We start from the raw sequence: 60,451 nt of genomic DNA, 5'->3' as shown, positions 1-60,451 counted from the left end.
GTCTAAGAGAAATATTGTTCTTGTTTGTATGTTTTATAAATGTATGTATTATAGTGTTTACTGGTTTATTATCTGGACAAATGTCAAGATAGAATTCTGCACACCAGCAGGGTCTAATATCTCATAGGGTTAACCCTAACCCACACCAGCAGGGTCTAATATCTCATAGGGTTAACCCTAACCCACACCAGCAGGGTCTAATATCTCATAGGGTTAACCCTAACCCACACCAGCAGGGTCTAATATCTCATAGGGTTAACCCTAACCCACACCAGCAGGGTCTAATATCTCATGCTCAGCTGTCATACTTATTATACTGTATCAAAGGTGATTTGGCTTCACAGTATATCGGGCATGTACTGTTGCAATTATTTTGTACTACTATTGAACAAACGTACTTATTCAATGGAATACAGTTGGTTGAAGGATTAGCGTTAGAAGGTTACAATCCGTGTCTAGTGTAGAGGTTCCCTGTAGGATCTTGTGGATTGGGGCTCAAGGTCAGAAGGACAGAAAGGTCATATCACGCCCCTCACTTCCAACTGATGCACAATTAAAATATTAAAGATATACCTCTCTGTGTTGTTTTTGTTTATCGGGAGAGGGGTGTCCATGTTTTCCTATGGAGCAGGAAGGGGTAATGGTTTCCAAGGGAGGGGTTATGGATTTAGAGGGAGGGAGAGAAAAAGGGGAGCAATGTTTTCAGAGGGAGAGAGAGGGTATTGGTTTCAGAGGGAGAGTAGATGACTGGATGGATGGCTATAATCTTTATGGGTCATTATTAGAAGCAAGTGTGCATATCACATAATTTACATGAGTCTCAACATAATCTCTCCATTTGTGTCTGTGGAGAAGTAAGCACCATCTGAATTTCAAGAATCTGAATTCCTGCAATCTGAATTTTAGAAATGTGTATTTCTGGATCAAAAATTCAGTTTTGTTAAATTCGGCATACAAATAATTCAGATATTATATATTCAACAGTAAAATATTTCAGATTTATGAAATTCGACATACAAATAATTCAGATCTTTCACATTCAAATTCAGATACTTTTGTCAGCTTTCTAGCTCCATAAAGGTTAGACTGGGCTCTGAAAGTCAAGACAACGCAAGGACCTGGCATAACATAACATATAAGTACACAAAACAAATTTACATCTATGCTGAGCTTAAATAAGTGAAACTTCCTAAATATACAGATAGCAATAAATAGTACGCTATACTAACCCTAACACTAAAACTTCCTAAATTACAGATAACAATAAATAGTACGCTATACTAACCCTAATGCACAAAAAGCCTGTTTCAACCCTATAACCAATTCTAACCTAAGTGGAGTACAGTGCAGTAGTGCAAATTTGCAGATCAGTGACTATGTCAATGACCAAACAGGAGCCTGGTGGCGAGGTACAGTGAGGTACATTAGTGCAATGTTACTGAAAGAGCAACCAGTAGCTGAAAGTGACAGTGTATAAGTGACTAGTGTGCAGTAAAACAATGTCCATATCAGTGTCCATTGAGAAGCCTGATGACCCTTGGGTAGAAACTGTTGTCCAGTCTGCGTGTGCGCGACCGGATGCTGCGGTAACGCCTGCCAGAAGGCAACGGGGTAAAGAGACTGAAGGATGGGTGGGAACAGTCTCTTAGAATCCTGCTGGCTTTCCTTAGGCAACGTGTGTGGTAGGTGTCTAGTAGGGCTGGGAGCTTCCTGCCGATGATGAACTCAGCAGAACGGACCACACTTCGTAGGGCCTTGCGGTCCTGGTCTGTGCAGCTCCCATACCACACTGTGATACAACCAGTCAGAATGCTCTCTATAGTGCATCTGTAAAAGTTATACTAAGGGTACATAATTTTAGCCTGGCTGCCAGCCCAACTTCTCCCCGCCCCAAAAAAAATTTGTTCGGGAAGTTGGGTCTGGAGGGTCTCGTATTGGGGACCAACTACAGAAAACCAGAATCTGGGCGAACCAATTAAATTGCCGGGCGGGCTTTATAGGATGATGGACAGATGATCAACCAGTAACGTAATCACCCACGTCACAAAAGAGCGTTTAAGTTGAATTCGTTTTGAACAAACATGGCTACCGCTGGGGATCTGGGATGTTATGATTCTGCCATCGAGTCTGTTTTAGAAGACATCGGGAGCGCATTAATTTTGAAAGAGGAACAGAGAGACGCAATCAAGGCATTTGTCAATGGAAAATATGTTTTTGCCGTCCTTCCTACGGGATTCGGTAAAAGTTTAATTTATCAGCTGGCCCCGATGGAGTTGTAATCCTGAACGGAGAACTTGTTTGTATATGCATTGCCCTTTATTGTTTCGCTCAAAAAGGTTGACCGTGTGAACAAGTAGGCTACTCTCCCTACCCTTAAATTAATTTTACAACACCGGCAAAAATCGTTTGTATTCATTCTTCAAGCATACTTCAAGTCTGCTTGTAGTTTAATTCTGTTGACAACAACTATGCGGTGCTTAACATACGTCACATACTTTGTTGCTCTGATTGGTTGTAGATCTATCCAATTGAGCGAAGAGGCATTTGTTTTCCAGGCTCGTTTGAAACACGCCCTGTAGTCAAAGCCCAACGGAGAGTTCTCAGACTCATATTCTGAATAGAATTATGAGTATGACAACGTCAGGCTAACATAATTTAGCAATACCAAGTGGAATTAGAATTAAATAAAATATACAATAAAATAAAATATAAGTTGCCGAAATTTACAATACACTCAAAAAAATAACTTTTTGAACCAACATGAAAAAATCATGGAAAGGATTTCCACATGATTAAATTGCTTTATTCACGCATTACGCAATTATGTATTCCAACGCAATATACTTATGTTGGGTCAATTTAATTTATTTAAGTTGATTTAACGTATTTACAACAGTTGGGTACAGTGGCGGCCGGGACTTTGCAGAGGCCCCCCCGCAAAGTCGGAGCTCGAGGCCCCTCCCCTAAATCCACTCAAAATGTATCTCCATCGTATCTTATACATTGCTGTCTACCTTTAACTATAGCCTATATTCACCAATGTGAGAGAGATATATTTTTTTTTTTTAAATAACCAAAGCACAACAGCAGCCTATTTGTGTGGCGTCCTGCGGACACCCGTCGGATGTCGCGGCCGCTCATTGTTGGCTATAAGCCATAAAATATTGAAAATCGTTTTCTGTCAAAATTGAGATTTTTGATGTTTTCTATAGTTAACGTAGTTAAAGTTAATGTAGCCTATACTTAAACTGACATTTACATTCACAATGTGATTACGCACAAAAGGATTTCCTTTCCATATTCGCCACAGAATTAGAATGAAATGGAGTGGAATCTTTTAATGCAATTTTCTCCCTTATTTTTCTTTTCCTCCCTTAACTTTAAAATTATGTAACTTCAGTTGTGATAAAGATATCTGAGTGATTTAAACATATTTGTATTCAGGAGAGTTTGTAGTTTCCAAATGTGTAGAATACCCAAAAAGACCCAAATGTTCACGATGTGAAGGGTTTCCGCAGGCCGCCACACATTTGTCATTGTTCAAAACCAAAGACAGCGCTAGCCTTCTGATAGTTTAGCACCAAGGATAGCATCGCCGAAATAACACAGGCTAAGCAAGTATGTTTATTGTTGGTTGCTGGTGATGATGTGCTACTGCTAGCCACCTGCGGCTGCGGTAGTGTTTCAGTGGAGATGTTGGTAATATTTCTCTCTGGCTGGTCTAAATAAGTGTGTAATCTTCGGGTGTTTTGCTCGAGCTTGTTCAGACAACAGTTTATTGCTGTGCTTTTGAGCACCGCTTGCATATTTTCTTTTACTCATGTCTCTACCGTCATCTAGCAGAACGTAATGATTAGCATTTTTTAAATGTGCGTGTTCAATTGGCGTAATGGGCAAAAGGCACGTAAGATACGCAAAAGCCATTGTTGCCAGATTCAGGGATTTTGAGACTATTTAGCCCATGTAAATGGATGAAGATTGCTACGTTGCCTACATTACGGAATTCCTTTACCTGGCAGTAGAAACTTGGGGCCCTCAATGAGCGCCTCACTATTTTTTTAATATATATTTTTTTATATAGCCCTGTCTAGTTTTTGGATATGCAGAGCGGGGCCCTTCAGGGCGTGGGCTCCCACGCCTCGAGGGGGCTGCGGGGGCTTCCCAGCCGCCACTGGTTGGGTACTATTTAAGTTAATAAGGTTGTCCCACAAATTTACAATGTTTTATTCCAACTCAATTCATTAAGTTTAGTCCAACTAATTAACTTCATTTGCTTTGAACTTATTTAACCCTGTAGCGCCATTTGTATCATATTTGATACATGAGTTTCAGAGACCTCTACGTCATTATCATGAGCAATATTATCCTGAAAAACCTGTTGCGTACGATCCTTGTTAAGACAAACTAGTGAATGGTCTCGCAATACCAATAGCACCCAGCATACAAAAGGCACTGAGTTGATGAGTGTCAGGTGATTCGCTGATTAGCGAATGATCGCGCAACACCAGTAGCACCCATCATACAAAAGGAACTGAGTTAATGAGCGTCAGGTGTGCAGAAAGGAAAATCTGGACAGGGTGCTTCAGTGTGCAGGAGACAACAGAGACGCTGTTGGTGAGTGGGCAGTGCGTGTGAGGATAAAGATTGTCTGTACAGGGTTTGTTTGTTTGTTTGTTTGAATCGAAGTAAAAGTAAAGAAGCACGTCTGTGTCTGATCCGTGCACTTGAGTTTAACTGCTTTATATAGCGTGCAATGAGTATGTTGCTAATGGTCATTTGTTTGTATGTTTCTGGATTCTTTGCTTTACGGGGAGCTAATTGGGTATGTTCTCCCTCCTTTTTTCTTTATGACCCAAAGGTTTTCAACCTGCTTTCCTACTAAATAAAAGTGGAAAAAGAGTTGAGTTGGTACCGTGTCCTCTGTTGTCGCCCTAGGCCTTTGTCAAGTTAGAGGCAGTCACTGAAGTCACACCCAAGTAACTTGACAGTTGAAAACCATGCGGAGCTGCCCAGACGAAGGACAAGCTGTCAACGCAAGAGTGCGATACAAGATGGCAGAAGATGCTCTAGGAAAAACCGCAGCTGATGAGAAGTAGGACCACTGCAAAGAGCAGCTTCACAAGAATGGCCAAGTCCCTCATTAAAGGGGAGGACAGCATCCGTCCGTCCGTCATCTGCCGCTTGTCCGGGGATCGGGTCGCGGGGGCAGCGACCTAAGCAGGGAGGCCCAGACTTCCCTCCCCCCGGCCACTTCCACCAGCTCTTCCAGGGGGACCCTGAGGCATTCCCAGGCCAGCCGAGAGACATAGTCCCTCCAGCGTGTCCTGGGTCTTCCCCGGGGCCTCTTCCCAGTGGGACGTGCCCGGAACACCTCACCAGGGAGGCGTCCAGGAGGCATCCTAATCAGATGCCCGAGCCACCTCAGCTGGCTCCTCACGACGCGGAGGAGCAGCGGTTCTACTCTGAGCCCCTCCCGGATGACCGAGCTTCTCACCCTATCTCTAAGGGAGAGCCCGGACACCCTGCGGAGAAAGCTCATTTCGGCCGCTTGTATTCGCGATCTCGTTCTTTCGGTCACTACCCATAGTTCGTGACCATAGATGAGGGTAGGAACGTAGATCGACTGGTAAATAGAGAGCTTCGCCTTTCGACTCAGCTCCTTCTTCACCACGACGGACCGATGCAGAGCCCGCATCACTGCGGACGCCGCACCGATCCGCCTGTCGACCTTGCGCTCCATTCTTTACTCGCGCTCCATTCTTCCCTCACTCGTGAACAAGACCCCGAGATACTTGAACTCCTCCGCTTGGTTCAGGATATCCTCCCCGACCCGGAGATGGCACTCCACCCTTTTCCGGTCGATTACCATGGCCTCAGATTTGGAGGTGCTGATTCGCATCCCAGCCGCTTCACATTCGGTTGCGAACCGCTCCAGTGAGAGCTGCCAGATGAAAATCGGTGACACAGGGCAGTCCTGGCGGAGTCCAACCCTCACCGGAAACAAGTTCGACTTACTACCGGCAATGCGGACCAAACTCTGGCACCGGTCGTACAGAGACCGGACAGCCCCGATCAGGAAATCCGGTACCCCGTACTCTCGGAGCACCCCCCAGATGAGCCCCCGAGGGACACGGTCGAACACCTTTTCCAAATCCACAAAACATGTGTAGACTGGTTGGGCGAACTCCCATGTACCCTCCAGGACTCCGCGGAGGGTATAAAGCTGGTCCACTGTTCCACGGCCAGGACGAAAACCACATTGCTCCTCCTGAATCCGAGGTTCGACAATCCGACGGACCCTCCTCTCCAGGACCCCTGTATAGACTTTCCCAGGGAGGCTGAGGAGTGTGATCCCCCTAAAGTTGGAGCACACCCTCCGGTCCCCCTTTTTAAAGAGGGGAACCACCACCCCGGTCTGCCAGTCCAGAGGCACTGTCCCCGATGTCCACGCGATGTTGCAGAGTCGTGTCAACCAAGACAGCCCTACAACATCCAGAGCCTTAAGGAACTCCGGGCGGACCTCATCCACCCCAGGGGCCCTGCCACCGCGGAGCTTTTCAACCACCTCGGCGACCTCAGCCCCAGAGATAGAAGGAACCCCCCGATGTCCCCAGACTCTGCCTCCACGTCGGAAAGCGTGTTGGTGGAATTAAGGAGTTCTTCAAAGTATTCCTTCCACTGATCCAGGACGTCCCCCGTCGAGGTCAGCAGCGCACCATCCCCACCGTATACAGTGTTTACAGAGCACTGCTTCCCCCTCCTGAGCCGCCTGATGGTGGTCCAGAACCTTTTTGAAGCCGTTCGGAAGTCATTCTCCATGGCCTCGCCGAACTCCTCCCATGCCCGGGTTTTTGCCTCCGCGACCGCCAAAGCCGCGTTCCGCTTGGCCTGCCGGTACACATCAGCTGCCTCTGGAGTCCTACCAGCCAATAAAGTCCGATAGGCCTCCTTTTTCAGCTTGACGGCATCCCTCACCTCCGGAGTCCACCACCGGGTCCGAGGGTTACGGCCGCGACAGGCACCGACCAATCACGCCCCTCCAGGTCTCACTGTCATTGCCCACATGAGCATTGAAGTCCCCCCAGGAGGACGAGGGAATCCCCGGGGGAAGCGCTTTCCAGCACCCCCCCCAGAGACTCCAAAGAGGGTGGGTACTCTGAGCTGCCGTTTGGTGCATAAGCACAAACGACAGTGAGGACCCGTCCCCCCACCCGAAGGCGGAGGGAGGCTACCCTCTCGTCGACTGGGGTGAACCCCAATGTACAGGCGCCGAACCGAGGGGAAACCAGTATTCCCACCCCAGCTCGACGCCTCTCACCAAGGGCAACTCCAGAGTGGAAGAGAGTCCAGCCCCTCTCAAGGAGACTGGTTCCGGAGCCTATGCTGTGCGTCGAGGCGAGGCCGACTATATCTAGCCGGAAACTCTCTACCTCGCGCACCAGCTCAGGCTCCTTTCCCGCCAGCGAGGTGACGTTCCACGTCCCTAAAGCTAGCTTCTGCAGCCGAGGATCGGACCGCCAAGGCCCCCGCCTTCGGCCGCCGCCCGTCTTACACTGCCAGTTACACCAGCCAAACAGAAGGGGGCGATTATTGTTTGAAAAGCTTTCCAAGAATTAGGTGGCGGAAAATCAACCAGAGAAACATGGGACAAACCACTATCAGAGAGCCTCAGAGAGGAAGCCATCAGATTGTTTGAAAAGTACGTACAGCTTGGACAGATCAGATTCCACAGGAGTCTCACACCTGCTGACTGGGAAGGAGAGCCATGGGGAATAACATTCTCAGATGGTAGTGATAAGACCTATGGAGCTGTGATATACCTAAGATGGAAGACAAGTAGAGGAGTTGAGGTCCGGTTGGTGGAATCAAAGGCCAAGCTGACGCCACTGGATCAAAAAGGAGATGCGATAGAAGCTGAGATCTGTGGCGCTGTCTTTGCAGCAAGGCTCAGGAGATACATAGAAAAGCATGGTCGAATGAAGATTGATCGATGGTTCCATCTGGTAGACAGTCAAACAGTCCTGGGAGCTATCCAGAGGGACAGCTATGGCAACCAGACCTTCTTTGCAAACCGGGTGGGTGAGATCCACAGAGCTGGGTCCACTGAAGACTGGTGGTGGATCCCGGGCGAGCTGAACATCGCTGACATCATCACAAGAGGATGCACTCCTGGAGATCTAGATGTGGATTCCACATGGCAGAATGGACCGGAATTCCTAAAATGGCCGGTGGAGGATTGGCCTAAGAAGTAAAGAAATTGCAACACAAGCCAGAGAAAAAGTGAACAAATTGGAGAGGAAGACATTCACGGCAGCATTGACCAGGGCTCAGGCAAAAGTAATCCAAACCTTGAAGACTCCAAAAGACCGCGTAGGGTGTCCAGAAGGAGCAAGTCCAGCTCTCCATGTCAGAAGAGCACCTGCCGGCTGGGTAATAAAGGAAATCATGGATGTAAAGAGGATCAGTAGCTTGTCAAGACTGGTCGGTACCATTGGCTGGGTGTGGCGAGCTGCCAAAATGTGGCTGAGGTTAAAGGATCAGCCGAGGAAAGGACCAAAGTGGGAGGCAAAGGCACTGAAGGACAAGGTCAAGCAAGCTGGGCTGATGGTGGGAGAACGTCAAGACGCACTGAGGGATCTCTTTCTTGGAGCTCAAGAAGGTGTAACATTCCCCGACACCACTCTAAGCAGACTAACTGTTTACAAAGATGTGAATACTGGACTCTTTGTCTGTGAAGGTAGGATGCAAACGTTCAATGAACACAAGACTGCAGTGCCGCTTCTACCATGTGAGGGGTGGGTGACGTTGCTGGCACGAGAAGCCCATAAAGAGAACCATGACGGAATAGCAGGAACTATTCTCAAGATGAGGAGGAAGGCCTGGGGAATAAAAGGTCAAAGGCTTGCCAAGAAGATAGTGGACAGCTGTGTGGTCTGCAGGAAAGCCCGAGCAAAACATTGTCAGCAGATCATGAGTGACCTTCCACCTGAGCGGACAGGCCCAGCTGCACCATTTGAGTTTAGAACCGTGGACCTGTTCGGCCCTTACGAAGTGAGAGACGAGGTTAGGAAGAGTCAACCTCAAGGTCTGGGGGATTGTCTTCTGCTGCATGGCTTCAAGGACAATACACACTGATGTAGTTAGTGACCAGTCATCAGAGGGTTTCTTGCTGGCCTACCACAGATTCACTTCGATAAGAGGGCATCCCAGTAAACTGTGGTCTGATCCGGGCACTAACTTCGTGGGAGCCAAACCTGCTCTTGAGAAGCTTCACGCGTTCTTGGATCGGCTGAAGAGACCTGAGCTTGAAAAAGAAGCTGCCAAGCATGGGACAGAGTGGGTTTGGAACATCCATCCTGCGGACTAACCCTTCCTATTTAGGCACTGATCCTCAAGATTTAACATTTGATCCTGCACAATCAGTTACGATGGAGACAGAATCATCTCAGCTTGAGTAAGCAAAGTTACAACTCTCACAATGCAGCAGTGTTATTTACATACAATGTGACTGTTGTCAGATTGTGCAATTGATTTTTGACAGAGATGGACAATGTTGTTTTGTCTTTTAGTATCTCTTATAGTACATCAGCAGTGTCACCGTATGGTGATGCAAAGTACATTGTTTTTGAGCAATGCCTCCTCAGTCTGTTCGAGACCTGCCCTGTGTGCACAAGGCACTGTAAAGTCAAGCCACGCAGTAGCTGTTGACCAACTATGCCCTCACTGCCAGTTCTTCAGACAGTGGAAGAGTCAGCCAGTTATTGGGAGCACCCCTGTGGGCAACCTTTAGCTGTCTGCTGCCATCTACTTTTGTGGAGCTTCATTTGCGAAGATGAGAAAGGTACTGTGATCATTGTATTCATCATTTATCAAATGATTTTTTAGGTGTTTGGGGCAATGCAGCTGAGAACACATAGTTATGCTGCCTTCAGAAAACATGCTAAGGCATACCTGGAACCAGCTATAATCCACAGCTGGACTGAATGGCAAACACCTACGCTTCAAACGCTCAGTAAGGCAACCACTGTCATTCTCAGAGGCGATATGCGAGCAGACTCACCAGGTACACATTTTCCTTTCTGTTCAAATGTGTATGCATTATATCAACAATTTTAGGTGAGGTATTGCCTTACAGTGAATAATTCCACTCATGTTTATTGACTAAATTCAGGACATTCTGCAAAGTATGGGATCTACTCAATGATGAATATACAGACCAACCAAATCGTAGACATACAGCTGGTGCAGGTATTTGAAATCATTAGGACTAACGCAATTGATCACATGCATATGCACAAGTAGTATTGACAATAGTGTCATTACAAACCCCTATAAACCTTAGCTGTCTTTTGGCATACACATATGTGGTCAAAATGGTCAGAAACGTGTGTACATAATCCCCAGTTTTGGCACAGAATGGAAAAGGGTTAATGGATCGCTTTTCTAGCTCTCCCTTTTTCTACCCAGAGCAACGAGGTGGGGGGAAGCTCAAACATGGAGAAGGAGGGTCTCATAAGAGCTTTGGACCTCCTACATGGTAGTGGTGTGAAGTTGGACTGCATCATCACCGATCGTCACCCTCAGATCCAAAAGTTCCCGAGGGACCGTAAAATCACCCATTACTATGACGTATGGCATGTAGCAAAAGGTAAGGTGACACTTTATTTATATATTGTTCAATACATATAGACGTTTATTAGTAAACACATTTGTGAAGTGGCTATCAGCTTTTACATTAATTGAATTATCACTGAACAATTTTTATGTCTTTCTATTTAAATTTAATTAATTAGGCATGTCAAAGAAGCTGGAACTACTTGCAAAAGACAAGGACTGTGCTTTGGTGAAAAAGTGGCATAGGAGCATAGTCAACCACCTGTACTGGTGTGCCACAAGCTCCCTCTCCGGAACAGAGAAGGTAGCAAAATGGAAGTCTGTGTTGAACCACATTCAAGATGTCCACAGTCATTCTGACCCAGCTTTCCCCAAGTGTGAACATCAATCCAATGCCTCAAAGGACCCTAGCAAGTGGTTTCGACCAGGTGTGTATTACAGTGTATTATAAAGCTATGTTGTGAGCAAACATGTTCTGTATCTTCATCAATATACATGATTCTAAATTACAATTTACATTTCTCTTAGGTTCAACAGCTCTGAACAGGATTGAAATGGTGCTAACAAACAAGAGGTGCCTTACTGATGTTGAAAAGCTAAGCCATCATTTCCAGACATCAACTGTGGAGTCATTCCACAGTGTCATCCAGTGTTTTGCTCCCAAAAACGTTGTTTTCCCCTTCATTGGAATGCTATGCAGGTATGTACAATCAAATCTTTAGTAATGCAAATGTAAATGGGGGACCAGCTGTCTACAGAAACTGGTTTTGTTCAGTGAAGGTGTGACATGAGCAATGGTCTGGAGACATCAGGCCTAATTGCCGGCCATCAAAATGCAAATTATTTCAGTTTAGGCTACTCTAACTGAAAGGCACTGGCTAGAGTCCAGTTTACAGTTTTAGCAACAACTAAATACAAAATGATTCACAATTGTGGTACAACATTTCTGTTGTTCTGTTTAGGTTGTACCTTGCTGCCATGCACTTCAATGAGAATGCCGAGCGCCCACAACGGAAGACAGCCAAGGGGAAACTAATGTATCGACTTGTGTTCCCAAAGGCCAAAAGGGGAGGTTACACGGTCAAACAAATGAAGACAGAGCCAACAATGTGTAAGTTTAAAAAATATATTTTTTATTATAAACAACAAATCAAAATGTGCAACAGCAAAGGCGCTAAAATATAACTTGTATTCACATCTATTCACACACAACAGGCTATGTCTTCGACATGATGCAACTGGTGTTGGAAGAGATCATCCATGACCCCCTTCCTTATGTGGCTGCCGTCCAGCGTATTCCTGTGCCCCAGCCCCTGTGTGGTCAGCTCGACAGGCCTTCCATGAAGGATGCTGTTGCTCAACATTTGTCACGGTTCAGTCAAGGGGGGTTCTGAACCCAACGTACTGCCCGGAAGCATCAGGAAACTCCCTCCGTATGCGCAGCACCACACAAGAGGGGATGACAACACCAGCTCACAAAAGTCCTGTAGGACAAATGTCTGCATTGCCTGCAAACAGAACAGGGTGGAAGAGCACACTTTGTTTGACTATTTATTTAATCATTAGTATTTATTTTACATTTCAAGGTAATACACTGGATGATTGTGTTGACACAAAATAAAGTTTGTCATTCTGTCTTGATCAAACTGTTTTTTGTAATATGCTCAACTAATAATGAATGCTTATTGGTTATAAACACTTTATTTATATACTGTATCAGATTGGCCTCACTTTTCCATTCCTCTTATTCTCAAACGGCCATGGTCAACCCTGTAAATATTCATTGCATTTTGCAAGGAATACATTTTGAGGCACACCGGGTCGAGGCCAGGATGGTCAAACATACAGGTTATTGCTTCAGAAACCTGGTCCATTCTTCTCATGACCTATAAAAAAAAAAGATGGTGACCATGCAGTTATTTCACAATTTTGAATGAGCAGAAAGCAGCATGTAGCTTGTACATGTATCTCCAGTTTTAGTTACCTGAGGTATTTCCCGACAACACATATTTTTCTATCCAGTAGCATATGTGCACAGTTTCCACAATTACACCGGGTAAGGGCAGATGATTGTAAGATCACGTAACTACATGGAAAGAAAGTACTCTCATAATCAGGTGGCCTTATCAGCAGGAGAGTATGGTAACAATATTACTATATTGACGTATACTATCAGTGCTATGAACAGCCCAATGCAGACTGGCTGCGAACTTTTCAGCTAACAGGGTGTCTTGACAAAAAAAATACCAAGAGGGTACAAGTAATAAAACTGTGCAAATTAATAACATTTAGCTTACAATGCTAAAACAAACCTAATACAAAGTTGTGCTTAGGCTACGACATTGAAATGCGAGTATTAGCCTACACTAGGAGCTAAGCTATTACTGTACAGCTAACAGGTGATGTTGCAAATTCAAGACAATTCGAAATGACAGTTTACCAATCTGAAATAGTCATTCCAAATCTTCGGGCGAATAGTTGCTCCTCTACTTCAGATTCTTCCTCTGATTCAGGCTCAAACATATAAGTTTGAACACCTAATGCCTCCATGGTATTTTCGCCGTGGATGTTTTAGTGAGTGCATGTCGAGTCTTTGCTCGAAGCTTTGCTCGTTGTAAACCAACCAATCAGCGCACAGCTCATCTAAATATTAATGAGCATACCATAAAAGGAGAAAACCGAGCGTTTTTTCCCGGGAAAATTTCAGAGGATGTATAAGGGGGCATAGAACAGCACCAGGGGCATTTTCAGCTCAAACAATGTTAAATACCCTATTCGGAGACCTTAAGGAACAGTGTGAAATACCCCCAAAAAACAGTCATCTGCCCCTTTAAGACAAACTAGTGAATGGTCTCGCAATACCAATAGCACCCATCATACAAAAGGCACTGAGTTAATGAGCGTCAGGTGTGCAGAAAGGAAAATCTGGACAGGGTGCTTCAGTGTGCAGGAGACAACAGAGACGCTGTTGGTGAGTGGGCAGTGCGTGTGAGGATAAAGATTGTCTGTACAGGGTTTGTTTGTTTGTTTGAATATAAGTAAAAGTAAAGAAGCACGTCTGTTTCTGATCCGTGCACTTGAGTTTAACTGCTTTATATAGCGTGCAATGAGTATGTTGCTAATGGTCATTTGTTTGTATGTTTCTGGATTCTTTACTTTACGGGGAGCTAATTGGGAGCTTTGGATAAAAGCGTCTGCTAAATGCATAAATGTAATTGGGTATGTTCTCCCTCCTTTTTTCTTTATGACCCAAAGGTTTTCAACCTGCTTTCCTACTAAATAAAAGTGGAAAAAGAGTTGAGTTGGTACCGTGTCCTCTGTCGTCGCCCTAGGCCTTTGTCAAGTTAGAGGCTGTCCTGAAGTCACACCCAAGTAACTTGACAATCCTATACATGTCTTCTGCCATCTAGTGTATTTTTAAATGCATTGCAAGCAGTAGCAGGCATTTAAATACCCTTTCCAAAATGGCCGCCGTCACGAAGTGACTCGTTCGTTTTCGGCAGGGACATCGTTGCTAATTTTGAATAAGTTACGGTAAGAATAACATTTATAGTGTTTCAGATTTTTCAATATTAATATTTACTGTGTTGAAGCAACCTATAAATCCTTCATGTTTTTTAATCATAATTTTATAGTAAAATCGTGTTGAAAACATATGTATCAAATATGATACAGCAGGTATATAAAGTAATATTTTACCTCCATTTCCGGTCATAGCCATTCTACTGTATTTCATGACGCAATCTGGTTTATGTAATATCACAATGCCAGATACACTATTTTGTTCATTTTTAAACAAATTAAAAGTGAGAATGTCATGTTAAGGAACAGTGTGAAATACCCCAAAAACCCAGTCAATCGCCGCTTTAACGAACATGGGAAACCCGGCCAAGGACAGGCTGAATCTCAAGCCGGCCCCAATCCCCTCACCCTGTATACTCCTATCCAGGTAAATTAACATACTACGTATTCTTTCACCAACTTCTCCGGATCTTCGTTGAGGTAAACACACAGGCCTTTGATGACGCATTCTTCTTCTTCATACTTCTGACGTCAATGGTGTCAGTCTCAACATGCAGATCAGAGAAGAAAATTACATTTGGAACACCGTTTCAACAATTTAGCTAAATGGGAAATAGCTGTGGTGCTCAAAGTCAATTCTACAATGGACAGGTTCAGTCAATGTTTTGTCACTTTTTCATACCTGGGTTATGGGTGCCATGATGGTCTTGATTTTTCTCCCTTGAACTCCACCTTTCTTGGCATATGCCTTCATCAGGTTTTCAGAGTGGATATCCAGCTCGGAGAAGAACTTTGATGGTAAATTGATTGTTGTGATTCTCTTAAACTCTGAAGTCACCTACAAAAAAACTAAACAACGGTGACAAAACTCAGTTTGACTAGTGTGATGTCACTTTTAGGGACACATTTGATATAGCAGTTCAGTCTATTCAAAACCAAATGTATAATACAGTATCTATCTATAGTTTCCAGCATTTCTGAAAATTCCCCCCCACCACTTGTCAGAATGCCAACAAAGGCTGCTGTTGCTAGTCTTCAGTAAATCATGATCAGTTTGAGTAACTTCTCATATTCTTCCTGTATTTCATGACACATCCAGTGCGATGGGGATGTTCTTTCTCATTAATTCACTTACCTCACGCACATGGAAGAGAGCTGGCCACCTTGTTTTGAAATCAGCTACCGTGGGTGCCTCTCGAACTACCTCTTGCCTTCTATAGGCAAAGGTCTTGTCCATCATTGCCGCCCCCTTGTGCTCAAGTTTCTTTTATTTACTTCTGAAAGGAGGGTGTAGGGCCACTCTTATCTGTTCTAGTGTCTCTGCTGTTTCACCGGCTGGATAGGTAGGGCAGTAATTCACTTCAGCTTTTTTCGGCTTCTTCACACTGTATGCAGGACTGCATTTGTTCTCAGGTTTGTGTTTTAAGGAATTCACAGTAACTTCTGGGCATCCAAGCCGTCTGAGCTTTGTTCAGTAGTTAGCAAGTTTGTACTTCAGGCTTGTCTTCCATCCGCCATACCCAGTGACTGAACCTGGCTCTTTCACACATGGATGTCACACATGGATGTCACAAGAGCTTCTGCTAACTCATCAAACTCAATGTCAGTGAGGTACACTTTGTACTGGACGATCACTTCTGCTAAGCCATCAAGAATGGCAGATTTCAGTTTAGTATCAGGATTCAACAAAGCTCCAGTTTCTTTGAAAGCAGCGTTGGCTCTGTCCAGCTGTAGCTGAGTATCATAGGCAAACCGGGGCATGGGGAAGACAATCGGCCATGCAGTGGATCTCGAGGAGGTGGACTCAGGAGAAGACAGTATGTCTGTATCAAATGAGCGACCAGCAGATGAAAGGGAGGAAGAGTCGTCCAGAGGGCGGGATGTGGCAGCAGCTGAGTAGGGACGTGGCGGAGAGCCACCAAGTTGGGCAGGTGTAACAGAGTTATAGATTACCTTGATGGAGCTTTTGTCCTGGATGTCTGATGTTGAGTCCAAGTTTGTGAAAACATTCCCAAAATCAGCATCCATGAATTGAAGCCTTAAGTCCCCATTTATTCCACACCGTCTCTTTATTTGCTGCATGAGTTCGTTGACAGACTGGCATCCCATCTGGAAGGATCAATCTCTGGGAATTGTTTTCTCCCAGAATGATTCTGAGTTTCACTGGAGCAGCCATTTCACGACCGACTGAATGAGGAAAGAAAAGGTTAAGGTGATTTGATTTTAACAGAGCAATGAGAACAAAAGTATGGAATGCTATGTCCATTAATATGGCTGTGAATTAAATTGGTCTGAATCTGTTATAATTATGCCCAATTTGTTTGATAAGGAATCTAAAAAAGAGCTTGGATTTTTCTTTTGGGGAGGGGCATTATGAAATCTGTCCCCTGAAATAAAAAGTAAAAGTAGCCAAATCCTATAAATACTACTGAGTAATATGGCATTACATACAAAAAGACAAAATTACAGATAACATATATTAGCTTTGTTCATCAATGTTTGTGTCTTTTTACTGTCACCAGTCTTAGAGGTCCAATTCAGTAGTCTACCAAAGGGTAGTCATCGGCCAGTTCACCAACTTCAATCAGAACAGTTTCTCTGGCTGGACATACACTCAGCTCAAAAGCCCTGAAATGTTCCCTGTACCACCCAGAAAGCCTTCTCACTATGAAACACAGTCTCTCCTCAACAACACAAATCTGAAGAATCTCTCCAGAAGTCAGGCAGTTCACTTGTAGACCCATGGGCAACTATCATCCCGTTTCTGAAATGTACACCTTTGCTTGAGACACACTTGGAAAGGTGAACTTCAGTTGTACCAGGGAATTTGTGTTCCAATAGTCTGAGCTATTTCTTGTCTCAAAACATCTAGATAGACTGTTGAGGCGTTTGTAACCTCTAGGGAAGTTCTTTCAAACCTGGATGATCTCAAATGTTATGAAATCCTAAACTGATGCTTAGTAGCTAGCGAGAGGGGCACGTTTTTAAAGCAATTGGTGTGTCGCACAACCTGTGTTTGGCCTCAAAACGCATTGTCCAGAGTCCCACAAGAGGCCCAAAAATCCTTATCAGTTGAGGATAGTGCTCTACATAATGATGTTTTGGGAGCAGATTCACATCAGGGAAGAGTTCTTGGAACCTTTCTCTGTGCTCTGAAATTTTGCATTCAAGATAGGCAATGGACTCATCTGTGTGTGTTGGAGCACTACAATGTCTTTTAAGACCAACAGTATTTGCCATGCCATTTCACCCTCAGACACCAGGGGCCTCATGTATAAACGTTGGGTACGCACAAAAAGCTTGCGTACGCTGGTTTTCATGCACACTTTGTGATGTATAAAGATTTACTTGACATGAGAATGTGCGGACCGTACGCAAAGTCTTGTCCGGCTCTGTAACATGGTGAATTCTAACTGAAAAGTGCCGAAACTCACCAAACATTACAAAATAACGTTTCTACTACAGTTTCTGTCATACGTAGGGCCTATATAACGTTAGTTTTTCAAAAACATAATTAGGCTACATGTTAATACAAATTTGATCATTGATGTGGATGATTCACATCAAAATGACAAAACCCAAAGGGGAAATTTTATCAACTGTTTAATCCGCCACCACTTAATAACGTATGTTAAACTTGATGGTGTTAAACGAACGATCCATGATGCACGGATCCACCTCCCAAGGATAAAACGCAGTGCAGGTGGGCAAATCGCTAACTTGTAATGCTCAATTGATCCCGTGGATTATGTGTAAATAAGTGAACAAGGTGATGGAAATGAGGTGTGGACTATAAAAGGAGGTATAAAAGATGATGCTAGCCCACTTGATGTGAAATGGCTGCCTTGGCACTGCTAGAAGACATTGCAAATGGGAGAATCCGCAGAGAGCGTGTATTTAGGGACCAAACAGATTTGCTGGCCCACGATGATGACTGGCTTATGAGTCGATTCAGGTTGCCAAGGGCTATTCTGTTGGAACTCTGTGCTGAGCTTGGGCCGGCTTTAGAACGTGAGACAGCAAGGAACCACGCATTACCTGTCCCCTTGCAAGTGCTGACCACACTGGGCTTCCTCGCAACGGGGGCTTTCCAGCGAGAGCTGGCTGACCGGTCAGAAATTTCACAGCCAACCCTGAGCCGCGCCATGCCAGCTGTATGGAACGGTCTCATCCGTATGTCACCCAGGTATATAACATTTCCCTTCACTGTCGGTGAGCAGGCCAACATTAAACTGCAATTTGCAGCGATGAGCCGATTTCCAAATGTAATCGGAGCCATCGACTGCACTCACATTGCTATAAGGGCACCATCTGATCACGAATTTGCGTATGTGAACAGAAAACACTTCCACTCCATTAATGTGCAAGTGATGTGTGATGCACAAATGTGTTTGACAAATGTTGTGGCATGGTGGCCTGGCTCTACCCATGATTCATTTATCCTGCGAAATAGCAGTGTGGGGAACAGACTTCAAGCAGGGGCTGTGCAGGATGGCTGGCTCATTGGTAATAGCATAAATGTCATTTATGATCATTAAGCTACGGTAAAATGAGGCAATTATCTTATATTGGTTCATGTATACTACCCGTATAGGTGACCATGGTTTCGCTTTGCAAACCTGGCTCCTCACCCCACTCACAAACCCCCAGAATGAGCAAGAGCGGCGGTACAATGATGTACACACTCTGGCTCGGTCAGTGGTGGAGCGGACCATAGGGCGGCTGAAAGGCCGTTGGCGCTGCCTGGACAAGACCGGTGGCATGCTGCTTTACAGCCCACAGAAAGTGTGTCGCACAATGTGGCTAATACACGTGGTGTGCCTCCGCCACAGGCCGAGGCAGATATGGATGAACCCGACCATGGGCCCCCCAACATTAGGCCCAATGTAGCAGTGTTAATTTTGGCAGCTATTTTTGATTTAGTCTTAGTCTTTAGACGAAAATGCTTATTAGTTTTAGTCACATTTAGTCATTTTAATCCTTCTTAGTTTTAGTTTAGTTTTCGTCGACGAAAACTTATTACATTGTAGTCTAGTTTTAGTCACATTTAATAGCCATATTAAACACATTTTTTCCCCTTTCTAAGTAGGGATGTGCATCTCCATCACTGAGGACGATGCAATACACATCTCGCTGCACTGCCAACAATCCGATACATTAAAGATACATAAAAGCAACTACTAATGCGATACGATACGATTCACCCCTATTGCGATACAGTGCGATTTGACAAGATGTGATTCAATAAGATGTGATGCAAAAGAATATAATGCTATGCAATTTAATATAGTACATAATGATGTATTTCTTTGTCAGACAGCAAATCATCAATTAACTAAACAAATGAAAGTTTTACTTCACATATTAAACAAAGTCTCTGACAAAAGATAAAATAACATCAGGCCTGGACCTTGCCTTAAACCAGTCCTTCTTTCCTGTTGTATGTGTTCTCTGAATGTAAAAAAGGGTCAACTATTACTGGCAGTCAAGCTGCTGTAAACATTCATTTCACACCACACACTGAATTGAACTCATGTCCTACTTTAAGGTTTTTCTCAATGACTCAGCTATCTCTCGTATTACTTTGTAGTACACAACAGGGATTTGTTTCTTGGAGAATATAGAATTCCTATTCTTGCTAGGGGTACCTGTGGAGCTAGCCACTGACTGTAGCCATAGCTGAATCCGAGGGGGAGGCAGACGTCTCCACACAAATACCATGTAGCCTCTTCAGGTGACTACCTAAATTGCATGGGTTGGTAACATTCGCCCGAACACGCCTCTAACTCGCGCAAAACTTGGCCGAGAGAATCGGCCACTGACAGCAGTAGAGATGAGAGCGCGCTTAAGAAACGAGAGGAGAGAGGAGGAATCTATCTAACTATAAAATTATTGGAGAAAAAAGTATTGTGACTTCGTCAACCACCAACATTTTCGTCTCGTCTCGTTAACGAAAGTTATAATATATTTAGTCATAGTTTTTATTTTCAAAGATCCATTTTCGTCACGTCTTAGTCTCGTTTCATAGTTTTCGTCGACGAAATTAACACTGCAATGCAGCAGCCTTACAGCTTCGGCTAGAGGTCATACGAAGCATGTAAAAAGGTAAGACAAGAAGCATTTACTTTTTTAGTTATTTTATTGCGTCACACATGTTAGTCAGACCATCACTGACTCGTTTTAATTCTGTCACGATTTCCCTCATGTTGTTCACAATTTCATTTTGTGACTGCAGCACAGCATCCGTGAGAACACGACCAGTCTTGCATCCCTCAGAAGCATAGGCCCGTGGCGCAGCTAATCCAGTGTGCGCTCCATCCCCTGCGGTGGAGGGGCTGGCCACAAATGGATCCCCCTACCCCCCCCCCCATCCTCCTCCTGGGTCTCGCTCGTTCCAAGCTCAGTTTCAACATTGTCTGGAATAAACGAAATTAGCCTACATCAGTTGGTTCAGACTACTTCTTGTGCGTAATTTGGACAGAAATCGTTTTTGAAACTGGCCTTTAAATGTGTGAGTCATGGTGTATTTCATACTTACCAGGATGAATGTTTGAGTCCCCCTCACTTGCTGGCAGAACTCCAGCTATGAGTGTCTCGCCGATGATTACAGCCACCCGTTTCTCCTGTGGTGTGAGCGACGATGCGCCTCCACTCTTCTCTTAATTTCCAGTTTGATATCGGACCATTTAAAAAAAATGTCTGCTATGGTCCGGTTCTCCGAACACACAGCATTTACGGCCCTAGTGACAGTTTGCCACTCTACCGACTTTTTTTTGTTACTGATACCTGATGACAGGCCGCCAAAAAGAACACATTTTCTCGCCTCCACCTCTGTTATAAGAACCTCGATCTCCGTCCGTCCGTCCGTCCATCATCTGCCGCTTGTCCCGGGATCGGGTCGCAGAGGCAGCGACTTAAGCAGGGAGGCCCAGACTTCCCGGCCACTTCCACCAGCTCTTCCTGGGGGACCCCGAGGCGTTCCCAGGCCAACCGAGAGACATAGTCCCTCCAGCGTGTCCTGGGTCTTCCCCGGGGCCTCTTCCCAGTGGGACGTGCCTGGAACACCTCACCAGGGAGGCGTCCAGGAGGCATCCTGATCAGATGCCCGAGCCACCTCAGCTGGCTCCTCTCGACGCGGAGGAGCAGCAGTTCTACTCTGAGCCCCTCCCGGATGACCGAACTTCTCACCCTCTCTCTAAGGGAGAGCCCGGACACCCTGCGGAGAAAGCTCATTTCGGCCGCTTGTATTCGCGATGTACCTCGATCTCACAGTCGGTGAAATTCTTCTTTTTTACTTGTTTAGGCATTTTAATTCAGATGGAGAAATGACTTTGGGGGCGTATTTATAGGCCATCTGCATATTAATTTATGGGAGGAGGCAAGGCGGGATCAGTGGCTCGTTCACGTGCGGTCAATCTTGCGTTGATTGTGATTTATAAAGGAAAGGTGCGCAGGACCTGGCTTAGGACCGGTTTAATGCATGTGAATATTTCTGTGCGTAGTGTAGCAACCCAGGGGACTTGAAGGCCCGATACACCATAAAATAGGACTCAGACACGGGGGTTAACATAAATGGGTTTTTACTAAGGGTTTCAGGGTAAGGGTAGTGGGACAAACTTCAAATTAGGGGTCTTCCCATCCGGGCTCCTTTACGGAGTGTGGTTCAGGGGGGTCAAAGCAGAGGGAAAGGTTAATGGCAACGCTCATCCAGGGTTGTCTCTCTCGTTCTCTCTCCCCCTGCGGCCTTGGGCTGGCTCCCCTTTAAGCCCTCGCCTGATTGCCTGATGGGCTCCAGGTGTGACCAGTGCCATGTGCCCAGTGGCTGCAGCACCTTGACCGGCAGGTAGACTCCCTCAATCAAAGTCGATGGACCCGCCTTCGGGGCCGGATTGGCTGGTCTGACTCCCCTGGTTTGCTACAGCAGGTACTTTTCGAGTTTTGGCCGTACGCCATCTTCTGGTATGAAAGCTGCGCAATCCTTTATACATGAGGCCCCAGATGCCCAATTATAAATGGAAGTAGTGTTAACAGAGCCCAATTTTCATGGGCATTCCCACCTATTGTTTTCCTAGTTGAAAATGTGTGTGGGATCACATATGGCCTATTTGTCTTGTCTGCCCACTTGTAAGGGAAATTCAGGATGGATTTGTTGAGGGTTTCAAAATTGAAATATTTCTTGGACATCAGCAACGCCAAACACCGTGCAAGCTCCACCGGCACTATTCCCTCAAAAAGGTCATGCATAATATCTGGAGGATAACCCGTGTGATAACTGAAGTGGGCAAGAGTTTCAGTGATAACACAATGCCTTTTCACCCCAAAACGGCTTGTACCATTATCCGGAGCTGATTTCACGTGAGTCTCCAAAAACTGATCAATTTTCGTGCCTGGCACATGTGCAAAATGCTGTAACTTGAGCAACGCTGCAGCAAAATTATTCTCAATTACTTCCGGCAAGTTCTGAGTTACATCCACATCACTATTTGAACATTAATTTTCTGCTTCAACTGCAGAGTGATGTTGATTACCTGTATCTTCCTCAGGATTATTAAAGGATTCTTGTGAACTCGAGTGATTTTAACTATGTCTGGACTGAAATCTTTCAATGTATGTGGATTGTGTTTTTTGTTCTTGTGAGAGTGAAATGTTCTGTATATATTTGTCTGAAAACTGCAACCCCCAAACATACAAGTAACAGTTTCATTACTCTTCAAATTAGTGTTAACGTGTGAAAAATAATCCTTCTCTGTTGGAAGATTGCTACATGTGCACAAATAGCAACTAAATGTTGATAATTCCTGCAGCTCCTGGGTGGTTTGTTTAGGATGGACTCTACTTAAATGAATGTGCAAAGCATTCCATGTTTTAAAAGTACATGGGCAGTTTGTGTGTGGGCATGGGTAACGTTGCATATGCCGGTGCTGAAGTCGAAAATGTTTCAGTAGCTCATATCTGCCAGACAGAGATACACTACACACCTTACACCTCCACATCCCCCACCCAAACAAAATAAAAACCAACTGGGCAAATAAAGGTTTAGCTGAACCCTAGCATCGTAAGCACTTCCAGTCAGTCAGAAAGACAGACACAGTCACTGTTTTAGCCCAACCACATTCAGGTCTGACAGTACTTACAAATAGCCTTTCAAATTGCACTTGATGGCCGATGACCCATTATTTTGGATTGCAGAAAGGCACGTCCTGAAAGAGATCAGATAAATGAACACATTAATATATTGCATTTATCCAAAGTAAAGGTGTATTGGTACATGTATTCAAACTGAAATATTTTGCTATGCGTCTCTTCGATGCAGCGTTGTTTTGAGCACTGCAAAAGCACGTGTGTGCAGAACAATGGCGCATGCGAGATCGCCATGAGTTATGGAGAACACAGTTAAACTAAGAGCCATGAAAGCATGACACAGCAGACAAGTTGAGCATGGAAACAGAACTCAACTTAAAAATACTTTCTTAACCAGTGTCTGAAATGTACAACTACAAAACGTACATACATTTTCTCATCAGCACAAGCAACGAAATGTAACAGACTGCCCTTTGAAATCCTGTGAGACCTAACGTTTGCCCACGTTTTAACAGACAGTTTTTGCTAAAAAATGCCAGAGCTCGAGTTGACTTCGCCATGATAATACCTTGTGTGTAGCATTGATGGCTAAGGGCTGTACAGTAGTTCATCCACCCTGCCTTACATTGGGGGGAACACTATCGATACCCTTTGTTCACCAGTTACTATAGTTCATGAGTAGTTTAATATCTGAAGATCATGTTAGATGCCTTCTGTATTTTACAATAAGACATAAAATTATCTCATAAACGGGCTTTGCATGACTACCCTCTACTTTCTGAACAAAATGTACAAACTTTTTTCTACCTTTTCCACCCTTCTTAACCCACCTCCCCCACCCCCCCCTCCACCCTGACAGCAGACGACTTCTCCTCCTTCTTTGAGGAAAAAGTCTCCATCTCCCACGACCTTTCAATCACCCTGGGATTTGCGACGGTGACCCCTTTATACTCTGCCAGGAACCTTGGGGTTACCATGGATGACGAGCTCTCCCTCACGGCCCACATTGCTGCGGTCTCCCGGTCGTATAGATTCACCCTCTACAACATCCGGAAGATCAGGAGATACTTGTCTGAGCACTCCACCCAGCTGCTTGTCCAAGCACTTGTCCTCTCCAAGTTGGACTACTGCAACTCGGTGCTCGCCGGTCTCCCAACATGCGCAACCCGCCCTCTTCAGAGGATTCAGAATGCAGCGGCACGCCTGGTCTACAATCTACCCAGACGCTCCCACATTACTCCGGTCCTCATTTCCCTCCACTGGCTACCCATCACGGCCCGCATCAGATTCAAGACCCTAGTACTGACCTTCCGAGCAGTGAACGGGACTGCTCCCGACTACATCCAAGTGTCTCCTGCAGCCGTACACCCCCACACGCCACCTACGGTCTTCTTCATACAACCGCCTGGTGGTCCCACAGCTCAAGACCGCCCGGTCCCAACACAAGCTCTTCTCCTGCCTGGCCCCCCAGTGGTGGAATCAACTCCCCACCTCCATCAGAGACACAGACTGTGGCTGTGTCTACTACCGCACACTTTATGAAGTACACTGCAGTACAGTGCCCTGCAAAACAGTGCACTTACATATTCAGTGCACTCTGTCGCTGATAAGTGCTGTCTCAATAGGAACACTGCTACGTTAAACACTTGGTGGAAGTGACGGACGCAAATCTGCTCGCCACACCCGCAAAACCTGCCAATATGAACGCGCTTCTCCACTTAAGTGGAAAAAGCTGCCGAAAGGGCTCCTCCTTTTCCTCTACGTAGCCAAGATGGCGCCCATTTAGGGCGTGTAGTGTCCATCGTTGTACACAGTTTTTTTGGACCGTTTGCAGTGCGCCATCCTGGTACTTTCAGTGCACTGAATTCTTCTGGTTTTGTGAGTAAAGCGCCCTAAGCACTGAAAGTCAGTGCTCGAAGTGCACAAGTGCGCGGTAGTAGACACAGCCTGTCTCTCCACCTTCAAAAGAAGGTTCAAGACGCACTTGTTCCAGGAGTACAACGGCACTTAGGAATGCTTGGCTGAACCCAATGCTAGTTTCCTCAAGGATCACAATGACTTTTGCTTAGAGATTTGTTGCTTTTGTTGGTTAGTGGTAACTGATTTAAACTGTTGTATTCGCTGTGAAATATTCTATTTTAGTTAATCTTATTTTTATTTTTACTGTTGCTTGCTTTTTTCACAGGTACACTTGCACTTAGAAATTCATGTTATTTAATAGTAACTTGCTTAACTACATGCTCTTATGGTTCTTCCCTTTGGCACTTATTTTTTGGTTGTACACGATGTGTGCTTCTTGTTTTGGCTATCCGCATTGCGGGCTATCTTGTTGTTATTATCAGTGACCTATGCACTTTGTAAAGCGCTCTCTTGAAAGTCGCTTTGGATAAAAGCATCTGCTAAATGAATAAATGTAAATTTAGTAAATGGGCCCACTGTACATGAAGTAAATCTGCTACAGTCAACCACAGCAACACTAATGCAGCCACTACCACCACAACCTTTCTATATGATACACTCTTGTAGTTGGCCAATTTGTGTTTAATTTTTATTAAATGGATAATGAATTATATGAATTGAAATGTAACTTGTCAATTAGTTTAAGTGGTAACACTTTGCAATAAGGGTGCATTAATGAGCATTCATTAATACTTTAACTAATGCATGAATCATCATCAGTCAATACATAACTCAGAAAGTACTTAATTCTGCTCTTCTCCCTGTACACCAACAGCTGCACCTCCAGTCATCCGTCCGTGAAACTCCTGAAGTTTGCAGACGACACCACCCTCATTGGGCTCATCTCTGGTGGAGACGAGTCTGATTATAGGTGGGAAGTAGACAACCTGGTGACCTGGTGCAGCCAGAACAACCTAGAGCTCAATGCTCTCAAGACAGTGGAGATGGTTGTGGACTTCAGGAAGAACACAGCCCCACTCACCCCCATCACCCTGTGTGACTCCCCAGTCAACACTGTGGAGTCCTTCCGCTTCCTGGGCACTATCCTCTCCCAGGACCTCAAGTGGGAACTGAACATTAGTTCCCTCACCAAGAAAGCACAACAGAGGATGTACTTCCTGCGGCAGCTGAAGAAATTCAACCTGCCAAAGACAATGATGGTGCACTTCTACACAGCCATCATTGAGTCCATCCTCACCTCCTCCATCACCACCTGGTACGCTGCTGCCACTGCCAAGGACAAGAGCAGGCTGCAGCGTATCATACGCACTGCAGAGAAGGTGATTGGCTGCAATCTGCCTTCCCTCGAGGACCTGCACACCTCGAGGACCCTGAGACGGGCGAAGAAGATTGTGGCTGACTCCTCCCACCCGGGACATTCCCTGTTCCAGTCACTCCCCTCTGGCAGAAGGCTGCGGTCCATCAGGACCAAAACCTCACGCCATACAAACAGTTTCTTCCCTTCCGCTGTTGGCCTCCTCAACAAGGCCAAAGCTCACACTGACAATGTCTTTAAAAACTATTTACATTTTGCACTACACTCAATTCCTGTAACATTTGTATTTTATATTGTAAAATATTAAACTTGTTTACGTCATGCCTACAGTCTAGGTGTTACTAGTAACAGTTACTAGCAATGCTAACGTATCCTGTATCTAGAACCTGCCTTTCTCCAGTTCTTTCAAATAGATTATCTAGACAGGCGTTAGCAATAAGCCAGACTGCAGTTCGTTTTCTGGCTATTTTTCGGAAGCTTCCCTTCTAATGCCGACTACAGCTAGTCTAGCTAGAGTCATTTGATGTGTGTAGAAACGTATTTAGCACTCTACCTGGTATGCTATATACAGGAAACGTTAGCATTGCTAATAACTGTTAGCACAACATCATACTGTCCTTATAGCTTGCGGTTGCAATGAGCATACGGTTGGAACAGCACCTCTTTCCAGGTTCAGCTTCCTAGCATATCCTGCTTGAAATTGTCCAAGGTTGTCAAAACTGTCTTGGGTAAAATGTTCAGAGCAAATGAATGATTGAGTGTTGAACTTCGCCGGGATCTTCTCATAGACAACAGCAGCCATGCCTGTTGAATGTTTGGCTCCTTGGGAAGACTGTGAGTGTTAGCCTTCCCTGTACAGCCTGGAACACAGCATTTACAACCGTGGTCCATTTTCAATATTCTTGTTATAATTCAAAACGTTTTTCTTTGTAATTCCTTATAAGTAGCCTACACAGAGCAGCGCACAGCTAAACTAGTATCGGAGATAGACGCTACCTCGGGCTGGTCTGGATGTAAATTCTGGGGCGTGACAAAGATACAGACCAGAGCCAATAAGAGGGCTTTGTTGAAAAGCTAGCGTTTTACAGCCACATTTTTTCTTTTTGAGATTTGAATAGGAAAGAGGTGTCAATGGACTTTGATATTCACGGTATGTTCAGTTTACCCTCCGAACTGTCGTTTTTCAACAATGACAAGGTAAAATCGGTTTTGCAGTCAATTGCCCCTTTAACTTATTATTCACTAAAACAAATACTGTTTTTTCAGAGAGACAACATTGAAATAAATTCTTATGAGTTGGAATCCTGCATTACATTCAAAATTACTATTTTGACCAAAGGATGATTACCCTGCCGTTTGCAAAACTTTTTAAGTATCGATCAGATCTTCCATAGAACATGCCTGGCTGCAAAACACCCTGGAGTCTGGACTGATTCATGACGGTGAACTTCTATCTTCGATTGTTAACTTTCCATTATCCCCTAAACTCAGCATAATGCATCAACTTGAAAAGGGTGAAAGCTAACAGAGAAGAATTTAGCAATTGAAGGGTAAAGGCAAACTATGTAGAGCTGACTGCCAACCTCAACTCATACAAACTTAACAATACTTTTTTACTCATTATAGTTAGAGCTAGACTAGCTGGTTGGTCAGCCAGGTTAGCGGACAGGCTCTAACCTATTTAGAGACGCTTAGGGGATTATCGAAATTGATTATAACAATATTAATAAATCTAACTTTGAGTTTAGCTTTTTAAACTACATTTTAAGACAAGTTACTGTAGGCCTCTCTACTAGCGATGTGTCGTTCGTGAATGATTTGTTAATTTTGAAAGAATCATTAGTATGACTCGGGAGCATGGGCGTAGATTTAGGGGGGGACCTTGTCCCCACCGACATTTGAAAATGACAACATTTTCCAATATTTTAGCGAGTTGTGCTGCTATTTGGATTGATTCCGACGGCCAGGACGCGACAGTACAAGAAACGCCATAATTTGATTGGCTGAAAACCCGAAGGGGGAGGGTTATCTGACACGCCACATGCACGGGAAGAAGCACATGCTACTTTGCTTGCTTGCACTGGCAGTGACAGACAAGCTAGCCGGTGTGTCGGCGACAACGGTACAGCTAACTTACCAGGGGCCTGTTCCATAAAGTGAGTTTACCGAATAAGCCAGACTTATGTCATTTAGCCAGGCTCATTTTTTTTTCATTCGGTTCCATAAAGCTAGCTCAACGAAGTTCGAACTTGGTTACTATGGCAACTTAGGCTGCGAAACTAGTCAGGTCCGGGGCAGACTAACTGTCAGGCTTAGCGTGACTTGGTGCTTAACCAGACCTTCCTGTTACGCTGACCCAATGGGAAAACGATTATTCACTACGATTTTCTAACATAACGCTAAACGTAACTTTATATCAGTCCAAAAATGTACTTTTGTATAAAATATACTTTAAAACATTTACATTTTATAAAGTTTACCACAATGATAGGCCATAAAAACACAGATAGCAGCCTATTTTCCACCAAATAGGTTTGACTAATTAGCCTAAATAAAAGGTAGGCCTATATAAATAGACTTTGGAACTCAACGTGCTGTTCATTGGCAATCATGACGTGTCCTTTCATTGAAGAGGTGGTAAACGAGGGAGTTGTGATCATGCGAAGGGCTCTTCAAAGAGAGCGTACATTGAAGGGTTTAAATTTACTGTGTTTAATCCAATATGTAATGATGGTAATCAATGACACAAATCTGTGTTCTAGAAAGAGTGGTCTGGAGTCGCAGAGGTCCGATAATATCAGCTTTAATGCAGCATTTGGAAATCAACAGTACATAGCTCCGGGGTTGTCTACGTTTCCCTACCCGCAACAGAGTTTGGGCTGGTTCACGAAGTCCAACTGGCTATCTGTCCCTGCTCCAGCATATATTATACAGTGCAATTGAAACAGAAATATCAAAAAAGGGTTGAGCTTGTTCTCTCGTGTATCAGGGAGTTTGTTCTTCCCCACGCATCCCACCTGCTCGGGTGCTGTCTCAGCCTGGATTCAAGGTTGCTTCTGAAATGGAGAGATAACAACACAAAATACAGTTTCCCACACCCTGTGTGAGACACAATGTTTTAAGCCTGAGCACAGTTCTAAGTTCATAAGACATTTAATAAGCACAATACATAACTTTAATACATGCATCCTTTATAAAGTCTTACAAGCATTGTTCCCGTTGCTATATAGTGCACAGTGCCCGTGATGCATTTGGTGATTAAGTTGCCACAAATATTAATAACTGGAATTATAGATAGTGCCATGCCCGGGATACAGCTAATGATTATAGTTCTAGAATTGTACTGTAATGTATTATAAATTATTTAACATTCAGGGACCGGTCAGACCCGTTGGCGTATCCTGACAATCACCTCTATGAGCGGCACAGGTTCTCCAGGGAACGGATCCAATATATTTGTAGGTTGCTACACCCATATATTTCCAATTCCACCTGCCGCAATAAAGCTCTCACAGTCCCACAGACTGTGTGCATAGCACTTTGTTTTTTTGCCAGTGGCACATTTCTTTACACCGTTGGAAAATATTGGCTAAGCGACTGTTTGCCGCTCTGTAAGAGCAATTTACATAGCTTTAAAGAAACTGCTGAACATCTTCATCACCTTCCCTGGTCACAGAGGTCTTCGTACCATGAAGGAGGCCTTTTATGGAATCGAAGGTAGGTTGAGGTCCAGCAACTGCATGACATATGTTGGTGTGTATAGAGGTGACAATTGTTGGCTGACCTATTTACTGAGCCTTTGTAGCTTTCTCAAATGTTATTGGGGCTGTGGACTGCACCCATGTCCGTATAAAGAGTCCGTCCGGTCCGTATGAGGCAGACTTCGTGAATAGGAAGTCATTACACAGTATCAATGTGCAGGTAAGGTAGCCTATTGAGAATGCTTGCGTTGTAGAATGGATAGCTACTCACATTTCTTTTTATGGCTGTATCATTCCAGTCGAATGACCAACATTTTTTCAGATGATTTGTGATGCTGAATGTGTCATCGCAAACGTGGAGGCAAAGTGGCCTGGTTCGGTGCATGACTCAAGAATCTTTCGAGCCTCATCAATTTCGGGACAATTGTCACAAGGTAGGCTCAATGTATAGGCCTATTGTAAATGTAATTTCAATGTAGGCTACAGCTTTTTTTTTTTATATACCGCCTTCAATTTTGGTCTGCATAAATTTGTCAGATTATTTATTTGGACTCTACCCAGGCGAAGTTTCAGGGGTTTTGCTGGGAGACAAGGGATATGCCTGCCAGCCCTATCTCTTGACTCCCTATCAGGAGCCGCAGACAGATGCACAGCGCAAGTATAACCTTGCCCACGCAGGCACAAGGGCGCGTATCGAGATGGCGTTTGGGCTCATCAAAATGAGGTTCCACTGCCTACAACACCACCGAGTGACTCCACAAAGGGCGTGCGACATCATAGTTGCATGTGTTGTGCTCCACAACATCGCCTGACTGAGGAGAGAGAGACCACCAAGGGTGGTTGTAGAGGAAGATTGGAACATCGAACCAATTTTCGAAGACAACGAAACGGGCAGGGCAATAAGGGATGTATATGCGGATAATTATTTTGGTTAGCATATGGTTGCAGTACATGTTCTGTTGATTTTGGAACGTCCCCTCTTTCCTTTAGTGTAGCCTACAGTTTGCCCACCCGTTGGTGGTAATTTAAGTTCTTAAATGTCCAATTCCCAGAGCCCATGACTGAAATGTTAGAAAGAAGTCACAATTTGTAGAATATATTTTTTATTTCAACTTGAAAATGCGTCTTGGGGGAAACAGTGTGAAAAACCAGAACAAATTTAGTTTGAGGTGTCCTCTGTGACATTGCTTGTTAAAAGGTCTACAAATAAAATGTGATTTTATATATGCAAGGGTGCGCTTGTCTTGATTATGGCAGTTATACTTACATCTTTCTCCAGTTGTTGGATTTCCAGTTCCATCTTCCGCATCTTCATTTTCTTGTACCTCATGTCTACGTCAAGTGCATCCATTTTTTGGGGGGAGGTATCTCTTGTAGACACTTTTCAAATGTTCATCCTTTTTGAAGAGTTAGCCAATTCATTTTTTGAATGCCCTTGTGTTTTATTTATTAGTATTATAGGCTACTCACTTTGTCACCAGTGCCAAGGCATGGGGCAGTATCCTACAACAAATGTTTTGGAAAAAATAAATAAGCATTGGGCATTTGGGCACAACTATGGCTTTGGATCATACAATCATTGCTTACCTCAGCCCTCCTTCAATACACTGACAGTGTCTCCTCATCCTCCTCTCTGAAAGACGGGCCTTCACCCTGAAACCATACACTTTTATGTCCAATGATCACCACTTAACATTAACAGTGAACCAGTGCTTTGAACTTCATACTCACAGGGTCCTCCTGCATGCTGGCTGGTGGTTCCAACCACACAGAGTTATCCATCACTATGAAACAAGTAACATGTCAGAATGAAGACTTGGTCAAGAATATGCTAATACAGACACATCAACCAACCTTTTATGTAGTTATACCTTTGACTACATGGCCGTGACTCAGGCTGTCCCACCCTCTATGCCTTCCATTACTGGCCTCCCCTTGTTCTGCTCCAAGGCCAGTTCCTCTGCTGGAGTGAAGTTCGCTGGTGCTGGCCCTCCCCCAGTGCCAGCGATGTCATTCATCTTTTTGGCAGCTGCAATTGAACATCATGAGATTGGACAGATCTTGCATAAAGCTGATTATCCTAAAATGCTTGGTATATAGACATACTTACCATTATGAACAATATTCTTGTATTTGGTTCTTACTTGCTGCCACGTCCTTTTCTCCCCACTCAAGTTGTTGCTGTTTGGAGGTGCGCCCCCAATAAAAAAAAAAGTTTAATTTGTTAGGCCTAGGTCTATAATAAAATTGTTACTAAATTAGGTTGGATTGCAGAATCTTTACATTTACACATTGTTTCTACTTAGACCACGCGCATTCAATTGATCCATCATTTCTTGCCAGCCTTTCTCTCTCGTTTTATTATTTGCCACTGTATTACCTTTTTTCGTTATTAAATGTTTGAACTGGTCGTAAAGTTCAGGGAGTAAACCCTGCTCGGTCGCGTTGAATATGGTCGCAAACTCTTTTTTTTGCCATTGTTAATCGTCGTGATTCACGTTCTACCTCTCGGGCTGCTTTAGAATAGGGTGCACGCGCAATTAGCCTGACTACTTACATCTGACTTGAGTTAGTAGGACTGCGTGAGCTGAAATTGGCATGTACATGTACACGTTTACCCCTCTTTGTGCTTTGTAGATCAGATATGCCTCCACCCAAGAAGAAGAAAGGGGACATACAAAGTTTTTTTAAAAAGCAGAGTGTAAGTCAGGCTAAATAATTAGCCACACTAGCAGTGGTAGTGACCAGGCTTTCAAATGCAGATTCTACTGTGGAAAAAGTATTAACTGGTGATATTATATGTTACCCAGGATATTGTTACAGCTAAACCTAGCTTCTGTAGCTAATCTTTCAACCAAGGTTAGGAGTCTAGCCTAGGACGAATTCACAGTTGATGGACTGTCACTGCATTGCTAGACAGGTGCTGGAAAAACCAGTTGGCAATGTGAATAAGTTAACACTTGGTTATTCAAATATAATGAATCATTGTTTGATTATTAATGTCCAAATAACACTGTATACAATATGGTATGAGGGTTAAACTTGCTAGCCATAGGAAAGGCTACAAAATGAATGAACCATTTTGTATGCAGGAAAGAGGAAACAGCATCAGGGCTTCAGGTGAGGTTCTAATTAGTAAAATTGACAATTTATTTGGAGTGATCAGCATTGATGTTTGTTTGAGGATGCTCAACCAATCATATTTATTCAAGCATGGATTATATATTATTTATAGGAAACAGTTATACTAGCTCTTTAGGAATAGTACAGAATGGCATCTTGATTTGCGCTACCGGGGGGGGGGGGGGGGGTAGATGGGTGGATGTCCCCACCAAGTCTGACACCAAACCTACGCCCTTGCACGGGAGTAACGAGTAGTCTTAGGGAGTGATTTGTTCATTTTCTAGTGGCCAAGAAAAACTCGGCAAAGGTAAAATAACAAAACCTATAATTATCACTTGTGAACGAATGTCATTCACGTCTTACTAAACCTAGTCACGCTAAAGTGAATGAAGTAAGCAAATACTTTCTGCTTCCTCTTCTGAGCCTATGAAAGTCACGTGAAAAATGATCTGAAGAATCGAACCCGAAGATCCAGTCAAAATGAATAAATTGTTTCTGTTTCCTCTAGCTAGGCAGTGTCGTAAATCATTTTGTAAGTTGTGAAATAATTTCACTAATAAATTAGTGAAATAATTCCAAGTGTCGAAGTGGAGAAAAATTCTCATTTGAAAATTATTATAAGTGTTGGGGTGGTTTTGATCCTAAGTCCAAAACAGACACACTGGCACTCAGAGTTTTGATGCAAAGGTTTATTCGGACACAGGGTGACAGAAGTATATATAGGAAGCGCCGTAGGAAAAGGGGGAATCGCTCTGGTATTCACGTGAGGATCAGGAGGGCAGTTAATACCTCCTTTTTGCAACCCTCATCTAAATTCCCATGGAATATCACACCATCTTTGTCTCGTTGTTCTCTGGATCCTAGTTATTCCTGTCATGTGCTCGTTACAGCTGACATGACTTGTTCACCTGTGTTCATTGCCCCCCCACGACCGCGTCTGCTAGGCAGGGGAATAAACCTGTCAAACATTAAGCTTCTCGAGTATGTTGGTCAGATTCAGGCTCAGGTACCGCACTCCCGTCTTAAAATGGCTTTAGTAAACGCCAGATCAGCGTCGAATAAGAATTTTATTTTGAATGACTTTTTCACCAGTCATGACCTGGATTTTCTATTCCTAACGGAGACGTGGGCTAAGGTCGGGGAGTCTACAATGCTCGGTGATCTCTGCCCACCTGACTGTTGTTTCATTAGTTCCCCGAGCAGCACTGGGAAAGGTGGAGGTGTAGCTATGGTCTTCAAGAGTCTAGTATAAGCTTCAACGGATTTCTGTTGGCTCATACTCATCATTTGAACTGCAGTGTGTGCTGATTGAGTCTGCTTCCACAACGACTTTGTGTGCGCTGGTCTACAGACCTCCTAAGAGTGACAAAGCTTTTATTGTAGAATTCTCGGAATTCTCATCTCTGGTGGTCACGCTGTATGACTGCTTGTTGCTATTAGGGGATTTTAATATTCATGTGTGTTGTCCTGGTAAACGTTTGGTCTCTGAGATTAATAATGTATTGAGTTCTTGTGGTTTCACTCAGCATATTGCAGGTCCTACACATGTTCTTGGTCACACACTCGACCTGATTATGTCTTATGGTTTCCCCATTGAAAGTATTGAAATTAAGGATGCTAGTTTCTCAGATCATTTGCCTATTGTATTTAATATTTTTACGCATGGCCCTTTATCTACTGTTAGGTCCACTGGTCAGTATTCTCGTTTTATAAATTATACTACTGTAGCCAAATTTTCTGACAGTTATCAGGAAAATGCGGCTGAATCATTGATCTTATCTACTGCTCCATACTGTTCTAACCTGGAGGAGTTCCTCTCATTATTCTACTCATCCTGCTTAACCATTTTGGACTCTATTGCTCCTCTGAAGTTGAAACGAGCAAAAACAACGAAACCTTACCCTTGGCTAGATGATAATTCCCGAATTTTGAGGCGGGCCTGTCGTATAGCTGAGAGGAGATGGAAGAAGGACCAACTTACTGTCTCTTATGAGATTTTTAATGACTGTTTGAGGAGCTTTCAGAGTGCATCTAAAATGGCTAGAATAAGATACCTCTCAGATTTAATTAATACACACACTAATAGACCTAAGATTTTATTTGCTACCTTTAATTCTGTAATTAATCCAAGCTGTCATTATAAAGTAGCTCCTTCTGGTGAAATCTGTGACAAATTTCTGTGTTTTTTCCTGGACAAAATCAAAACCATTCATCTCTTGATAAATCCCCTGTGGCTAATGTTCAGCCTTTGGTTGCTGTTTCTAATGTTCTTTCCAGTTTCCAACTTGTCTCCCTTCCTGCTCTTAGTAACATGGTTAGTGGTATGAGGCCGTCCTTCTGTCCTCATGACATTGTCGCAGCGATTATTTTGAAATCTTCATTTACATCACTTGGACTTAGTATCCAGTCAATTATAAATGTGTCTCTGGATCATGGTGTTGTCCATGCTTGTTTTAAACATGCTGCTGTTCAACCTCTACTTAAGAAACCCAACTTGGATCAAGCCAGTCTAAACAATTACCGACCTGTGTCTAGACTGCCTTTTCTGTCTAAATTATTGGAGAAAGTTGTGTTATCTCAACTACTTCCTTTTTTAAAGGCATTAGACATTTTTGAACCTCTGCAATCAGGGTTCTCAGCTCACCATAGCACTGAATCAGCATTATTGAAAGTGTTTAATGATTTACTGTCTATTGTCGATTCTGGGAATAATGCTGTTGATTTTATTGGATCTCACCGCTGCCTTTGATACGGTGGATCATGACATCTTCATTGCGAGGTTGGAACACTGGGATAGGGTTAATGGGGCCGCGCTACAGTGGTTCAGGTCCTATCTCACTGACAGGACTTTTTTAGTCACTATAGATAGCTTTTCTTCTTCCGTAGCTCCTGTTTCCTCTGGGGTTCCGCAAAGGGTCAAGTCTGGGGCTAATTCTTTTTAATCTGTATATGCTTCCTCTAGGACAGGGGTGTCAAACATAAGGCCCGCGGGCCGGAACCGGCCCCCAAGGAGGTTCGATCAGGCCCGCAGGATAATTTGAAAGTGGAAAAAATGCATAATAGACATGGAATTACTATTTTTAATTCGCTGCAATTCATGGATTATCCGCTAAGGGGCGCACTCTTTCCATCAGAGTAGAAGACAAGCCGCATCACTGAGACAGACTGAAAACAGCAGACGGTATCAATGCGCCATCTGCTGCTTGTTACGACGTTGTTAATACCTTGGTCTCTACCTCTCCGCTACACCCTCATTAGCCAAAATGTCGTTATCCAAACGGAGAAAAGTAGATAAGGAGTGTAGAATTTTCAAAGAAAAATGGACCACGTCCTATTTATTTACAGAGATGCACGGAAAACCTTTGTGCTTGGTGTGTTTGCAACAAGTTTTGGTATTGAAGGAATATAATATTCGACGCCACTACGAGACTCATCACAGCGAAAAATATGACGGCTTGCAAGGACAACTGAGAAGAGATGTTCAACTTCATGTATGAAGTTTACAGATTTACAGGACAGGCGAACACTTTCTTCATTACACATTTAAAATCACTCTCCTTAGTTTGTAAGGTGTACGCAGGGATTACATTTAGATTTTATATGCGTATGTGTAAGACTTACACATAAGTGGTTTAAAAATTCCTTTCTTTAAAAGTCTCATTTAATCTTAAAGTGCATTACTATATTTTTCAGTACCAATTAAAGTTTTGTGCCTTTGTACAATCAGTGGGATCAGTTGCAATGCATATTTGTGAATGATAAAAGTAAATTGCACATTTGTCTAAGGAAATATGAGGTGTTTCATGAAATGTTTTGTAAAAGGATAGTTCATTAAATTTCAATATTTTCCTAATGTTCTTGTGCTTCTTTACACCAAAACAAAAGAAAGACATGATATTTTGGTTATTTATAGCAGAGTATGGTATAATTTTAATGGTCCGGCCCACTTGACATCTCCCTAGGCCGTATGTGGCCAACGATGCGAAATGAGTTTGACACCCCTGCTCTAGGAGATATCATTAGGAAACACAACATCTCATTTAATTTTTATGCTGATGACACACAACTTTACAGGGCTCTCAAGTGTCACGCATTGAGAGTGACAGTCACTCATTTCGGTCTTTAGTCACGCCCTCCCGCCACACATTGTATTTCTCACGCAGAAAAAAAATAATAATATATTTAATATTCCACAGCACCCAACCAAAATTCCTCTGGCTGCTCCACTCTCACTATGGAACCGGCAGTCAAGCGCGTCTCCCCTGGAGTTCTTAGTCGAGCCTGCCACTTATTAGCCAATCAAAAAAAAGAAAGGGTCTATACAATAGCCAATCGGAAAATAGCACCATTGTATCTGGGTAAGATTTAATGCAACAACCAATGGAATAAAAGCATATCCTGTAATTTTTCGTGATTCTGCTACGTCTTCCGAAATTTTTGTTCACCTACAAAGCAAACCGCTGGAGCTCGAGCATCACTTTGAGCACAGTCATGATCTCCTGTTTTAATGTTACAACAAATTCGCACAACTTGTTTGACACAAACAATGACAACTTGACTGCTGTTAAAAAATGTTTCCCAGATAATTAGCATCAGTTTTCTCTTAGTCTCTTTCATCAGTCTCTTAACCAACAGTTTTACAGCCTGTTCACTGACAACACCTGCTCAAAACAAGTAGTTAATAAATGTAGTCGGTGTGTATTGGTGAAACTCACTCCTCAGTTAAGTAAAATTCCTCCCGCATCAACGGATATTTACACATGTTGCACATGACGTTGTGTCCTTGGGCAAGGCACTTCACCCTACTTGCCTCGGGGAGAATGTCCCTGTACTTACTGTAAGTCACTCTGGATAAGAGTGTCTGCTAAATGACTAAATGTAAATATATCTTGGACCTTTTAAAATTGCACGCACCCATTAGGTCACTGAGGTCTGCGAACAAGCTTCTTTTATATACTCCCCGATCACACTGTGTACGTACAGGTGATAGGGCCTTTGCAGTTGCTGGTCCTAAGCTGTGGAATCAGCTTCCCCTATCTATTAGGCAGGCTCCTTCATTGTCTGTTTTTAAATCCAGGCTCAAGACCCACCTTTATGTTCTGTTGTTTACCACCACTTGACTTGTGCTGTTGTTGGTTTTTCTGTTGTTGTTGTTGTTTTGTATTTTGTTTTACTGTGTTTTTTTAGTGTTTTAAAAATGTATTTGGATTCAGTTTTTGTGCTTTTGTTTGGCACCTCGGTCAGCCTTGCTGTGTTTTGAGTGTGCTTTATAAATAAAATGTACTTACTTACTTACACTCCGGAGCAAGAGACCGTTATAGTGGGCATGGTCCTTCAAGATAATTTAATACGACTCAGAGAAAATCAGGAACGAGTGATACAAGACAACACACACATCCAGGGAATCGACAGTGTGAGCATTTCCACAATTGACCGTGTCCTCCATCGTAATAGCATGCGAATGAAACAGGTATACCGAGTACCTTTTGAGCGCAACTCCCCAAGGGTGACAGAACTGCGAGCTCATTATGTGCAAGTAAGTATACATTCAGACACATTACATTGACTTTAATCCAGATTGTCTACAGTACTGCCACATACTATGTGAATGACATTACTCTTCAGTACATACAATGTATGCAGTGGCGGCTGGTGAAAATTATTCCAGGTGGGGCTGTGAAATAATCAGTCAATTCGGTAACCATTCTAATACAATTGAACACGAACTGCATGATAAGAGTTCTCTCTGAAATGGTAATTATGTAATTAATGCACACAGCTATAGGCAAATGTCTACATTTGTGGACTATAAATATCATTACACTAAGTTCAGAAATATTGAAAACCACAGACATCTGGGCACTTGAGCCACTCTCCCTGGTATTATTAGGAAACGCAACACAACTATTACTGTAAAACTAAATATTAAGGATTTATAAATGAATTTAACACACTCAATTATCTTTGATAGAACGTGCCTGTTCTTATCCACTTCTTCGTTGTTTCTCCTCACCTCAATCGGGTGACCTTCGTCCAGTTGCATAGTGATGGTTTCTGCCTAGCATGGCTATCTTGATTGTATTCTCCATGTGTGCCTTTGTGAACTTGTTTTGTTTTCTGAGATAAATGTTTAATGTCCTTAATTCCTGTAACAGTCCATGCTGTATCTATTCCGAATGTTATTAAAAGCAAGCACGGGAAGCAAAATAAGGCATTGACATGACTGCATCCAGCTAGCCAGGCCTTTCTGTTGTAGCTTACCAATCGTGGGAGAGGTTTTATTCGGAAAACACGACCGTAGAGGGGACTCTGATGAACAGGCCAGGCCAACTTTGGGACCTCTAGGGCCTTCCTAGGCAGAGTTATGGGCCTTGCAAAAGGGCAAGGCGAATATGGCTCAAAAAAAATCCAAGTCCAATGGAAAATATGACCGTAGAGGGGACTCTGATGAACAGGCCAGGCCAACTTTGGGGCCTCTAGGGCCTTCCTAGGCAGAGTTATGGGCCTTGCAAAAGGGCAAGGCAAATATGGCTCAAAAAAAGTCCAAATCCAATGGAAAATATGACCGTAGGGGGGACCCTGATGAACAGGCCAGGCCAACTTTGGGGCCTCTAGGGCCTTCCTAGGCAGAGTTATGGGCCTTGCAAAAGGGCAAGGCGAATATGGCTCAAAAAAAGTCCAAATCCAATGGAAAATATGACCGTAGGGGGGACTCTGATGAACAGGCCAGGCCAACTTTGGGGCCTCTAGGGCCTTCCTAGGCAGAGCTATGGGCCTTGCAAAAGGGCAAGGCGAATATGGCTCAAAAAAAGTCCAAATCCAATGGAAAATATGACCGTAGGGGGGACTCTGATGAACAGGCCAGGCCAACTTTGGGGCCTCTAGGGCCTTCCTAGGCAGAGCTATGGGCCTTGCAAAAGGGCAAGGCGAATATGGCTCAAAAAAAGTCCAAATCCAATGGAAAATATGACCGTAGGGGGGACTCTGATGAACAGGCCAGGCCAACTTTGGGGCCCTTTAGGGCCTTCCTAGGTGGAGCTATGGGCCTTGCAAAAGGGCAAGGCGAATATGGCTCAAAAAAAGTCCAAATCCAATGGAAAATATGACCGTAGGGGGGACCCTGATGAACAGGCCAGGCCAACTTTGGGGCCTCTAGGGCCTTCCTAGGCAGAGTTATGGGCCTTGCAAAAGGGCAAGGCGAATATGGCTCAAAAAAAGTCCAAATCCAATGGAAAATATGACCGTAGGGGGGACCCTGATGAACAGGCCAGGCCAACTTTGGGGCCTCTAGGGCCTTCCTAGGCAGAGTTATGGGCCTTTGCAAAAGGCCAAGGCGAATATGGCTCAAAAAAAGTCCAAATCCAATGGAAAATATGACCGTAGGGGGGACCCTGATGAACAGGCCAGGCCAACTTTGGGGCCTCTAGGGCCTTCCTAGGCAGAGTTATGGGCCTTGCAAAAGGGCAAGGCGAATGTGGCTCAAAAAAAGTCCAAATCCAATGGAAAATATGACCGTAGGGGGGACCCTGATGAACAGGCCAGGCCAACTTTGGGGCCTCTAGGGCCTTCCTAGGCAGAGTTATGGGCCTTGCAAAAGGGCAAGGCGAATGTGGCTCGAAAAAAGTCCAAATCCAATGGAAAATATGACCGTAGGGGGGACCCTGATGAACAGGCCAGGCCAACTTTGGGGCCTCTAGGGCCTTCCTAGGCAGAGTTATGGGCCTTGCAAAAGGGCAAGGCGAATGTGGCTCAAAAAAAGTCCAAATCCAATGGAAAATATGACCGTAGGGGGGACCCTGATGAACAGGCCAGGCCAACTTTGGGGCCTCTAGGGCCTTCCTAGGCAGAGTTATGGGCCTTGCAAAAGGGCAAGGCGAATGTGGCTCAAAAAAAGTCCAAATCCAATGGAAAATATGACCGTAGGGGGGACCCTGATGAACAGGCCAGGCCAACTTTGGGGCCTCTAGGGCCTTCCTAGGCAGAGTTATGGGCCTTGCAAAAGGGCAAGGCGAATATGGCTCAAAAAAAGTCCAAATCCAATGGAAAATATGACCGTAGGGGGGACCCTGATGAACAGGCCAGGCCAACTTTGGGGCCTCTAGGGCCTTCCTAGGCAGAGTTATGGGCCTTGCAAAAGGGCAAGGCGAATGTGGCTCAAAAAAAGTCCAAATCCAATGGAAAATATGACCGTAGGGGGGACCCTGATGAACAGGCCAGGCCAACTTTGGGGCCTCTAGGGCCTTCCTAGGCAGAGTTATGGGCCTTGCAAAAGGGCAAGGCGAATGTGGCTCAAAAAAAGTCCAAATCCAATGGAAAATATGACCGTAGGGGGGACCCTGATGAACAGGCCAGGCCAACTTTGGGGCCTCTAGGGCCTTCCTAGGCAGAGTTATGGGCCTTGCAAAAGGGCAAGGCGAATGTGGCTCAAAAAAAGTCCAAATCCAATGGAAAATATGACCGTAGGGGGGACCCTGATGAACAGGCCAGGCCAACTTTGGGGCCTCTAGGGCCTTCCTAGGCAGAGTTATGGGCCTTGCAAAAGGGCAAGGCGAATGTGGCTCAAAAAAAGTCCAAATCCAATGGAAAATATGACCGTAGGGGGGACCCTGATGAACAGGCCAGGCCAACTTTGGGGCCTCTAGGGCCTTCCTAGGCAGAGTTATGGGCCTTGCAAAAGGCCAAGGCGAATGTGGCTCAAAAAAAGTCCAAATCCAATGGAAAATATGACCGTAGGGGGGACCCTGATGAACAGGCCAGGCCAACTTTGGGGCCTCTAGGGCCTTCCTAGGCAGAGTTATGGGCCTTTGCAAAAGGCCAAGGCGAATGTGGCTCAAAAAAAGTCCAAATCCAATGGAAAATATGACCGTAGGGGGGACCCTGATGAACAGGCCAGGCCAACTTTGGGGCCTCTAGGGCCTTCCTAGGCAGAGTTATGGGCCTTTGCAAAAGGCCAAGGCGAATGTGGCTCAAAAAAAGTCCAAATCCAATGGAAAATATGACCGTAGGGGGGACCCTGATGAACAGGCCAGGCCAACTTTGGGGCCTCTAGGGCCTTCCTAGGCAGAGTTATGGGCCTTGCAAAAGGGCAAGGCGAATGTGGCTCAAAAAAAGTCCAAATCCAATGGAAAATATGACCGTAGGGGGGACCCTGATGAACAGGCCAGGCCAACTTTGGGGCCTCTAGGGCCTTCCTAGGCAGAGTTATGGGCCTTGCAAAAGGGCAAGGCGAATGTGGCTCAAAAAAAGTCCAAATCCAATGGAAAATATGACCGTAGGGGGGACCCTGATGAACAGGCCAGGCCAACTTTGGGGCCTCTAGGGCCTTCCTAGGCAGAGTTATGGGCCTTTGCAAAAGGCCAAGGCGAATGTGGCTCAAAAAAAGTCCAAATCCAATGGAAAATATGACCGTAGGGGGGACCCTGATGAACAGGCCAGGCCAACTTTGGGGCCTCTAGGGCCTTCCTAGGCAGAGTTATGGGCCTTTGCAAAAGGCCAAGGCGAATGTGGCTCAAAAAAAGTCCAAATCCAATGGAAAATATGACCGTAGGGGGGACCCTGATGAACAGGCCAGGCCAACTTTGGGGCCTCTAGGGCCTTCCTAGGCAGAGTTATGGGCCTTGCAAAAGGGCAAGGCGAATGTGGCTCAAAAAAAGTCCAAATCCAATGGAAAATATGACCGTAGGGGGGACCCTGATGAACAGGCCAGGCCAACTTTGGGGCCTCTAGGGCCTTCCTAGGCAGAGTTATGGGCCTTGCAAAAGGGCAAGGCGAATGTGGCTCAAAAAAAGTCCAAATCCAATGGAAAATATGACCGTAGGGGGGACCCTGATGAACAGGCCAGGCCAACTTTGGGGCCTCTAGGGCCTTCCTAGGCAGAGTTATGGGCCTTGCAAAAGGGCAAGGCGAATGTGGCTCAAAAAAAGTCCAAATCCAATGGAAAATATGACCGTAGGGGGGACCCTGATGAACAGGCCAGGCCAACTTTGGGGCCTCTAGGGCCTTCCTAGGCAGAGTTATGGGCCTTTGCAAAAGGCCAAGGCGAATGTGGCTCAAAAAAAGTCCAAATCCAATGGAAAATATGACCGTAGGGGGGACCCTGATGAACAGGCCAGGCCAACTTTGGGGCCTCTAGGGCCTTCCTAGGCAGAGTTATGGGCCTTTGCAAAAGGCCAAGGCGAATGTGGCTCAAAAAAAGTCCAAATCCAATGGAAAATATGACCGTAGGGGGGACCCTGATGAACAGGCCAGGCCAACTTTGGGGCCTCTAGGGCCTTCCTAGGCAGAGTTATGGGCCTTTGCAAAAGGCCAAGGCGAATGTGGCTCAAAAAAAGTCCAAATCCAATGGAAAATATGACCGTAGGGGGGACCCTGATGAACAGGCCAGGCCAACTTTGGGGCCTCTAGGGCCTTCCTAGGCAGAGTTATGGGCCTTGCAAAAGGGCAAGGCGAATGTGGCTCAAAAAAAGTCCAAATCCAATGGAAAATATGACCGTAGGGGGGACCCTGATGAACAGGCCAGGCCAACTTTGGGGCCTCTAGGGCCTTCCTAGGCAGAGTTATGGGCCTTGCAAAAGGCCAAGGCGAATGTGGCTCAAAAAAAGTCCAAATCCAATGGAAAATATGACCGTAGGGGGGACCCTGATGAACAGGCCAGGCCAACTTTGGGGCCTCTAGGGCCTTCCTAGGCAGAGTTATGGGCCTTGCAAAAGGGCAAGGCGAATGTGGCTCAACAAAAGTCCAAATCCAATGGAAAATATGACCGTAGGGGGGACCCTGATGAACAGGCCAGGCCAACTTTGGGGCCTCTAGGGCCTTCCTAGGCAGAGTTATGGGCCTTGCAAAAGGGCAAGGCGAATGTGGCTCAAAAAAAGTCCAAATCCAATGGAAAATATGACCGTAGGGGGGACCCTGATGAACAGGCCAGGCCAACTTTGGGGCCTCTAGGGCCTTCCTAGGCAGAGTTATGGGCCTTGCAAAAGGGCAAGGCGAATGTGGCTCAAAAAAAGTCCAAATCCAATGGAAAATATGACCGTAGGGGGGACCCTGATGAACAGGCCAGGCCAACTTTGGGGCCTCTAGGGCCTTCCTAGGCAGAGTTATGGGCCTTGCAAAAGGGCAAGGCGAATGTGGCTCAAAAAAAGTCCAAATCCAATGGAAAATATGACCGTAGGGGGGACCCTGATGAACAGGCCAGGCCAACTTTGGGGCCTCTAGGGCCTTCCTAGGCAGAGTTATGGGCCTTGCAAAAGGGCAAGGCGAATGTGGCTCAAAAAAAGTCCAAATCCAATGGAAAATATGACCGTAGGGGGGACCCTGATGAACAGGCCAGGCCAACTTTGGGGCCTCTAGGGCCTTCCTAGGCAGAGTTATGGGCCTTTGCAAAAGGCCAAGGCGAATGTGGCTCAAAAAAAGTCCAAATCCAATGGAAAATATGACCGTAGGGGGGACCCTGATGAACAGGCCAGGCCAACTTTGGGGCCTCTAGGGCCTTCCTAGGCAGAGTTATGGGCCTTTGCAAAAGGCCAAGGCGAATGTGGCTCAAAAAAAGTCCAAATCCAATGGAAAATATGACCGTAGGGGGGACCCTGATGAACAGGCCAGGCCAACTTTGGGGCCTCTAGGGCCTTCCTAGGCAGAGTTATGGGCCTTGCAAAAGGCCAAGGCGAATGTGGCTCAAAAAAAGTCCAAATCCAATGGAAAATATGACCGTAGGGGGGACCCTGATGAACAGGCCAGGCCAACTTTGGGGCCTCTAGGGCCTTCCTAGGCAGAGTTATGGGCCTTGCAAAAGGGCAAGGCGAATGTGGCTCAAAAAAAGTCCAAATCCAATGGAAAATATGACCGTAGGGGGGACCCTGATGAACAGGCCAGGCCAACTTTGGGGCCTCTAGGGCCTTCCTAGGCAGAGTTATGGGCATTTGCAAAAGGGCAAGGCGAATGTGGCTCAAAAAAAGTCCAAATCCAATGGAAAATATGACCGTAGGGGGGACCCTGATGAACAGGCCAGGCCAACTTTGGGGCCTCTAGGGCCTTCCTAGGCAGAGTTATGGGCCTTGCAAAAGGGCAAGGCGAATGTGGCTCAAAAAAAGTCCAAATCCAATGGAAAATATGACCGTAGGGGGGACCCTGATGAACAGGCCAGGCCAACTTTGGGGCCTCTAGGGCCTTCCTAGGCAGAGTTATGGGCCTTTGCAAAAGGCCAAGGCGAATGTGGCTCAAAAAAAGTCCAAATCCAATGGAAAATATGACCGTAGGGGGGACCCTGATGAACAGGCCAGGCCAACTTTGGGGCCTCTAGGGCCTTCCTAGGCAGAGTTATGGGCCTTTGCAAAAGGCCAAGGCGAATGTGGCTCAAAAAAAGTCCAAATCCAATGGAAAATATGACCGTAGGGGGGACCCTGATGAACAGGCCAGGCCAACTTTGGGGCCTCTAGGGCCTTCCTAGGCAGAGTTATGGGCCTTGCAAAAGGGCAAGGCGAATGTGGCTCAAAAAAAGTCCAAATCCAATGGAAAATATGACCGTAGGGGGGACCCTGATGAACAGGCCAGGCCAACTTTGGGGCCTCTAGGGCCTTCCTAGGCAGAGTTATGGGCATTTGCAAAAGGGCAAGGCGAATGTGGCTCAAAAAAAGTCCAAATCCAATGGAAAATATGACCGTAGGGGGGACCCTGATGAACAGGCCAGGCCAACTTTGGGGCCTCTAGGGCCTTCCTAGGCAGAGTTATGGGCCTTGCAAAAGGGCAAGGCGAATGTGGCTCAAAAAAAGTCCAAATCCAATGGAAAATATGACCGTAGGGGGGACCCTGATGAACAGGCCAGGCCAACTTTGGGGCCTCTAGGGCCTTCCTAGGCAGAGTTATGGGCCTTGCAAAAGGGCAAGGCGAATGTGGCTCAAAAAAAGTCCAAATCCAATGGAAAATATGACCGTAGGGGGGACCCTGATGAACAGGCCAGGCCAACTTTGGGGCCTCTAGGGCCTTCCTAGGCAGAGTTATGGGCCTTTGCAAAAGGCCAAGGCGAATGTGGCTCAAAAAAAGTCCAAATCCAATGGAAAATATGACCGTAGGGGGGACCCTGATGAACAGGCCAGGCCAACTTTGGGGCCTCTAGGGCCTTCCTAGGCAGAGTTATGGGCCTTTGCAAAAGGCCAAGGCGAATGTGGCTCAAAAAAAGTCCAAATCCAATGGAAAATATGACCGTAGGGGGGACCCTGATGAACAGGCCAGGCCAACTTTGGGGCCTCTAGGGCCTTCCTAGGCAGAGTTATGGGCCTTGCAAAAGGGCAAGGCGAATGTGGCTCAAAAAAAGTCCAAATCCAATGGAAAATATGACCGTAGGGGGGACCCTGATGAACAGGCCAGGCCAACTTTGGGGCCTCTAGGGCCTTCCTAGGCAGAGTTATGGGCATTTGCAAAAGGGCAAGGCGAATGTGGCTCAAAAAAAGTCCAAATCCAATGGAAAATATGACCGTAGGGGGGACCCTGATGAACAGGCCAGGCCAACTTTGGGGCCTCTAGGGCCTTCCTAGGCAGAGTTATGGGCCTTGCAAAAGGGCAAGGCGAATGTGGCTCAAAAAAAGTCCAAATCCAATGGAAAATATGACCGTAGGGGGGACCCTGATGAACAGGCCAGGCCAACTTTGGGGCCTCTAGGGCCTTCCTAGGCAGAGTTATGGGCCTTGCAAAAGGGCAAGGCGAATGTGGCTCAAAAAAAGTCCAAATCCAATGGAAAATATGACCGTAGGGGGGACCCTGATGAACAGGCCAGGCCAACTTTGGGGCCTCTAGGGCCTTCCTAGGCAGAGTTATGGGCCTTGCAAAAGGGCAAGGCGAATGTGGCTCAAAAAAAGTCCAAATCCAATGGAAAATATGACCGTAGGGGGGACCCTGATGAACAGGCCAGGCCAACTTTGGGGCCTCTAGGGCCTTCCTAGGCAGAGTTATGGGCCTTTGCAAAAGGCCAAGGCGAATGTGGCTCAAAAAAAGTCCAAATCCAATGGAAAATATGACCGTAGGGGGGACCCTGATGAACAGGCCAGGCCAACTTTGGGGCCTCTAGGGCCTTCCTAGGCAGAGTTATGGGCCTTGCAAAAGGGCAAGGCGAATGTGGCTCAAAAAAAGTCCAAATCCAATGGAAAATATGACCGTAGGGGGGACCCTGATGAACAGGCCAGGCCAACTTTGGGGCCTCTAGGGCCTTCCTAGGCAGAGTTATGGGCCTTGCAAAAGGCCAAGGCGAATGTGGCTCAAAAAAAGTCCAAATCCAATGGAAAATATGACCGTAGGGGGGACCCTGATGAACAGGCCAGGCCAACTTTGGGGCCTCTAGGGCCTTCCTAGGCAGAGTTATGGGCCTTGCAAAAGGCCAAGGCGAATGTGGCTCAAAAAAAGTCCAAATCCAATGGAAAATATGACCGTAGGGGGGACCCTGATGAACAGGCCAGGCCAACTTTGGGGCCTCTAGGGCCTTCCTAGGCAGAGTTATGGGCCTTTGCAAAAGGCCAAGGCGAATGTGGCTCAAAAAAAGTCCAAATCCAATGGAAAATATGACCGTAGGGGGGACCCTGATGAACAGGCCAGGCCAACTTTGGGGCCTCTAGGGCCTTCCTAGGCAGAGTTATGGGCCTTGCAAAAGGGCAAGGCGAATGTGGCTCAAAAAAAGTCCAAATCCAATGGAAAATATGACCGTAGGGGGGACCCTGATGAACAGGCCAGGCCAACTTTGGGGCCTCTAGGGCCTTCCTAGGCAGAGTTATGGGCATTTGCAAAAGGGCAAGGCGAATGTGGCTCAAAAAAAGTCCAAATCCAATGGAAAATATGACCGTAGGGGGGACCCTGATGAACAGGCCAGGCCAACTTTGGGGCCTCTAGGGCCTTCCTAGGCAGAGTTATGGGCCTTGCAAAAGGGCAAGGCGAATGTGGCTCAAAAAAAGTCCAAATCCAATGGAAAATATGACCGTAGGGGGGACCCTGATGAACAGGCCAGGCCAACTTTGGGGCCTCTAGGGCCTTCCTAGGCAGAGTTATGGGCATTTGCAAAAGGGCAAGGCGAATGTGGCTCAAAAAAAGTCCAAATCCAATGGAAAATATGACCGTAGGGGGGACCCTGATGAACAGGCCAGGCCAACTTTGGGGCCTCTAGGGCCTTCCTAGGCAGAGTTATGGGCCTTGCAAAAGGGCAAGGCGAATGTGGCTCAAAAAAAGTCCAAATCCAATGGAAAATATGACCGTAGGGGGGACCCTGATGAACAGGCCAGGCCAACTTTGGGGCCTCTAGGGCCTTCCTAGGCAGAGTTATGGGCCTTGCAAAAGGGCCAAGGCGAATGTGGCTCAAAAAAAGTCCAAATCCAATGGAAAATATGACCGTAGGGGGGACCCTGATGAACAGGCCAGGCCAACTTTGGGGCCTCTAGGGCCTTCCTAGGCAGAGTTATGGGCCTTTGCAAAAGGGCCAAGGCGAATGTGGCTCAAAAAAAGTCCAAATCCAATGGAAAATATGACCGTAGGGGGGACCCTGATGAACAGGCCAGGCCAACTTTGGGGCCTCTAGGGCCTTCCTAGGCAGAGTTATGGGCCTTTGCAAAAGGCCAAGGCGAATGTGGCTCAAAAAAAGTCCAAATCCAATGGAAAATATGACCGTAGGGGGGACCCTGATGAACAGGCCAGGCCAACTTTGGGGCCTCTAGGGCCTTCCTAGGCAGAGTTATGGGCCTTTGCAAAAGGCCAAGGCGAATGTGGCTCAAAAAAAGTCCAAATCCAATGGAAAATATGACCGTAGGGGGGACCCTGATGAACAGGCCAGGCCAACTTTGGGGCCTCTAGGGCCTTCCTAGGCAGAGTTATGGGCCTTTGCAAAAGGCCAAGGCGAATGTGGCTCAAAAAAAGTCCAAATCCAATGGAAAATATGACCGTAGGGGGGACCCTGATGAACAGGCCAGGCCAACTTTGGGGCCTCTAGGGCCTTCCTAGGCAGAGTTATGGGCCTTTGCAAAAGGCCAAGGCGAATGTGGCTCAAAAAAAGTCCAAATCCAATGGAAAATATGACCGTAGGGGGGACCCTGATGAACAGGCCAGGCCAACTTTGGGGCCTCTAGGGCCTTCCTAGGCAGAGTTATGGGCCTTTGCAAAAGGCCAAGGCGAATGTGGCTCAAAAAAAGTCCAAATCCAATGGAAAATATGACCGTAGGGGGGACCCTGATGAACAGGCCAGGCCAACTTTGGGGCCTCTAGGGCCTTCCTAGGCAGAGTTATGGGCCTTTGCAAAAGGCCAAGGCGAATGTGGCTCAAAAAAAGTCCAAATCCAATGGAAAATATGACCGTAGGGGGGACCCTGATGAACAGGCCAGGCCAACTTTGGGGCCTCTAGGGCCTTCCTAGGCAGAGTTATGGGCCTTTGCAAAAGGGCCAAGGCGAATGTGGCTCAAAAAAAGTCCAAATCCAATGGAAAATATGACCGTAGGGGGGACCCTGATGAACAGGCCAGGCCAACTTTGGGGCCTCTAGGGCCTTCCTAGGCAGAGTTATGGGCCTTGCAAAAGGCCAAGGCGAATGTGGCTCAAAAAAAGTCCAAATCCAATGGAAAATATGACCGTAGGGGGGACCCTGATGAACAGGCCAGGCCAACTTTGGGGCCTCTAGGGCCTTCCTAGGCAGAGTTATGGGCCTTTGCAAAAGGCCAAGGCGAATGTGGCTCAAAAAAAGTCCAAATCCAATGGAAAATATGACCGTAGGGGGGACCCTGATGAACAGGCCAGGCCAACTTTGGGGCCTCTAGGGCCTTCCTAGGCAGAGTTATGGGCCTTTGCAAAAGGCCAAGGCGAATGTGGCTCAAAAAAAGTCCAAATCCAATGGAAAATATGACCGTAGGGGGGACCCTGATGAACAGGCCAGGCCAACTTTGGGGCCTCTAGGGCCTTCCTAGGCAGAGTTATGGGCCTTTGCAAAAGGGCAAGGCGAATGTGGCTCAAAAAAAGTCCAAATCCAATGGAAAATATGACCGTAGGGGGGACCCTGATGAACAGGCCAGGCCAACTTTGGGGCCTCTAGGGCCTTCCTAGGCAGAGTTATGGGCCTTGCAAAAGGCCAAGGCGAATGTGGCTCAAAAAAAGTCCAAATCCAATGGAAAATATGACCGTAGGGGGGACCCTGATGAACAGGCCAGGCCAACTTTGGGGCCTCTAGGGCCTTCCTAGGCAGAGTTATGGGCCTTTGCAAAAGGCCAAGGCGAATGTGGCTCAAAAAAAGTCCAAATCCAATGGAAAATATGACCGTAGGGGGGACCCTGATGAACAGGCCAGGCCAACTTTGGGGCCTCTAGGGCCTTCCTAGGCAGAGTTATGGGCCTTTGCAAAAGGCCAAGGCGAATGTGGCTCAAAAAAAGTCCAAATCCAATGGAAAATATGACCGTAGGGGGGACCCTGATGAACAGGCCAGGCCAACTTTGGGGCCTCTAGGGCCTTCCTAGGCAGAGTTATGGGCCTTGCAAAAGGGCAAGGCGAATGTGGCTCAAAAAAAGTCCAAATCCAATGGAAAATATGACCGTAGGGGGGACCCTGATGAACAGGCCAGGCCAACTTTGGGGCCTCTAGGGCCTTCCTAGGCAGAGTTATGGGCCTTGCAAAAGGGCCAAGGCGAATGTGGCTCAAAAAAAGTCCAAATCCAATGGAAAATATGACCGTAGGGGGGACCCTGATGAACAGGCCAGGCCAACTTTGGGGCCTCTAGGGCCTTCCTAGGCAGAGTTATGGGCCTTGCAAAAGGCCAAGGCGAATGTGGCTCAAAAAAAGTCCAAATCCAATGGAAAATATGACCGTAGGGGGGACCCTGATGAACAGGCCAGGCCAACTTTGGGGCCTCTAGGGCCTTCCTAGGCAGAGTTATGGGCCTTTGCAAAAGGCCAAGGCGAATGTGGCTCAAAAAAAGTCCAAATCCAATGGAAAATATGACCGTAGGGGGGACCCTGATGAACAGGCCAGGCCAACTTTGGGGCCTCTAGGGCCTTCCTAGGCAGAGTTATGGGCCTTTGCAAAAGGCCAAGGCGAATGTGGCTCAAAAAAAGTCCAAATCCAATGGAAAATATGACCGTAGGGGGGACCCTGATGAACAGGCCAGGCCAACTTTGGGGCCTCTAGGGCCTTCCTAGGCAGAGTTATGGGCCTTTGCAAAAGGCCAAGGCGAATGTGGCTCAAAAAAAGTCCAAATCCAATGGAAAATATGACCGTAGGGGGGACCCTGATGAACAGGCCAGGCCAACTTTGGGGCCTCTAGGGCCTTCCTAGGCAGAGTTATGGGCCTTGCAAAAGGGCAAGGCGAATATGGCTCAAAAAAAGTCCAAATCCAATGGAAAATATGACCGTAGGGGGGACCCTGATGAACAGGCCAGGCCAACTTTGGGGCCTCTAGGGCCTTCCTAGGCAGAGTTATGGGCCTTGCAAAAGGGCAAGGCGAATGTGGCTCAAAAAAAGTCCAAATCCAATGGAAAATATGACCGTAGGGGGGACCCTGATGAACAGGCCAGGCCAACTTTGGGGCCTCTAGGGCCTTCCTAGGCAGAGTTATGGGCCTTGCAAAAGGCCAAGGCGAATGTGGCTCAAAAAAAGTCCAAATCCAATGGAAAATATGACCGTAGGGGGGACCCTGATGAACAGGCCAGGCCAACTTTGGGGCCTCTAGGGCCTTCCTAGGCAGAGTTATGGGCCTTTGCAAAAGGCCAAGGCGAATGTGGCTCAAAAAAAGTCCAAATCCAATGGAAAATATGACCGTAGGGGGGACCCTGATGAACAGGCCAGGCCAACTTTGGGGCCTCTAGGGCCTTCCTAGGCAGAGTTATGGGCCTTTGCAAAAGGCCAAGGCGAATGTGGCTCAAAAAAAGTCCAAATCCAATGGAAAATATGACCGTAGGGGGGACCCTGATGAACAGGCCAGGCCAACTTTGGGGCCTCTAGGGCCTTCCTAGGCAGAGTTATGGGCCTTTGCAAAAGGCCAAGGCGAATGTGGCTCAAAAAAAGTCCAAATCCAATGGAAAATATGACCGTAGGGGGGACCCTGATGAACAGGCCAGGCCAACTTTGGGGCCTCTAGGGCCTTCCTAGGCAGAGTTATGGGCCTTTGCAAAAGGCCAAGGCGAATGTGGCTCAAAAAAAGTCCAAATCCAATGGAAAATATGACCGTAGGGGGGACCCTGATGAACAGGCCAGGCCAACTTTGGGGCCTCTAGGGCCTTCCTAGGCAGAGTTATGGGCCTTGCAAAAGGCCAAGGCGAATGTGGCTCAAAAAAAGTCCAAATCCAATGGAAAATATGACCGTAGGGGGGACCCTGATGAACAGGCCAGGCCAACTTTGGGGCCTCTAGGGCCTTCCTAGGCAGAGTTATGGGCCTTGCAAAAGGCCAAGGCGAATGTGGCTCAAAAAAAGTCCAAATCCAATGGAAAATATGACCGTAGGGGGGACCCTGATGAACAGGCCAGGCCAACTTTGGGGCCTCTAGGGCCTTCCTAGGCAGAGTTATGGGCCTTTGCAAAAGGCCAAGGCGAATGTGGCTCAAAAAAAGTCCAAATCCAATGGAAAATATGACCGTAGGGGGGACCCTGATGAACAGGCCAGGCCAACTTTGGGGCCTCTAGGGCCTTCCTAGGCAGAGTTATGGGCCTTTGCAAAAGGGCAAGGCGAATGTGGCTCAAAAAAAGTCCAAATCCAATGGAAAATATGACCGTAGGGGGGACCCTGATGAACAGGCCAGGCCAACTTTGGGGCCTCTAGGGCCTTCCTAGGCAGAGTTATGGGCCTTGCAAAAGGCCAAGGCGAATGTGGCTCAAAAAAAGTCCAAATCCAATGGAAAATATGACCGTAGGGGGGACCCTGATGAACAGGCCAGGCCAACTTTGGGGCCTCTAGGGCCTTCCTAGGCAGAGTTATGGGCCTTGCAAAAGGGCAAGGCGAATGTGGCTCAAAAAAAGTCCAAATCCAATGGAAAATATGACCGTAGGGGGGACCCTGATGAACAGGCCAGGCCAACTTTGGGGCCTCTAGGGCCTTCCTAGGCAGAGTTATGGGCCTTGCAAAAGGGCAAGGCGAATGTGGCTCAAAAAAAGTCCAAATCCAATGGAAAATATGACCGTAGGGGGGACCCTGATGAACAGGCCAGGCCAACTTTGGGGCCTCTAGGGCCTTCCTAGGCAGAGTTATGGGCCTTGCAAAAGGGCAAGGCGAATGTGGCTCAAAAAAAGTCCAAATCCAATGGAAAATATGACCGTAGGGGGGACCCTGATGAACAGGCCAGGCCAACTTTGGGGCCTCTAGGGCCTTCCTAGGCAGAGTTATGGGCCTTGCAAAAGGGCAAGGCGAATGTGGCTCAAAAAAAGTCCAAATCCAATGGAAAATATGACCGTAGGGGGGACCCTGATGAACAGGCCAGGCCAACTTTGGGGCCTCTAGGGCCTTCCTAGGCAGAGTTATGGGCCTTGCAAAAGGGCAAGGCGAATGTGGCTCAAAAAAAGTCCAAATCCAATGGAAAATATGACCGTAGGGGGGACCCTGATGAACAGGCCAGGCCAACTTTGGGGCCTCTAGGGCCTTCCTAGGCAGAGTTATGGGCCTTGCAAAAGGGCAAGGCGAATGTGGCTCAAAAAAAGTCCAAATCCAATGGAAAATATGACCGTAGGGGGGACCCTGATGAACAGGCCAGGCCAACTTTGGGGCCTCTAGGGCCTTCCTAGGCAGAGTTATGGGCCTTGCAAAAGGGCAAGGCGAATGTGGCTCAAAAAAAGTCCAAATCCAATGGAAAATATGACCGTAGGGGGGACCCTGATGAACAGGCCAGGCCAACTTTGGGGCCTCTAGGGCCTTCCTAGGCAGAGTTATGGGCCTTGCAAAAGGGCAAGGCGAATGTGGCTCAAAAAAAGTCCAAATCCAATGGAAAATATGACCGTAGGGGGGACCCTGATGAACAGGCCAGGCCAACTTTGGGGCCTCTAGGGCCTTCCTAGGCAGAGTTATGGGCCTTGCAAAAGGGCAAGGCGAATGTGGCTCAAAAAAAGTCCAAATCCAATGGAAAATATGACCGTAGGGGGGACCCTGATGAACAGGCCAGGCCAACTTTGGGGCCTCTAGGGCCTTCCTAGGCAGAGTTATGGGCCTTGCAAAAGGGCAAGGCGAATGTGGCTCAAAAAAAGTCCAAATCCAATGGAAAATATGACCGTAGGGGGGACCCTGATGAACAGGCCAGGCCAACTTTGGGGCCTCTAGGGCCTTCCTAGGCAGAGTTATGGGCCTTGCAAAAGGGCAAGGCGAATGTGGCTCAAAAAAAGTCCAAATCCAATGGAAAATATGACCGTAGGGGGGACCCTGATGAACAGGCCAGGCCAACTTTGGGGCCTCTAGGGCCTTCCTAGGCAGAGTTATGGGCCTTGCAAAAGGGCAAGGCGAATGTGGCTCAAAAAAAGTCCAAATCCAATGGAAAATATGACCGTAGGGGGGACCCTGATGAACAGGCCAGGCCAACTTTGGGGCCTCTAGGGCCTTCCTAGGCAGAGTTATGGGCCTTGCAAAAGGGCAAGGCGAATATGGCTCAAAAAAAGTCCAAATCCAATGGAAAATATGACCGTAGGGGGGACCCTGATGAACAGGCCAGGCCAACTTTGGGGCCTCTAGGGCCTTCCTAGGCAGAGTTATGGGCCTTGCAAAAGGGCAAGGCGAATGTGGCTCAAAAAAAGTCCAAATCCAATGGAAAATATGACCGTAGGGGGGACCCTGATGAACAGGCCAGGCCAACTTTGGGGCCTCTAGGGCCTTCCTAGGCAGAGTTATGGGCCTTGCAAAAGGGCAAGGCGAATGTGGCTCAAAAAAAGTCCAAATCCAATGGAAAATATGACCGTAGGGGGGACCCTGATGAACAGGCCAGGCCAACTTTGGGGCCTCTAGGGCCTTCCTAGGCAGAGTTATGGGCCTTGCAAAAGGGCAAGGCGAATATGGCTCAAAAAAAGTCCAAATCCAATGGAAAATATGACCGTAGGGGGGACCCTGATGAACAGGCCAGGCCAACTTTGGGGCCTCTAGGGCCTTCCTAGGCAGAGTTATGGGCCTTGCAAAAGGGCAAGGCGAATGTGGCTCAAAAAAAGTCCAAATCCAATGGAAAATATGACCGTAGGGGGGACCCTGATGAACAGGCCAGGCCAACTTTGGGGCCTCTAGGGCCTTCCTAGGCAGAGTTATGGGCCTTGCAAAAGGGCAAGGCGAATGTGGCTCAAAAAAAGTCCAAATCCAATGGAAAATATGACCGTAGGGGGGACCCTGATGAACAGGCCAGGCCAACTTTGGGGCCTCTAGGGCCTTCCTAGGCAGAGTTATGGGCCTTGCAAAAGGGCAAGGCGAATGTGGCTCAAAAAAAGTCCAAATCCAATGGAAAATATGACCGTAGGGGGGACCCTGATGAACAGGCCAGGCCAACTTTGGGGCCTCTAGGGCCTTCCTAGGCAGAGTTATGGGCCTTGCAAAAGGCAAGGCGAATGTGGCTCAAAAAAAGTCCAAATCCAATGGAAAATATGACCGTAGGGGGGACCCTGATGAACAGGCCAGGCCAACTTTGGGGCCTCTAGGGCCTTCCTAGGCAGAGTTATGGGCCTTGCAAAAGGGCAAGGCGAATGTGGCTCAAAAAAAGTCCAAATCCAATGGAAAATATGACCGTAGGGGGGACCCTGATGAACAGGCCAGGCCAACTTTGGGGCCTCTAGGGCCTTCCTAGGCAGAGTTATGGGCCTTGCAAAAGGGCAAGGCGAATGTGGCTCAAAAAAAGTCCAAATCCAATGGAAAATATGACCGTAGGGGGGACCCTGATGAACAGGCCAGGCCAACTTTGGGGCCTCTAGGGCCTTCCTAGGCAGAGTTATGGGCCTTGCAAAAGGGCAAGGCGAATGTGGCTCAAAAAAAGTCCAAATCCAATGGAAAATATGACCGTAGGGGGGACCCTGATGAACAGGCCAGGCCAACTTTGGGGCCTCTAGGGCCTTCCTAGGCAGAGTTATGGGCCTTGCAAAAGGGCAAGGCGAATGTGGCTCAAAAAAAGTCCAAATCCAATGGAAAATATGACCGTAGGGGGGACCCTGATGAACAGGCCAGGCCAACTTTGGGGCCTCTAGGGCCTTCCTAGGCAGAGTTATGGGCCTTGCAAAAGGGCAAGGCGAATGTGGCTCAAAAAAAGTCCAAATCCAATGGAAAATGTGACCGTAGGGGGGACCCTGATGTACAGGCCAGGCCAACTTTGGGGCCTCTAGGGCCTTCCTAGGCAGAGTTATGGGCCTTGCAAAAGGGCAAGGCGAATGTGGCTCAAAAAAAGTCCAAATCCAATGGAAAATCTGACCGTAGGGGGGACCCTGATGTACAGGCCAGGCCAACTTTGGGGCCTCTAGGGCCTTCCTAGGCAGAGTTATGGGCCTTGCAAAAGGGCAAGGCGAATATGGCTCAAAAAAAGTCCAAATCCAATGGAAAATATGACCGTAGGGAGGACCCTGATGAACAGGCCAGGCCAACTTTGGGGCCTCTAGGGCCTTCCTAGGCAGAGTTATGGGCCTTGCAAAAGGGCAAGGCGAATGTGGCTCAAAAAAAGTCCAAATCCAATGGAAAATGTGACCGTAGGGGGGACCCTGATGTACAGGCCAGGCCAACTTTGGGGCCTCTAGGGCCTTCCTAGGCAGAGTTATGGGCCTTGCAAAAGGGCAAGGCGAATATGGCTCAAAAAAAGTCCAAATCCAATGGAAAATATGACCGTAGGGAGGACCCTGATGAACAGGCCAGGCCAACTTTGGGGCCTCTAGGGCCTTCCTAGGCAGAGTTATGGGCCTTGCAAAAGTGCAAGGCGAATATGGCTCAAAAAAAGTCCAAATCCAATGGAAAATGTGACCGTAGGGGGGACCCTGATGTACAGGCCAGGCCAACTTTGGGGCCTCTAGGGCCTTCCTAGGCAGAGTTATGGGCCTTGCAAAAGGGCAAGGCGAATGTGGCTCAAAAAAAGTCCAAATCCAATGGAAAATATGACCGTAGGGGGGACCCTGATGAACAGGCCAGGCCAACTTTGGGGCCTCTAGGGCCTTCCTAGGCAGAGTTATGGGCCTTGCAAAAGGGCAAGGCGAATGTGGCTCAAAAAAAGTCCAAATCCAATGGAAAATATGACCGTAGGGGGGACCCTGATGTACAGGCCAGGCCAACTTTGGGGCCTCTAGGGCCTTCCTAGGCAGAGTTATGGGCCTTGCAAAAGGGCAAGGCGAATGTGGCTCAAAAAAAGTCCAAATCCAATGGAAAATATGACCGTAGGGGGGACCCTGATGAACAGGCCAGGCCAACTTTGGGGCCTCTAGGGCCTTCCTAGGCAGAGTTATGGGCCTTGCAAAAGGGCAAGGCGAATGTGGCTCAAAAAAAGTCCAAATCCAATGGAAAATGTGACCGTAGGGGGGACCCTGATGTACAGGCCAGGCCAACTTTGGGGCCTCTAGGGCCTTCCTAGGCAGAGTTATGGGCCTTGCAAAAGGGCAAGGCGAATGTGGCTCAAAAAAAGTCCAAATCCAATGGAAAATATGACCGTAGGGGGGACCCTGATGTACAGGCCAGGCCAACTTTGGGGCCTCTAGGGCCTTCCTAGGCAGAGTTATGGGCCTTGCAAAAGGGCAAGGCGAATGTGGCTCAAAAAAAGTCCAAATCCAATGGAAAATCTGACCGTAGGGGGGACCCTGATGTACAGGCCAGGCCAACTTTGGGGCCTCTAGGGCCTTCCTAGGCAGAGTTATGGGCCTTGCAAAAGGGCAAGGCGAATATGGCTCAAAAAAAGTCCAAATCCAATGGAAAATATGACCGTAGGGAGGACCCTGATGAACAGGCCAGGCCAACTTTGGGGCCTCTAGGGCCTTCCTAGGCAGAGTTATGGGCCTTGCAAAAGGGCAAGGCGAATGTGGCTCAAAAAAAGTCCAAATCCAATGGAAAATGTGACCGTAGGGGGGACCCTGATGTACAGGCCAGGCCAACTTTGGGGCCTCTAGGGCCTTCCTAGGCAGAGTTATGGGCCTTGCAAAAGGGCAAGGCGAATATGGCTCAAAAAAAGTCCAAATCCAATGGAAATATGACCGTAGGGAGGACCCTGATGAACAGGCCAGGCCAACTTTGGGGCCTCTAGGGCCTTCCTAGGCAGAGTTATGGGCCTTGCAAAAGGTGCAAGGCGAATATGGCTCAAAAAAAGTCCAAATCCAATGGAAAATGTGACCGTAGGGGGGACCCTGATGTACAGGCCAGGCCAACTTTGGGGCCTCTAGGGCCTTCCTAGGCAGAGTTATGGGCCTTGCAAAAGGGCAAGGCGAATGTGGCTCAAAAAAAGTCCAAATCCAATGGAAAATATGACCGTAGGGGGGACCCTGATGAACAGGCCAGGCCAACTTTGGGGCCTCTAGGGCCTGGGCCTTCTCAAAAAAAGTCCTAGGCAGAGTTATGGGCCTTGCAAAAGGGCAAGGCGAATGTGGCTCAAAAAAAGTCCAAATCCAATGGAAAATGTGACCGTAGGGGGGACCCTGATGTACAGGCCAGGCCAACTTTGGGGCCTCTAGGGCCTTCCTAGGCAGAGTTATGGGCCTTGCAAAAGGGCAAGGCGAATATGGCTCAAAAAAAGTCCAAATCCAATGGAAAATCTGACCGTAGGGGGGACCCTGATGTACAGGCCAGGCCAACTTTGGGGCCTCTAGGGCCTTCCTAGGCAGAGTTATGGGCCTTGCAAAAGGGCAAGGCGAATATGGCTCAAAAAAAGTCCAAATCCAATGGAAAATATGACCGTAGGGAGGACCCTGATGAACAGGCCAGGCCAACTTTGGGGCCTCTAGGGCCTTCCTAGGCAGAGTTATGGGCCTTGCAAAAGGGCAAGGCGAATGTGGCTCAAAAAAAGTCCAAATCCAATGGAAAATGTGACCGTAGGGGGGACCCTGATGTACAGGCCAGGCCAACTTTGGGGCCTCTAGGGCCTTCCTAGGCAGAGTTATGGGCCTTGCAAAAGGGCAAGGCGAATATGGCTCAAAAAAAGTCCAAATCCAATGGAAAATATGACCGTAGGGAGGACCCTGATGAACAGGCCAGGCCAACTTTGGGGCCTCTAGGGCCTTCCTAGGCAGAGTTATGGGCCTTGCAAAAGTGCAAGGCGAATATGGCTCAAAAAAAGTCCAAATCCAATGGAAAATGTGACCGTAGGGGGGACCCTGATGTACAGGCCAGGCCAACTTTGGGGCCTCTAGGGCCTTCCTAGGCAGAGTTATGGGCCTTGCAAAAGGGCAAGGCGAATGTGGCTCAAAAAAAGTCCAAATCCAATGGAAAATATGACCGTAGGGGGGACCCTGATGAACAGGCCAGGCCAACTTTGGGGCCTCTAGGGCCTTCCTAGGCAGAGTTATGGGCCTTGCAAAAGGGCAAGGCGAATGTGGCTCAAAAAAAGTCCAAATCCAATGGAAAATATGACCGTAGGGGGGACCCTGATGAACAGGCCAGGCCAACTTTGGGGCCTCTAGGGCCTTCCTAGGCAGAGTTATGGGCCTTGCAAAAGGGCAAGGCGAATATGGCTCAAAAAAAGTCCAAATCCAATGGAAAATGTGACCGTAGGGGGGACCCTGATGTACAGGCCAGGCCAACTTTGGGGCCTCTAGGGCCTTCCTAGGCAGAGTTATGGGCCTTGCAAAAGGGCAAGGCGAATGTGGCTCAAAAAAAGTCCAAATCCAATGGAAAATATGACCGTAGGGGGGACCCTGATGAACAGGCCAGGCCAACTTTGGGGCCTCTAGGGCCTTCCTAGGCAGAGTTATGGGCCTTGCAAAAGGGCAAGGCGAATGTGGCTCAAAAAAAGTCCAAATCCAATGGAAAATATGACCGTAGGGGGGACCCTGATGAACAGGCCAGGCCAACTTTGGGGCCTCTAGGGCCTTCCTAGGCAGAGTTATGGGCCTTGCAAAAGGGCAAGGCGAATGTGGCTCAAAAAAAGTCCAAATCCAATGGAAAATATGACCGTAGGGGGGACCCTGATGTACAGGCCAGGCCAACTTTGGGGCCTCTAGGGCCTTCCTAGGCAGAGTTATGGGCCTTGCAAAAGGGCAAGGCGAATGTGGCTCAAAAAAAGTCCAAATCCAATGGAAAATATGACCGTAGGGGGGACCCTGATGAACAG

The 60,451-nt window shown here is 46.7% G+C and overlaps 1 protein-coding gene, 1 long non-coding RNA gene and 1 pseudogene across 4 annotated transcripts; 2 read left to right on the top strand and 1 right to left on the bottom strand.

Moving 5' to 3' along the window:
* Window positions 1–9,619: 9,619 nt before the first annotated feature.
* On the top strand, window positions 9,620–12,008 carry LOC124474096. Of its 2 annotated transcripts, XM_047029980.1 has the most exons (7): window positions 9,620–10,063; window positions 10,172–10,248; window positions 10,468–10,648; window positions 10,794–11,042; window positions 11,143–11,314; window positions 11,577–11,725; window positions 11,830–12,008. In XM_047029980.1, the coding sequence occupies exons 1-7, from the start codon at window positions 9,898–9,900 to the stop codon at window positions 12,006–12,008; spliced, it is 1,173 nt and encodes a 390-aa protein (XP_046885936.1). In that variant the 5' UTR covers window positions 9,620–9,897. The 2 variants fall into 2 exon arrangements, with proteins under 2 accessions (XP_046885936.1, XP_046885937.1); XM_047029981.1 differs by lacking the exon at window positions 9,620–10,063 and having other exon boundaries at window positions 10,088–10,248.
* LOC124474098 lies at window positions 11,727–27,154 on the bottom strand. 2 transcript variants are annotated; one of them, XR_006956778.1, is made up of 8 exons: window positions 27,113–27,154; window positions 23,271–23,336; window positions 15,272–16,323; window positions 14,819–14,985; window positions 14,578–14,681; window positions 12,599–12,700; window positions 12,346–12,500; window positions 11,727–12,122 (listed from the first exon to the last, which is right to left on the bottom strand). It is a non-coding gene; the product is annotated as an uncharacterized LOC124474098 (long non-coding RNA). The 2 variants fall into 2 exon arrangements; XR_006956777.1 differs by having other exon boundaries at window positions 12,599–14,681.
* Window positions 27,155–29,062: 1,908 nt separating this feature from the next.
* LOC124473666 lies at window positions 29,063–31,214 on the top strand (annotated as a pseudogene).
* The last annotated feature ends 29,237 nt before the right edge of the window (window positions 31,215–60,451 follow it).

Source organism: Hypomesus transpacificus, chromosome 11 (assembly GCF_021917145.1).
Source record: "Hypomesus transpacificus isolate Combined female chromosome 11, fHypTra1, whole genome shotgun sequence".
Taxonomy (NCBI): Eukaryota; Metazoa; Chordata; class Actinopteri; order Osmeriformes; family Osmeridae; genus Hypomesus; species Hypomesus transpacificus.
This window is presented reverse-complemented; position numbering and strand designations above follow the sequence as displayed.

Excerpts from the sequence above, each read along its gene's own strand:
- LOC124474096 (XM_047029980.1), top strand. The coding sequence starts at position 9,898 with ATGCAGCTGAGAACACATAGTTATGCTGCCTTCAGAAAACATGCTAAG. Across the intron at positions 10,064-10,171 it reads TATGCGAGCAGACTCACCAG|GACATTCTGCAAAGTATGGG; the intron begins GTACACATTTTC and ends GACTAAATTCAG. Across the intron at positions 11,726-11,829 it reads GAAGACAGAGCCAACAATGT|GCTATGTCTTCGACATGATG; the intron begins GTAAGTTTAAAA and ends CACACACAACAG.